Here is a 72089-nt window from a genome sequence, read left to right as displayed (position 1 = left end):
CAGCTATCAGCCCATCAAGCTTCTTCTCACAGCAAAACAGATGCAAAACCTATCTTTCTCCTATTTTTCCTTCTCAAACCAGAGAGTAGCAGAAAGTAACCACACATCTCTTAGAGTTTCCTCTATCAGTTTGCCAAAAAGTAAAAAGCAGTTTTCAACTTTCTTCCAATTAACCCTTTAGCTTCCAATTAACTAATTTGCTTCCCAGCAACTGCTCCAACCTTTATGAACATTTTTTTATTCCAAACCTTAACAATAAAAAACATTTCCAACACACAGAACACAAAAAGAGAATTTTACCTGAAATCGTGAATCTCTATTTCATAGAATTTTTTTCAAACTATATAATAAGTTCTACATGATACTTTCAAAACTGTCCTGCTTGTTGGTACTTCCTTCTACATATCCTTTTCTTCTCTCTTGTGTATTTGAAAAAAAAATGCTACAATGTCCTTCTTTTTTGGCTTTACTAATGCTAACCTCCCTCCCACTGACCAGTCTCTCCCACAATTAGAAAGGGAAAAAAAAGAATCCTTGTAACAAGTATAGTCAAGCAAAATGAATCCACACAGTTGTTATTGTTTAGCCATTTTTCAGTCATGTCCAACTTTTTGTGACCCTTCTTGGCACAGATACTGGAGTGGTTTGCCATTTCCTTCTCCAGATCATTTTACAGATGGGGAAACTGAGGCAAACAGGGTTAAGTGATCTGCCCAGGGTCACACAGCTAGTAAGTATCTCAGGCCAGATTTGAACTTAGAAAGAGTTCTGCTTCCCCACCTAGCTTCCCTGAATCTATATTAGCTATATTTAAAAAAATGTGTATTTCTGCACTTTGTGTCTATAACCTCTCTGGTAGGAGGTGGGTTATATGCTTCATCTTCCGGAGATATAGTTAACTTTGCTTTAGTCATTCTCATGGACAAAGTCATACATATGAAAACTTGCAATTTGATTTATACTCAGAGTTTTCCCTAGTAAATCAATTGCTTCAATTATACAAGGATATCAACATTGTAAATTTTTTCTTCGCAATGTTGATATCCTTCTATAAGTGGAGCAGTTGATTTGCTAGGGAAAACTCTGAGTATAAATCAAATTGCAAGATTTCATATGTATGACTTTGTCCATGAGATTGCAGAAGACTGCACCCAGGAGAGCATAGTAAGAAATCCACAAAATGTACATATATGTACACCTCAAACACCTACTAGCTACTTTATTTCACCATGTTGGTTATCCTATAAGGTTGTGTTTTTCTGTTCTTTTGCATTCGTAAAATTTTCTCTATACAAAAACAAAACACTTATTCAATATCCCAAACATGTCTAAGTGCTATTTTATTATACTCTATGTCTTTTGGGGGCAGTAGGAGTGGTAGGAAGAAGAGGGTTGTTCTTCATCCACAGACTCCACCCTCCCACTTTCCATCATAGTGGCCCTCATACCTCAAAGGTTCAGGCAATGAAGGCTGCTCTCATAGCAGGACCTGCCATTAACTTGGCAGCCTAGGTACCTCAGAATTTGTATTCATCTCTCCACATTTTATCTGATGGACTGTATTTTTTCATAAGTTTATTTCATCATTTTTCCTTATATATATAAGTTCTTTATCTGCCCCTTTTTGCTAATCAAACTTTTTTTTTAATATGAAAGGGCAAGCACTTCATACTAACTATATTTGTTTGGCGATTTATAACCCCAAAGGTGCATTCACATACATTAATTATCTCATTTGAGATAGTACATGAATTATTATCCCCATTTTGCAAATGGAGAGACTTAGCATGGATGGGGCAAGGACTTGAACATAGGTCTTTCAGATTCCAAATCCATTGTCTTTCTCACTTTGCTTTTTCTTTATTAAAAGTCCAAATTCCAACTAATGTCAATGTTATCAGGCTATTCTCAGTATTAGCCAGAGGAATCTAGATAACATTGGATATTCAAAACAAACAGAAAGTTTGCTTATTAACTGGGCTTAGCAATGTGTCATTCCAAGCACTACAATATTTGCCTTTGGTGGTGCTAACTTGGTGATAATATTTTAGCTGTGAGCAACATAACTTCTCACCTCCTTTTCCTGAAGAACTACATTTCCCAGCTATACTAGAGTATACCATTATCCTATGCCTTAGAGGTACTATCTATCATAGAACTTATCAAGTGTTGGAGCCAGAAGGGACCTTAAAAAATCATTGAGTCCAACTTATCAGACCAAGGTCTTTCTAACTTAGATTACTTAAAAGCTCATTCTGAAAATTGAAAACATTAGTCATTTTCAGTGGGGGCTTTTTGTCACCACTGATGAGTGTGTGAGATGATGTGTGGTCCTAAATTTATAGCTTCCACATCTGATTTGTGGCAACAGCTTTGCCCTTCAATTACTCTGACTGATCACAACTGACATTCGCAGTGGATGATGGCTTCAACACACTGTGATGTCTTCTGGCAGACTTAGGGGGAGCAGCTGGGTTGGTTTATCAGAATGGAACCAGGGCTTTATTTTATAATGTGTAAAAAAAAGGAGGAGAAGGGGAAGATTGCGGGAGTAAGCAAAGAACAGGGATGATAGTAAGCATGAGAACTCAAAGGTAGAATTACTCCTTGGTGATTTGGTGAACAATACTCAGAACAAGACTTCAAAAAGAAGAAATTTGCATTTTCAATCAGGTTTTTAACCCATATCACTCTATTCCAAAGGCTGATCTCCTCATAATAGGCATCTATGTGTTGTCAGTCAATCTGTCACTTGAGCATTCACTGGGGATATATCTCAATCAACACAAAAGGTATATACAGAAGATATAGAAGTCATCATCACTGCTCCCAAGATATACATGGTGGGGGAGGGGGCTACAGTATACAGACACCTGAAATACACAAGAACACTTAAAATGGTGCATTAAAACAATTGCAAATTAAGCTGGTGCAATAGGAATAGCGCTCAACAAAATTATGTGGTAGAGAAACTTTTTGTTGGTGGGCTATCTCCCTTCCAGAGACTCCTCCCACTCTGTCAATGCCTCTCCCAGGGATCCAGAATTTTTATGCTCTTTCTTGGTTGCCCAGATGACTTGTGAAGGAACTAATTCTTGCTGTGCCAATGTGGTGTAATGGAAAGAACACTGGACTGGGAGTTAAGTCAACAAGCATTTATCAAGTGCCTACTATGGGTCACTCACTGTACTAAGCACTAGGCAAAAGATAGTCCCTGCTCTTAAGGAGCTAACAGTTTAACAAGGGAGACTGCCATGACTGGGAGGCAGAAAACCTGGAATTAATACTGGCTTTGTCACTAACTCACTGTGTTACTTCAAGCAAGTCACTTAATCTCAGTAAGCCTTTTTCCCCTATGTATAAAATGTTCATTTTGGACATTCATTTGGATAAAGTGCCAGACTTGGAGTCAGGAAGACCTGAGTTCAAGTCCGGCCTTAAACACTTACTAGCTTTGTGACCCTAGGCAAGTCACTTAGCCCTGTTTGCCTCTGTTTCCTCATCTCTAAAATGAGCTGGAGAAGGAAGTGGCAAACCAGTCCAGTATCTCTTCCCAACAAACCCCAAATGGGTCCATGAAGAATCTGACATGACTGAAATGACTGAACTGTCACTAACTCATTGTATGACCTCAAGCAAGTCACTTAACATCCGTGGTATTTGGTTTCCCCTTGTATAAATGTTCATTTTGGACTAGGTATAGTATGGTCCCTTCGGACTCTGACATTTTATGATTTTTTTGGTGTTCATGGGAGATGACTCAATTCCATTCTACAAGCATTTAAAGCACTTACCAAGTGTTTTACTGTGTCACTCCTCCTTGGAGTAATATCTCTAACTGAAAGGGCCCGTCAATAGGAGAATTTGGGGCCAAGGGGATGACTTTCAGCAACCCTCAAATCCTGGGCTGAAGAGTGTGGTTCTTACCCATAGTCCATAAGGAGGCAATGAAGCACACTGGGCAATGAGGTGACGTGGTCAGCCCTGTGGCCTGGGAAAATCATTTGTCAGTTGTGTGGATCATAGACCTAAGAGAGAAGAGAGTGGGGAGACCATCCCAATATATCGACCAAGAGCGCAATAAAGAGGTCTCAAGTTAGGGTGATTTCTGTGTGAGTGGATCAAGGAGGATGGATTTGAGAGATGTTGTAGAGGTAGAATCAGCCCTCTAAAATTTGGGATTGTTTAATTTTTTGGCACCTAGCCCAGTGCCTGGCACAGAGTAAGAGCTTGAAGAAATGTTTGTTGATTGAGGTAAAGAGAATGATAAACCAAAGCTTATGAAGCATGGTGACTGGAAGGATGGTGCCCTTATGAATGGGAAGTTAGGAGGAGGAAGAGGAGGAGGAGGAAGAGGAGGAGGAAGCTCAGGACAGAAATGAATTCCATTTGGGAACTACTGAGTTTGAGGCATTGGCAGGATATCCAGGCAGGGTTATCCACCAGGTAGTTAGAGATGCAGGAGTAGAGGTCAGGAGAAACTTTAGGGTTGGATAAATAAATTTGGGAATCATTTGAGGAGAGATGATACTTGAATTTGAATACTGATTTCAGGAGGTCCATGAACTTGAATAGGGAAAAAAAAAGTTATATCTTTATTTTTACCAACCTCTAACTAAGATCCAACATTTCTTTCAATAATTTAAAAACATTCCTAGAAGGGGTCCACAGGCTTCACCAGACAGGCAGAGGGGAACACGCACAGTACAAAAAAGGCTGAGAACCCCTTTTTTATATGACTTTTCTTGACTCCCCTCAAGGGCTAGTGACCTCCCTCCCAAACTACCTTGTATTTAATGTATTTGTGCATTGTAATTATATATATATATATATATATATATATATATATATATATATATATATATATATATATATATATATATATATATATGCCTTGAACTTTTGTGATCCCTTAATGCTTAGCTCAGGGCTGTACAAAAATAAGGACAGTAACAACTGACATTAATATTGTACTCGCAACAACCTTGGTAGTTAAGGTGGTGTAAGTATTATCACCCTTATTTTACAGATGGGAAAACTGAGGCTCAGAGAGGGTAAATGATTTGTCCAAAACAATAGCTCAACAACTCGCATTTATAGAATAATAGTAATAGCCAGCATTCACATAGCGCTTACTATGGACCAGACACTGTGCTAAGTGCTTTACAAATTTTATCGCATTTGATTCTCCCAAGAATCCTGGGATGTCGGTGCTATTATTATCCACATTTTACAGATGAGGAAACTGAGACAGAGGTGAAGTGACTTGCCCATGGTCACATAGCTATCTGAGGCTAGGTTTGAACGCAAGTCTTCCTGACTCCAGGCCCATTGCTTTATCCACTAAGCCACCTAGCTGCCTCTTACATCATTTTAAAGTTACTATAGTACCTTATATAGCGCATCAAAGTTAATGAAGCAGTATCCTTACAACTCTGGGAGGAAGGGAGCACAAATATTATAATCCCCATTTTTTTTTAATTTATTTAACATATTTGGTTTTCAGCATTGATTTTCACAACAGTTTGAATTACAAATTTTCTCTCCATTTCTACCCTCCCCCCACTCCAAGATGGCATATATTCTGGTTGCCCTGTTCCCCAGTCAGCCCTCCCCTCTATCACCCCCCTCCGCTCTCATCCCCTTTTCCCTTCCTTTTTTGTAGGGCAAGATAAATTTCTACGCCCCATTGCCTGTGTATCTTATTTTTTAGTTGCATGCAAAAACTTTTTTTTTTGTTTTTGAACATCTGTTTTTAAAACTTTGAGTTCCAAATTCTCTCCCCTCTTCCCTTCCCACCCACCCTCCCTAAGAAGTCGAGCACTTTGACCTAGGCCACGCATGTATCATTATGTATAACCCTTCCACAATACTCATGTTGTGAAAGGCTAACTACATTTTGCTCCTTCCCAACCCATCCCGCTTTATTGAATTTTCTCCCTTGACCCTGTCCCCTTTCCAAAGTGTTTGTTTTGATTACCTCCACCCCCATCTGCCCTCCCCTCCATCATCCCCCCCTTTTATTTTTTTTATCTTCTTCCCTCTTCTTTCCTGTGGGGTAAGATACCCAACTGAGTATGTATGGTATTCCCTCCTCAGGCCAAATCTGATGAGAGCAAGGTTCACTCATTCCCCCCTCACCTGCCCTCTCCCCTCCTCCCACAGAACTGCTTCCTCTTGCCACCTTTATGCGAGTTAATCCACCCCATTCTATCTCTCCCTATCTCCCTCTCTCAGTATGTTGCTCTCTAGTCCCTTAATTTCATTTTATTTCTTTTAGATATCTTCCCTTCATCTTCAACTCACCCTGTGTCTGCTCTCTCTCTTTTACATATATATGTGTATATATATATATGTATAAACACACACATATATATACATACATACACATGCATACATATACACATAGATATATACATACATGCACATTCACTTATATATATAAACATATATATACATATATATATGTATATATACATATATATATGCATATTCCCTTCAACTACCCTAATACTGAGGTCTCATGAATCATACACATCATCTTTCCATGTAGGAATGTGAACAAAACAGTTCAACTTTAGTAAGTCCCTTGCAATTTCTTTTTCTTGTTCTTTTTCTTGATTACCTTTTCATGCTTCTCTTGATTCTTGTGTTTGAAAGTCAAATTTTCTATTCAGCTCTGGTCTTTTTACTGGGAAAGCTTGAAAGTCCTCTATTTTATTGAAAGTCCATATTTTGCCTTGGAACATGATACTCAGTTTTGCTGGGTAGGTGATTCTAGGTTTTAATCCTAGCTCCATTGACCTCCGGAATATCGCATTCCAAGCCCTTCGATCTCTTAATGTAGAAGCTGCCAGATCTTGGGTTATTCTGATTGGGTTTCCACAATACTCAAATTGTTTCTTTCTGGCTGCTTGCAGTATTTTCTCCTTGATCTGGGAGCTCTGGAATTTGGCGACAATATTCCTAGGAGATTTCTTTTTGGGATCTATTTGAGGAGGTGATCGATGGATTCTTTCAATTTTTATTTTGCCCTGTGGCTCTAGAATATCAGGGCAGTTCTCCTTGATAATTTCTTGAAAGATGGTATCTAGGCTCTTTTTTTGATCATGGCTTTCAGGTAGTCCAATAATTTTTAAATTATTTCTCCTGGATCTATTTTCCAGGTCAGTGGTTTTTCCAAGGAGATATTTCACATTGTCTTCCATTTTTTCATTCCTTTGGTTCTGTTTTATAATATCCTGATTTCTCATCAAGTCACTAGCTTTCACTTGCTCCAATCTAATTTTTAAAGTAGTATTTTCTTCAGTGGTCTTTTGGACCTCCTTTTCCATTTGGCTAATTCTGCCTTTCAAGGCATTCTTCTCCTCATTGGCTTTTTGGAGCTCTTTTGCCATTTGAGTTAGTCTGTTTTTTAAGGTGTTGTTTTCTTCAGTGTATTTTTTGGTATTTTTTTGGGTCTCCTTTAGCAAGTCATTGACTTGTTTTTCATGGTTTTCTTGCATCCTTCTCATTTCTCTTCCCAATTTTTCCTCTACTTCTCTAACTTGCTTTTCCAACTGCTTTTTGAGCTCTTCCATGGCCTGGGACCAGTTCATGTTTTTCTTGGAGGTTTCTGTTGTAGGCTCTTTGACTTTATTAATTTCTTCTGTCTGTATGTTTTGGTCTTCTTTGTCAGCAAAGAAAGAATGCAAAGTCTGAGACTGAATCTGGGTGCGTTTTCGCTGCCTGGCCATATTCCCAGCCAACTAACTTGACCCTTGAGTTTTTCAGTGGGGTATGACTGCTTGTAGATTACAGAGTTCTATGTTCCACGTTTGGGGGGGAGGTGCCAGCTCTGCCGCACCAGCACTGCTCCTTCCCCAAGGACCCCCAACCAGAACTGGGCTTAGATCTTCAGCAGGCTGTGCACCCCTGCTCTGATCCGCCACTTAATTCCTCCCACCAGGTGGGCCTGGAGCCCGAAGTAACAACAGCTGTAGCTGCCCCACCTCTGCTGCCCCCAGGGCTGGAAGCGGAACCGCTAACTCCTTCCACTCCCGCAGCTTTTCCCACTAACCTTCTCCGCAGTCTTTGGTATTTGTGGGTTGAGAAGTCTGGTAACTGCCGCAGCTTACTGAATCAGGGCGCTAGGGCCCCCTCCGCCCGGCTTCTGGTCTGGATGGTCCACGCCGCTCAGGCTGGGCTCTGCTCCACTCCGTTCCCAGCTCCCAGCTCCCAGCTCCGAGCTCCATGTGGGATAGACCTCACCCAGAGACCACCCAGGCTGTCCTGGGCTGGGGTCCTGCTTCCCTCTGCTGTTTTGTGGGTTCTGCTGTTCTAGAATTGGTTCATAGCCATTTTTTATAAGTTTTTGGAGGATCTCCATACGGAGCTCAGACTATTCCCTGCTTACCAGCCGCCATCTTGGCTCCGCCCCCCTATAATCCCCATTTTAAAGGTGAGGAAACAGAAACTCAGGGAGGTTGTGACATGCCCAAGGTCACCTTGCCAATGTCAGAGCTGGGACTAGAAACCAGGTCTTTGGACTCCAAGATCAAGACTAAAAGATAAAGACCAAAATTTCTGGGATTTGCTAAGGTAGTGCACAAGAGGAAAAATTACTTCTCTTTACATTTATATGAATAAAACATAAAAATCAGATCAATGGATGGAATATTACATTTTTAAAAACTGAAAACCAACAAAAATAAATACAATCGAGAAAAATATTAAAAGTTAGAGAAATCAATAAATTAGAAATCAGAGGATAGAAGTGATCAAACTAAAATCATTTTCTGGGAAAAGACTACTCCATCATTCCTTTTACCATTACCATCTTGCTATCTCTCACCACTTTAGGGACATCATCTCCTTTAGAGCGAACTAGTTTGGAGGAAAAGACTTAGATTGATTGAGCTTTTGATGAAACAGGATAACCAGATATAGCTCATGGAAACACATGCTGTTAGAGCTGGGAGAATTATGGGGTCATGGATAGAGCCAGAAGGAACCTTTGGCCAAACCTCTCATTTTACAAATAGGAAAACTGAGATCCAGGGTGATATAGGGAACTGTCAAAAGTCACATAGTGTCACTAGTCTCCCAATTTTCATGCTAGTGCTCTTTGAAATATACCAGGCTACCAATACATCCAGTGGAAGGATAAATGTAAGTTTACTATAAATGGATTATAGTTTTTGAGGTTAGCAATGATAACATCATTAGAGGAAGCTACGTAGTTTCATATATATTTAGAGGACAGATAGAGAAGTAGGACAGTGACTTAGAAGAGGTTGGACTGGAAATGCAGATTTCATATCAACCCAATCAGGGGTGTGTTGAAAATATTTTAACAACCAGCTCTCTGGGGAAAAAATTATTCATGACACACTTTTAAGTTTAACTTGCACTATCAACATTTCTTCCATCACTTTCATTTAAAAAAATTATTTATTCATTTTTTGTTACATTTTGAGTTGCAAGTTGTCTCCTTCCAACACCGCATTAGGGAAAGCCAACATTTGATATAGATATATATGTAGAACCATATGATACTTACTTTCATATAGCAGATCTTTCTCTGGAGATGGAGAGCATTTTCCTTCATATGTCCTTCATGGTTGATCATATTCAGAATAGCTTAGTCATTCAGTTGCTCTTTGAACAATATTATTGTTACTGTATACAAAGTCTTCTTGTTTGTTGTTTCACTCTGCGTTATTTCGTGCAAGTCTTTCCATGTTTTTTCTAAAACCAACCTACTCATCATTTCTTATAGCATGGTTAGTATTACATAACAATCATATACCACAACTTGTTTAGCCATTATCCAACTGATGGGCATTCCTTCAATTTCCAGTGCTTTGCCACTGCAAAGAGAGCTGCTATAAATATTTTAGAAAGCATAAGCTATTTCCCTTTTTCCCTGATCACCTTGGGGAAACAGACCGGATAGGGGTGTTGCTGGGTCACAGGATATACACAATTTTATAACTCTTTGGACATAATTGCAAGTTGCTCTTTGAAATGGTTGGATCAGTTCACAATTCCACCAACAGAGTATTAGTGTCCCATTTTTTCCGCATCCCTGCCAACATTTGTCATTTTCCCCTTCTATCATTTGTGCCAATCTGCTTCTATCACTTTCTTAAGCCTAGATAATCAATAGAACAATAAATCAAGTTCTGATTTGTAGCATTTGTCAATTTCTGAGGCACAAAATGTTCATTCCAAAAGTTTAACCATTACAAATGAGAGCAATAGAGGAAAGAATGGGAAATTATACAATAGCTAGGGAAGAAAGATGTGAAAAGAGAATTAAGAATTTAGAAAAAGAAGTACCAAGCTTTCATAAATATTTAACAGTCAGTTCTCTAGCCTGTACAAGATAGCTCAGCACTCCCCTGAGTCCAATAAACATTTATTATATGTCTACTATGTGCAAACGCTGTGCTCAGTGCTGAGGGGTACAAATGAAATGATCTCTACTTCCCCCCTCCCAAGAGGTTGACATTCTTCTTGGGGGTGAGGGGAGAGAGACAGAGACAGAGACACACAGAGAGACAGAGAGGAAGACAAAGAGGGGGGTGGAGAGAGAGAGAGAGAGAGAGAGAGAGAGAGGGAAAGAGAGAGAGACAGAGAGAGAGAGAGGGAAAAAGAGAGAGAGAGAGAGAGAGAGAGAGAGAGAGAGAGAGAGAGAGAGAGAGAGGGAAAAAGAGAGAGAGAGAGAGAGAGGGAAAAAGAGAGAAAGAGAGAGAGAGAGAGAGAGGGAAAAAGAGAGAGAGAGAAAAAGAGAGAGAGAGAGAGAGAAAAAGAGGGAGAGAGAGAGAGAGAGAGAGAGAGAGGGAAAAAGAGAGAGAGAGAGAGAGAGAGAGAGAGAGAGAGGGAAAAAGAGAGAGAGAGAGAGAGAGAGAGAGAGAGAGAGAGAGAGAGAGAGAGATCCACAACCAAACAGGCTAGTTTCAGTGTCACACAACATATGTTCAGGAGGGTAGTTATGGATGGTCAGCATGATCATAAGGAGGGACCCGCATGTCCCACCCAGAGTTACTGGCTTGTTTTAGATCCAGCCTAAGACTCAGCAGAATATGGAAGAGGAAATGGGGTATAATAGAAAGAACACTGGAGAAGGATGTAAGAGATGTGGGGTTTAGACCTTACTCTACCACTAATTTAGACATAGTAGAATCCACACGAGTCTTCTAGTCAGCAGGGACCTGGGTTTGAATCCTGCCTTTGAAACTTGCTAGCTTTGTTACCCTAGGTAGGTCACTTTCTAAGCTTCAGTCTTCTTAACTCAAAAATGGGTATAATAATGCCTTATTACCTATCTCACTGAGCTCTTGTGATGATGAAATGAAATAATCTGCACGAAGTCCTTTGCAAACCTTCAAGCATTATGTAGCTATGGCATTGATCATTATTAGTTAACTGAGTAATTGGGGAGGGGGGGGAAGACAGTTTCTTTGGCCTCAGTTTCTCCATCTTTGCAAAAAGAGGAGATTGGACTAGAGGAGTTCTAAGGCCCCCTCCAGCTCTAATATTCTACGACTTTGTTTGAATCAAATTTATCTGGTAGAAACACAGCTTAGTACTGTGCAGAGGATAGGAAAAGTTCCCAGAGTTCCCTCTTGTGGAACCTTTCTGTAATTGCATCTCCCTATTCCACAATGGCAGTGTTTTAGGAGGCTTCTGAGTCTTGGTAAAAAGCCTTCTAGTCCAACCCTACTTTTTAAAGCATAAGGAAACTGAAGCCCAGAGTGGATAAGTCAAATGAAAAACATTTATTAAGCACTTTGTGCAATAGAATACAAAGACAGGTAAAAAATAGTTCCCATCCTCAAGAAATTTTCACATTCAAATGGGAATGCCAACAGGTAAATAGTTAAGTATAAGAAGGTAATCAAAGAGGGGAGAGGGCATTAGCAGCTGGGGGAGGGGGGAACGAGGACCCCTATGGAAGGTGACATTTGAGCTAAATCTTGAAGGAAACCAGAGAAACTAAGGTGCAGAGGTAAGAAGGCAGAATATTCCAGGGGTGTTGGATAGCCAGTACAGAGAACGGAGATGGAGGGTGGTAGAGTGGGCGGAGGGGAGTAAAATGTAAGAAGGTAGGAAGGGCATTATAGTCTAGGTCTTTGTACCTTAGCCTCTTACTAGTCTGTGAGTTCCATGAAGACTTTCTTATCTAAATTTATCTAAGCTTAAGGCAGACCCTGACAGTAATTACATCAAAATCAGGATGCTTATGGAGGTCCTCTTGTCCATTCCTCTCTAACCTTTCCCCAAACATCAGAAGATCTATAGTGCAAATGTAAAGGATTATACATTTCAGGGATTTAGGATTGGTGTAGGAATTTCCAGTATGGTAATTCCCTTCACCAAGGCAGATATCAACTTATCTATAATTTATTGTCTTAGAGAGAGGTTCTTGAGGCTCAAAGAGATCACATGATCTTCCCATAGTCACATAGCTAATGTCAGAGGTAGGATTTGGATCCTTGGTCTTCCTGACTGTAAGCCCAGCACCCAAGTCACCATGCCATGTACCCTGAGGATTGTGATGGTGGTCTTACTGGTCATTTAAAAAATCTTTAAAAAAGAACTTTTTAATAAGGGTTCTGAAAGACCTTGTCTGACCAAAGATGATGAGAATTAATTAATGCTTATAAATGACCATTTCCATGACAAATGTTCTGGGCTCTTACACGCCCTCAGCTCTGAGCGTTTTCTCTGGATGTCCCCCATGCATATAATGCTCTCACTCCTCATCTTTGCCTCCTGGTTTCTTTTCAAGTCCCAATGTAAATCGCACCTTCTATAGGAAGCCTTCCCCAATCCCTCTCGATTCTTTCCTCTATAATTATTTAAGTAAAAAGAATACTTTCCCTCTGTTAATTACTTCTTATTTAACCTATATATTGCTTGTTTGTATGTATTTGTTTTCTTCTTGTCTACCTATTTAGACTGGAAGTTCCTTGAAGGCAGTCTTTTGCCTCTCATTGTATCCCCAGCACTTAATGCAGTGCCTGGCACAGAGTAGGTACTTAATAAATGATTATTGACTATGTCACTTATTTCATATTTGCAACCTAAAAGCATCCTTCAGACTGAAAACTGATGCCCGCTTTTTAAAATTCACCATTTCTTCCTTGGGCACACCATTCTTGCCCAAAGATGTCCATAACTATAATAAAGACAAACAAATTTTCTTTTCTTTTGGAAAGACAATGAAGCTTTCTTGCCATCGACTGTGGAGAAAATGAGGCCGACATCCCATCTTGAATAAAACTGTCTAAATTTGCTAATTACTTAGAATCAGCTGCAGGCCCTAAAATAGCCCATTTTTTTTTGGTTTTTTTTTTTTGTTTTGTTTTTGTCTCATACCAAATCACTGCCCAGTGTGGACCATACCATTCCAGGCTTATGTCTAGAGTCAGTAACATCTTGTGTTTTAGGAGCTGGAAACAGGCTTCAAAGCACTTGTCTTTTTTTTGCTCCAGGCAGTAATTTACATTCCACAGTCTGGAGATGTTTTCTTCTCCAGAATATGATGCTGATGATGATGAAACCTCAACCATTTTAGTGTCTCTCTCAAATTTATTTCAACAACTATAAATTTTTCCCCACCCTCTGAAGTGACTTTTTATCACCTTCTTCTTCAACATGTTTAAAACTGAGACAACACCTGCTCTCTCTCTCTCTCTTTTTTCCTTTACTTGCAACCATTCTGGTTAAAACTGAGAATTTTAGAAAAGGCTTTTATAAGCTCATAAAAGATATACGATGTTTGTATCTTTATGTAACTTTTATCTTTTTTTCAAATTAACATTTATGTTCTCTCTCCCCTCTACCTTTTCCTGAAAAAAAAAAGAAAAAAAAGAGACCCTTGTAATAAGTATCTATAGTCAAGCAAAGCAATTGACCACATTGACCATGTCCAAAAAAAATATATGTCTCATTCTGTATCTTGAGTTACGGGGGTGGGTGTAGCATGGTTTATCATTAGTTCATTGGAGTTACGATTTGTCATTTTATTAATCAGAGATCTAAAATCTTTCAAAGCTGTTAGTCTTTATAACATTATTTTATCAATTACTCTTCTGGTTCTTCTTACTTCATTATACATCAGTTCATAGAAGTCTTCCCAGGTTTCTCTGAAACTATTTCATAATTTCTTATAGCACAACAGTATTCCATTACATTAACATTCAATAATTTCTTTAGCTATTTCCTAGCTGATAGATACTTCCTTAGTTTCCAGTTCTCTGCTACCATGAAAATAACTATTATAAATATCTTTGTCCTCATGAGTTCTTTTGCTCTGTCTTTGATCTCATTGGGATCCATGCACATCTTTTCATGACTTGTAAAGTGGGGATAACAACAATACTTACTTCAGAGGGGTGTTTGGAGGATCAAATAAGCTCATAGATATATAGATCATTCTGAAGACTTTAAAGCTTTATATAAATGTCAGCTAGAGTCATTATTATTATTATTTCATTGTATTGTCTTCTCCTGAAAATTTCAGAAGCATTTATTGCAAGATGGTTCATAGCAGGGTAGATAGTTTGTGCTGGGAAATGCTGCACATAAGTTCGTAGACTCACAGTTACTATAGTGCTTAGACAGAGAACTAACTAGGGATTTTGGTGCCTAAGGAGAATTTCTATGGTTTTGCCCTCTCAGCCCGACAAGAACATCTTTACCTATAATTTACTGAGGAAATGAGGACAATAGTGTTGGAACTGGTTGGCAAGAGGGGGTAGTATTGTGGGCAGTGGACATAGATCAAAGTGATTAGAGATGGAGGACAGATCCAACAGTAATTTCCCCCAATCCTACAAGACAACTAGGGTAGCTAGATGGTTCAGTGGATAGAGTATTGGCCCTGGAGTCAGGAGGACCCAAGTTCAAATCTAGCCTTAGACACTAACTTACTAGCTATGTGACCCTGGGCAAGTCACTTAACCCTGTTTACTTCAGTTTCTAATCTGTAAAATGAGCTGGAGAAGGAAATGGCAAACCATTCTAGTATCTTGGCCAAGAAAACCCCAAATGGGGTCATGGAGAGTCAGATACCACTGAAATGATTCAACAGTAACAACAAATCATACAAGAGGTAAATAAGATGAGAGCAACATAACTGATGACAAAAGATCAGGGTTTGAAGTCTAGCTCTGGCCCTTATAACTATATGACTTTGACAGAATCTCTTCACTTCTTCATACCTCAGTTTCCTTATCTGTAAAAGGGGAGTGATAGTACCTGTTGAAACAATATGGTTGTGAAAGTCAGATGAGATATGTGTAAAGTATTTTGTGACTATAAAATATTATTTCAGTGGGGTTTTTATTCTCCCCATTAGCATTCATATTTGCTCTTGTAGTCTCACTGCTAGTTTTTCACATTTCCTTCCTTTGGAATCCATCAAGATAATGTCTTCTAATTGCCCTGAATCTACCCCGCATATTTCTTTGTATTGACTTGCTGTATATTTTATATTTGTTTATGTGCGTCTTGTTTCCCCAGCCCCACCACAGTAGAATGCAAGCTTCTTGAGGGAAGAGACTATTTTGGTTTTTGTATCCTTAGTGCCTAGCACAAAATAGGCAATCAACCAATCAATCAGCAGGCATTTATTCAGTGCCAGGCACTCAACAATTGCTGGTTGAATTGAACTGAATTAAATTAAAGCTTATCTAAATTCTGGCTTGAATGGCCACATTTCAGGATTAACTAAAGTCAATAATGGATAAGAACAATTAGCCAGTAAATACATTAGGGTTCTATTTATATTTGTTTCTACCATAATCTTTTCCCGCTCTACAGCAAGACACTATGCCTTGGATATGAGTTTCAAAATATGAAAATATTGGTTTGTCTGGCTCTTGCTTTGAAATGCAAGATGTTTACATTTCAAAGATATTGTGGGGAATTCAAACACATTTTCATTCCTCCATGGCTGTTATTAAGTGCTATTCAAGGCAGTTTCTTTCTTACATATTGTTATAGTCAAACTGGATAACAGAAGTGGGAAGAGAATCTGAATTTATACATTGACTTATTCTTTATCTCTGCTGCTTCCATTACTCATTTGGTCCTTAGCTATTATAGACATATAATGAACACATAGAATGCTGTCCTAGGGTCCTTCTTTTCTCAACCCATGTTCACTGGATATTTCTTCTTCTTTGGTCATATTCACTGGGCTGATGAGAAGGACATGAAAAACTACAGCTGCTAAAGAGAGTACTCGGAAGTAGCTGATGGCAAAAATCTTGTAACATTCTAGGTACCTGGAAGCTAATTTGTCATACCCCAAACTCCTTCATTATATTCACTCCATTCCCCCCTGCATCCCAACCCGCATGATTACAAACTCTCTAAGATCAAGGTTTGTGTCTCTTTTTTCCTCTACATTCCTCTTAGCCAATGCATGATGCCAGCTAAGGATTGCCAAGAGTACTGGCAGAGATTATTGACCTACTTGATGAAAGCCTGCCCCCACAGACTTTGGGACCTAAAGTCCTCTAACAAAGGGTCATTACACTCTGAACCTATCACTCTTCCTGATCAACGTCCGTTAACTATCACCTCTTTGCCCCTTTCCTTCTTCCTCCTACTCTTTTGTCTTTATTCCTTCCTGAGGTAACCTGTAATAGGAAAGAGGAAAAGCTCCTTAGCTCTTAATGCCTTTTTCCCTACTCATTTTTCAGGACATGGAATGAGAAAGGGACAAGAGGAAAGGAGGCTGGAAAAGGGGACAGTGTCTATCTGCTGAGCCTAGAAAGGAGGCCAGGATGAAAGAAACTATCCATCAGCTTTCTATTATCTGTCCAAGGCCTTCCTCTCTGTGCTTCTGACATGCCAGTGCTAACCAGCAAGCAGAAGGGAATAAAAGAAGGAGGGAAGGAAGGAAGGAAAGAAGAAAGGAAGGAAGGAAGCATTTACATCATAGCTTTTGGAATAAGAACTCACAATTTGACAAAAACTTCTGGGAAAACTGGAAAGCAGTCTGGTAGAAACTAGGCTTAGAGCAACATCTCACACCATATACCAAGATAAGCTCCAAATGGGTACATTACTTAGATATAAAGTGTGACAATATAAACAAATCAGAGAAGAAAGAAATTACCTTAGATCTATGGATGGGTAGAATTCATGATCAAATAAGGGATGGAGAAGACCACAGATTTTCAAATGGACAATTTTGATCAAACAAAATTTAGAAGGCTTTTCACAAACAAAGCCAATACAATTTTTAACTTTATGTAAGTGGGCCAGATCTCTACAAAAAGCAATTTTTACCTAATGTGAATTTGCCCAGATGTGGGGAAGGGAGGAAGCAACACCTGTGGAGGGGGCCGGACACAGAGAAGTAAGAGCAGGAGGAGAAACAGGTGAGGCCAGGAATCAGCCTTGTGGGGGCCTGGTCTGAATGGAGAGGAAGAAGGTGGGGCTAGGGGGCAGGCACAGCAGCTAGCGCTGACCAATGGAAGACAGACATGTGGGGCTGGATAACGCTGGCGTGTGGGCAGAGTGTGGCAAAAGTCTCCGCTCGTGATGTTGGAGGTCTCAAGCCAAGCCCCTGATCCTGCTGTAATCAGTACAATGACCAACCATAATTCCAGAAGAGTCCTGTGCTCTTCCCAACAGAGAGATGGTAGACTCAGAATGAAGACTGATACATGTATTTCTTGGATGTAGCCAATTCAGGAATTTGTTTTGCTTAACTATGCATATTTGTTACAAGGATTTTGTTTTTCTTTTTCAGTTGAGGGCAGAGGAGAGGTAGAATGGAGAGGGAATTTTTCGTTAATTGAAAAAAAATTAAATTAAAAAAAGAAAGAAAAATACTGAATTGGTCTAGGGGATGAATGTTCATTCACACTGTTAACTTAAGCAGAGTAGTAGGTGCTCCTAAGGCTTGAAGGAGTCTCTACTGCCATATGATCCTGATTCAGCCACTCCACCAGGACCAATGTTGTATCCTTGTTGAACATTTTTTCAGTCCTATGATGTTGAGTAAAGTCCCTTTTGTAACATTTCTAAAAATGCATTTATTAAGTTTTACTATGTACAAAGCACTATACTAAGTGCTGAGGGGGAAAAAAAAGAAAAACAAAACGATGCCTGCCCTCAAGGAGCTTATACTGTAGTAGGAGAAGATAACACCAAGAGGATGTCATTCAGCTGTAGGGTGGATGAGCGGGCCCTGGGACCCAAGGGTGCAGCAGCAGCCCTGCCCTATCCTGTCCCCCACCTTGTCAGGAGACTTTCATTAAGTCTGAAATTAGACCTTCAAAGGATTACTCCTAATGTCAGTTCTTTGTCTGTGAGAAGCTTTTCTAGAGATCAACTTCTACTCAGAAGCCATTGTAATTTTACCTGATTTAGAGTGATCTTGTCTTTCAAGGGCTTCTCATTTAAATAAATAACAATAGTTTATATTTATACAGAGCTTTGTTTTCAAGGTGTTTCGTGTATGTTATCTCATTTAATCTTTACAACAACCCTGTTAGGTAGGTGCTATTATTATCTGAATTTTACAGATGAGGAAACTGAGTCTGAGAGAGGTTAAGTAACTTATCTGTCTTCACATGGCTAGAAAGAATTTCAGGCAGGATTTGAACTCATGTCTTCCTGTTTCTAAATCCAGTGCTTTCTCCACTACCTGCCTACAGTGATATAAGCTGAAGGCTTAGTCATTTAGACATTTAGCATAGTCACTTTCAGGGGGAGAATGTGACAGCCTCCAATTGCTCTTCATCAGAATTTTCTTAAAAACTGCCCTCTGCTCAGCTTTAGGGTTTGGAGTCGAGGAGAGGGATGAAGGTAACTCAGTGCAGGATCTCACAATGGAGTCAGAAGGCTCCAGAGGAAGGCTTCTCTGAGGACTTCTCAAGGCAATAATACATCAAATATGGTAGCTAGGGCAGTCTCTCATCTGCGGACCCCCAGAAAAGTTAAGTCAAGTTCAAGGTACTGTGGGAACAGTACCAGTCTAAATACTGTAGCTCACAAGCCCCTATAAATGTATTTACTTTGACCAGTCAGCCAGAGGACATATTAGTTCAAAGTAAAAGACATTTAAGCAAACAGCATAGTAAACATTGTGATAAGATAATGTCCTCCGTGTTTACTTGGGGTCTGACTTCCCATAGGTTACCAAATTGCCATTAGGGAACTGGACAAACACAGAGAACCTTTATGAGCTGAGAACAAGGATGAAGGGAGGGGGAAACATGACAGGAGCTCCATGTAACCAGAGTTCACACACGGAAGGTTAGAATTCTAACCCGACAATGATGCAGAGCTGCTGACATCTCAACCGATGTGATCTTACAGTATTCCTAACAGCAACAATGATGATAATAAATAATAAAGCTAGTATTTATGTCGTATGTTACTGTGTATCAGACACTGTGCTAAGTGCTTTATAAATATTATCTCATTCCATCCTCACAGGAACCCTAGAATATAAGTGCTAGTATTACCCCCACTTTACAGTTGAGGAAATTGAGGCAAAAAGAGATTAAGTGATTTGCCCCAAGGTCACATGGTTACTAAAAGTACTCTCTTTAATGTGATATTTTAAAAAACCTATTCCTGACAAAGAGCAGCTAGGTGACGCAGTGGATAGAGTACAGGCCCTGGAGTCAGGAAAACTCATCTTCCTGAGTTTGAATCTGGCCTTAGATACTTATCTACTGGTTATGTGGGCAAGTCACTTCACCTTGTTTGCCTCAGTTTCCTCACCTGTAAAATGACCTGGAGAAGGAAATGGCAAACTACCCCAGTATCTCTGCCAAGAAAACCCCAAATGGGGTCACAAAGAGTCAGACTTGTTTTTGCTGTGTTTTCTTTCACAGCATGACTTACATGGAAATATGTTTTGTATGACTACACATGTATAACCTATGTCAAATTGCTTGCCTTATCAAAGGAGGTGGGAGTAGGGGAGAGAGGGAGGAAGAGAATTTGGAACTTGAAATTTGAAAAAAAAGAATGTTTAAAAAAAAGAATCAGACATGACTGAAAATGACTAAACACCATCATCCCTGACAAGGGCAAGAATAACAATTTGGTGGGATTTTTTTGATTAAGACTTGTGATTTTATCAGTGCTGGTAAGGAAATTCCTTCTGCACATTTTAGGACCTTCTCTGTAATTTTTAGTGTTGCCTAGGATTACTGTGAAGTTAAGTTGACTTGTCCAGGATCACATAACTGGTATGAGTCAGAGGCAGCACTCAAACCCAGATCTTCCTGACCACAAGGCCATCTCTTTGTCCATTGTACCTAATTGCCTTTCTGACAGTAACTCTGGCAAATAACCAAGACTATGATTCACCAGCCTAAGCAAGGCGGAGCTAACAAAGGCCAGCAGGATACCCTAAAGCTAAGATGAAGTCTATTCTTTTAGCTTAGTCTGGCACAAATTGGTCCTGGATACTTGACTTCGACTTAAGAAATTCCTTTTAACTCCTGTTACATCTCTAATTGAGATCTTATGGGCCAAGACCTCATTCAAAAACTGTTCCACTCAAGAAGAGCATTGTGGCCCTGCCAGAACCCTTGGCAATCCTCAGTCTGCACCATGTATTCATTAAGTGTGATGTACAGGAAGAAGAGAGACACACCCCTTCCTTCAAAAGTTTGTAATTATCTGGGTAAAATGGACAGACAACTAAGAATGTATTCAATGGAGGATTTAAGAGTATGGCACATCATAACCTGGAGGGCTAAAACCTATCTTACTCCCAAGATCCTCTTTGATTACATACAAATAAAGTTGGGCAAGAACAAAAACTAAATGCAATAGTCAAAGCTTTCTGAACCCTACTGATACACACACACACACATACACACACACACACACACGCACACACACACGCACACACACACACACACGCGCACACACACGCCCCAAAACCTGATTTTGAAGCTATCACAAAACCTCCCTGTTTCCCTATATCTGTAAAGCGAGGGTGTCTGAGGTACCAAGAAATACCTTTCTTTTTATGTTTATGGATTTTCTAGACGAGGAAGGAGCAGTGATAGAACCCTCCTCCTCCATCCCAGGTGTTTGCAAAAGAAAAGCTAAGGCAGACTTTTGGAATCTGGGAGTTGGATAAATCCCAGCTTCATTTCTTTTGTGCTCAAGAGGCATTGATACATCTTTCTTTTCCCCTAATGTATGGTGTCAGGAAACCTGGATTCCAGTCCTGGCTCTGTCCTTGATAACTATGTGACCCTTAGGCAAGTCCTTATCTGCAAAATGAAAAGGTGAAACAAAATGATCTATCAAAATTTAAGACAAGGAAAATTGAGATGGTGTTAAAAATATAGCAATAAAAATTTATTTTAAAAAAGATTCTGTGATTCCATGTCCCTTTATTATCTTTGTGCCCCTCTTTAAAGGCTTTTTTCCCCCTAGGAAAGGAGCTTAGTTTTTTCTGGATAGCTGCATTGGAGTGACTTCTAAAGAGAAATTGGGGGAAATAAAGGAGTACTTTATTTCCCGTTCTCATCATTCCCCTGGTTCTCTACCACTGACTTACTGTAGTTGGTCTTTTCCTCAGAGGTCACCCCACCAAGGGATCTCATTTCCCTCTTCTTCCTTCATCGATTTGTGAATGTCTTTTCAGATAAGGTGATAAGATATCATGGAATGGCTTGGATATGAACCACATTTCATCTTCTTATGGTGGGTGACTAGATCTTCTGGTTTTTCTCCTGTATCAAATCTGCTTTCCTCTAGAAGCTATCCAACTATTGTATGAGAAGTTCTAACCAATCCCAGTGCATAAGAAGGCTGCTAAACTTGGAATTAAGAAAACATGAAAAGGTAAATGAATTACCTAAGGTCACATAACCAAGATGTATCAGATGCTTTGCTCCATGATATGGCACTGGGGGAGGACTTGGGCAGAAGCATGTAAATACTATATATTTTCTGTCTCCAAATATATATATATATATATATATATATATATATATATATGTACATACATACTCATTTATATATATACATATATACATATATATACATATATGTATATGTATATACTCATTTATATATACACACATATGCCCTTATGAAGACTTTCCTGACAACTGTAGCCCCAAAGATCCCTCCCTTCTCTGAACTCCTGTAGCAGGTCTTTTGATATTTCACGGATACTTGTGTGATGCTCAACCTTTCCATTTCCACTACAAGACAGGTACATGTATAATAATATACCTGTTCAAGAAAGACATTGCCTTGCAATGGATAGGAGGCTGGCTCCAGAATCAGGAAGACCCAGGTTTAAGTTTTGTTTCTGACATATACTAGTTATGTGACCATCGACAAATCACTTATCTACTCAGGTCTCCGGGAACTTGAAAGACTTTTAAGATTATACTGTAAGTTATAGACAAGTTGCCAATCTTCAGTGGTGGAGGGAATTAAATCCAAAGTACAAAACTCCACCAATTTCGACCCCCCACCAATCCTCTCCAAAGAAACCTAAATCCGTAAATACATACGTACACACATGTAATACGTGTAAATATACTGATAATAATGACTGCCCATACCATGTGGATGATGTCACATAGAACAAATTGCCCCATTTCTGATGTTCCAGCAATAATCTTTGGGCAGCTGCATGGTGCAGTGGATAGAGGGCCTGGTCTAGAGTCAGGAAGACTCTTCCTGGGTTCAAATCTGGTCTCAGACAATTACTAGCTGTGTGATCCTGAGCAAATCATTTAACCCTGTTTGCCTCAGTTTCCTCATCTGTAAAATGAGCTGGAGAATGAAACAGCAAACCACTCTGGTATCTTTGCCAAGAAAACCCCAAATGGCGTCATGAAGAGTTGGACATGACTGAAAAACAACAAAGCATTAATCTTAACCTCATACTCACACTCCAACCCTGGGTGCTAGACTACAAATGTCATCCTATCTGCTTTAAGTCTCTTTCCTTATAATGCCAGTCTGAGGGGCAGAGCTCTTCCTTAGGTCTGGGGGAAAGGTAGCTGGTTCACAATGAAGGTGAAGAAAAGAGAGGAGTACACCTGCACCGGAGCTGGTCCAATATTAAATAGGCATCTTAGGGTTGTTTAATTAATATTCATGAAATGTAGCCAAATGAGAAGCAGAGGGCAGCAGGGAGGTTAGTCAGCCCCTGCCTAGGGCAAGAGGGATCAGGAGGAGATGATAAGGACTGGCCACTCAGGACTAATGGCCCATGGGGTACTTCCTTCTTTAGATACCCCAGGGGACCTCATTAGTGGGGAAAACTGGCATTAGGCTAGCTAGAGTGCTGGCTTTGGAGGAAGGGGAGACCTAAGGAAAGATCCTGCCTCAGTTACTTACTAGCTGTATGGTCCTGGACAAGTCATTTGACCTCTTAGTTCCAGTACCCTCCTATGTACAATGGGGGATAATAATAACACCTCCCTTGTGGTATTGTTGTGAGGAACAAATGAGATAACGTATGTAAAGCATTTTGCAAACCTTATAGGGCTGTATAAATGGGAACTATCATCATTATCATCAGCATTATTAAACTGTTATGAGGACGTTAGAGGGAATAGCTGGAAGAAATTGGTGTGATTAACTGGAATGAGCATTGGAGGAGCTGAGTTTCAACTTGGAGGTAAGCAACAAGTTATTCATATGGCAGAAATGCAAAAAGATCCAACGGAGCCTCCAGGATTCAAAATTAATAAAAAATAATTCCCTCTGTCCCTCCCACCCCAGGAGGAGTACACCCAAGCATCTCTCTGTACATTTCCAATATCAAATACTCAGACTACATTCTTGGATCATAGGAAATGCAGGTAAAACTCTCATAGTATTAACTATAGTGATCCAAAGCTCACCATAAACTTCCAATTTTAGACAAATAAATGGAAGCAATTTGGTAGATGATCTCCAGGTTTTGATTCAAATAAGGTCACTCTGGTTATGCCAGAAAACTCCCACAGACAGAAGGCCCTTTCTCACCACTGAGCAAGAGAAAATAGACTTAAACTGTAACAGGAGAGATTTTGATCAGACATAAAGACCTCCCTGATAGGCCCTTATCACACCTCTTTTGGACGAAGTGGAGTAAATCATTGTCTCCCAGGCACAGCAGCCAAAATGGTAAGATTTATCTTAGAAGTTTTTGCTTGGTGGTTTTGATAGCCCAGATTTTATCTTCTGCTACTGGTCTAAAGTGTTTTTTCTTTGGAAACTTTGCAGTATGACCAGATTTTTGCCAAAAATGTCTAATTTGACCCTTGTTCTTCTTGCTGAGACCGGGAGATATTGACTTTTTTCACTTTTTCTGACCTGCATGTGGTCATTGAAACCTGGTGTAGTATAAATGAAGAGGATCATGGAAGCTCCTTCCTGAGAGGTCTTTTAAAACAGGATAAAATCTCCTATGACCTAGAAGCATTTAGGACAGGGAGGACAGGCTGGATTCTTTCACACACTAGAATTCTCTGCGTCACTCAGGCTCCTGGAGAGGAAAGGATGATTCAGAAATCTTTACATCCTTACATGGATCGGCAGTTCTGACCTGTTATCTTTTGGTCAGGATCAGGACATGTTCTTCTGGGCACAGAACTCCTTCCATCATGGAGTTAAATGCCTTCTCCCTTCCCCTAACCACCTCCCCCCACCCCTTACAGAATCTCCAGCTCTTGGAATCCGGCTCTGCTGTATCCAACAGGTGCACACATGCCCAGCATCTAGCTCTCCCTGTATGGCGTAACCTGCCTTCCTGTGGGTGCTTTGCAGAAGCACTCTTTCCCCTTCCCCCTCCCAGGGCTTGGCTCTCTTGAAAACTGGTTTTAAAGAAAGACAAAGAAAGATCCAGTGAATTGACTCTCTAGGACCTCCGATCTGTCATTCATTCACTCAACAAGCATTGACTAAGTGCCTACTATGTGCCAAGCACTATGACGAGCAGTGGCATGCAAAAGAAGCTTATATTCTATTGGTGGGGGAGAAACATACACAGAAAATTAAATGCAATATATACACACATGTATATGTACACATATGTATATGTACACATACACATGATGTAATTTCCTAAGAAATGGCTTCAGTCCCAAAAGAGACACGATTCATTTGATTCATTTGACACTGTTGTCCACTCCTCCTTACACCCTTTCTTCTCTGGCTTTTGGTGACTCTGCTGTCACCTGGCTCTCTTTCTACCTGTCTGGCAGCTCCTTCTCAGTCTTATTTTCTAGATCATCATCCATCATCCATCATCCATTGTGTGGATGTCCCCAGGGATATGCTAGTGAATATTTAGTGACTGGCTCTCAGAAGAAAAAAAATTTTAAAAAACATGCACACACTTTTAAGTTTAATCTGTATTATTAATATGTTCTCTATAACTTTCTTATGTCTAGACAGTCAACAAAATAATAAATCAATTCCTGGTTGACAGTTTTTCCTGATTTCAAGGTGTAAATGGTCATGCTGAAAATTTAACAATTGACTTTTGGAAAGCCAGTTCAAGCTGGCTCCAGCACAACCCTGGGTGTACCCCAGAATTCTATCCTAGACTCTTTTCTCATTCCTTGACACATTCTCTCTTGGCAATCTCCATCAGAATCCATGAATTCAGCTATTATCTCTCTGAGGATGACTCCTGATTCTGTATCACCAGTCTTAGTCTCTTTGGAGCTTCATTCACATATCATGAGCTGCCTCCAGGAGACACCTTCAAATGGACAGCTCAGAACCATTAAACTCAACAAATCCAAAATAGAACTCATTATCTTTCCCAACAAATCCTTTCTCTCTCTCTGTCTCTCTCTCTTTTTTCTCATCAAATAAGTGTATTTAAGGACAAATCTGTGTTCTATGACCTTCAAATTCAAGCAAATCTAGGGAACATCCTTAAAGCCTACCTAGGACTTACATGAAATCTTGCTGTTAAGTGAATCCTGAGATCTGATTGAGTCTGTAAGATAGTTCACTTACTGTATTGCTGAATCTATTAGACCAGAAGTGAAGAAAACCTCTGGAAGATGAATCTTCCCTTTTTAAAATTTCCTTAGTTCTGTTGAAGGCACCATCCTAACTTCTAGCCACTCAGGTTCACCAAATTGGAGTCAACCTGGATGCTTGCCTTGCCAAGCTGTCAAGTCTTGTCAGTTTACCTCCATAGTATCTTTTGTATATGTCCCCTTCTTTCCATTCACAAAACCACCACCCTAATTCAGGCTTCATCATTTCTCAACCTAGACAGTTGCAATAGCATCTTAATTGGTCTCCTTGCTCTCTTCAATGCATCCTCCATGCAGCTGCCATTAGGCTATTCCTAGAGCACACGTAACAGAGGTCTTACACTTCTGATGCCACTTCCCACGTGGAAGAGCCTGAGGAATCTACTTCCCTGAGATTAGTGATGACATAAATTGGAAGTGCTTTGGAGAGACTGTGGGGTGTGTTCAGGCATTTTGTAACTGGTTCTGGTCTGCTAATCATAACAGTAGGAAGAACTGGAGGTGCCTTCCAAAGACACTGGAATTACCCTTGGCTGATCTCAGCTCCTGGCTTAACTCCTTCCTTTGCCGGTAGAACTTAGCACAGTGACTGACACATAATAAGTGCTTAATAAATGCTTGTTGACTTGGCTTAATAATACTTGGTCATGACAGAGATGGTGCTGGAAGGGAAAAGGCCTTGCCTGTCCCTATGAGGCTGACACATGGCCTTCAACAAACCGGCAGCTAGGCAGTGCAGTGGAGAGAGTACTGGGCCAGGAGGCATTAAGATCAGAATTCAAATCCAGTCTCAGATACTTACCAGCTGTGTGACCTTGGGCAAGTCACTTAGCCTCTGATTGTCTCAGTTTCCTCACCTGTAAAAATAATGCTAGCTAACATTTATATAGCATTTACTATGTGCCAGGCACTGTGCTAAGTGCTTAATAATAATAATAGCTAACATTTATATAGCACCTACTATGTGCGAGGCACTGTGCTAAGTGCTTAATAATAATAATAGCTAACATTTATATAGCACCTACTATGTGCGAGGCACTGTGCTAAGTGCTTAATAATAATAATAGCTAACATTTATATAGCACCTACTATGTGCGAGGCACTGTGCTAAGTGCTTAATAATAATAATAATAATAGCTAACATTTATATAGCACTTACTATGTGCCAGGCATTGTGCTAAGTGCTTTATAATAATAATAACAGCTAACATTTATATAGCACCTACTATGTGCGAGGCACTGTGCTAAGTGCTTTATAATAATAATAATAATAATGATAATAATAGCTAACATTTATATAGCACTTACTATGTGCCAGGCACTGTGCTAAGTGCTTAATAATAATAATAATAGCTAACATTTATATAGCACCTACTATGTGCCAGGCACTGTGCTAAGTGCTTTACGTTTATTATCTCATTTGATCTTCAAAAGGTGCTATTTTTATCCCCATTTTATGGATGAGAACACTGAGGCAGGCAGCAGTTAAATGACTTCCCAGGTCATACACCTAGTAAGCATCTGAGGTTAGATTTGAACTCAAGTCTTCATGACTCCAGGCCCAGTGATCTGTCCACTGTACCACCCAGTGGCCTAAAGTGGGGATAATAATAGCACCAATCTAGAAAGGTTGTGGTGGGATCAAATGAGGTGATATTCCTAAAGGGCTTAGCATCGTGCCCAGCACATAGTAGGTGCTTTATATATGCTAGCTATCATTATTATTAAACATGTTATCGTTCTTTTGATGTAGGTGAGAGAAATTAAGCTGGTGGCTCTTACTTCAGGAATTTCAAAAGGGTCAGGAAAGTGAGCCATCAGGGGTCTCAGGAAATCAAGAACTTGGGAGTCAAAGTCTAGCTGGGGGGCTTTGTAGACAACTTAGTGCTGATTCCCCTGAGGATCAGGTAAGGAGGACCTTCCCTTCCAGGCATCGGTGACACATTTGGATATGAACTTTATGAGAGTGGAGGCTATGTAGAAAGTGTTCCAGGAATGACCCAGTCTCCGGAGAGACTGAGGTGACACAGGGTTTGTTTTTTTTTTTAACTATATCTTCAAAGTAAATATCGCTTTGTAACTGATGTTGATTGGTTAAATAGAATTGCAGTGGTAGTCACTGCTGACCAAGAGTTGAGAAGACACAATTTTAAGGGCTCGAGCTAATGGCAGTAGAGAAAGAAGCCCTAGCCCCCAGGGCACCCCCAGAACCTTGAGAGGGTGATGTAGCTGCCTAGCTCTGGGAAAGTGAGGCCAGTGCATGTTCACTACACATAGATCTGACCATATCACTCCTCTGCTCAGGACCCTCCAATGGCTCCCCTTTCACTTTCAGATTAAAAACCACAAACTTCTCTGATTTTTTAAAGTCTTTCACAATCAGGCTTCACTCTGCCTGTCCAGGCTCATTGCGTATCTCTACACCTGGGGAATTCTCTGTTCTAGCCCATCTGGCCAACTTCTCCTCCCTGCATGTATTTGTCCAGGTTGGTCCCTATGCCCAGAATGCAGTCCCCTCCCCACCCCCCTCACCTTTTAGAATCCGGAGCTTCCTTTGACACTCAGACTAAGTGCTGTCTCCTCCCACTTAATTAGTCAAGCCAAAAAGCATTTACTAAGCACCATGTGCCGGGCACTGTGCTAAACATTGGGGTTACGAAGAAAGGTAAATGAGAGTCTCTGCTCTCAAGGAGGTCACAGTCTAATGGGGAAGAGACAACATGCTTGGTACTTAGTCTGTATTTTGTATTCAGTTTTCTGTGCATATATTTTTCCCTAGTAGAAAGTAAGCTCCTTGCGGGTAAGGACTATTTAGTTTCATCTTTGTTCCCCAGTGCTTAACATAGTACGTGGCACATAGTAGGAGCTTAGTTAAATACTTGCTGATTGAATTAGTCCAATGACTGTTTCCTTATGTAAATGAATAGTTGTAAGGTAGGATGGAAGCCCTACCTCTAATAGACTTGGAGGGGACTTACCAGTTCTGGTCCCACATTATGGAAAGGGCATTGATAAGCGGGACCTGTTGGAAGGAGGTTAACTAGGAGGGACAAGAGTCTCCCTTTCATGTCACAAGAATATGGTTTGGAGGATCTGAGGATAGCTAGCATAGAGAAGAGAAAACCGGATGAGGCTGGGGAGGTGGTGGGGATTAAGCAATACCCATCTTCAAGTTCTGGAAATACATGTGGGAGAAGGCGACTGGAATTGTTCTGTTTGGCCCAAGAGATCAGACTCAGGAGCCATGGGTGGGAGATGCATAAAAGAGAAATGTAGATTTTACATCAAGAAGAAGATCCTTAAAATCAGAGCTATCCAAAAGTGCAATGGACTTCTGCAAGAGGCAGTAATTGCCCCTTTCCAGGAAGTCTTCAAACTGGATGACCATTTATCCTGTATATTGAAGGGGGCAGGGGTAGGAGGTGGGGGTAGGGTAGGGAATGGTTTAGACCAAAACTCAGAAATTCAGTGATTCTAAGACCCAGTTCCCAAGGTGAGGCACTATATATGGTGAGGCCAAAGTTCCCCAGTTTTCTACTAACCTGTGTGTGAAATTACCTTTAATGATGGTAATTACTGTACCAGAGCAGAACACTCCTCAGTACTGCTTTTCATCTTCAAAAGGGCTTCTGGGATGGAATATTAACCTTTGACATGAAAGTCTCTGGAGTTTGAGAACTGAAACCAGAGGTGCCCTCCCTACTGTGTGGGCTGGGGCCCCAGGGCTGCCTGGAAGGCTGGTACCCAGGGACTGAGCCCAAAGGATCCCTATTGTTGGGCCTCTAGGAAAGAGGTGATAATGCCCTCGGACAGGCCCTGCTAACCACTGCTGTCCCAGAGTCCCAGAGGTTTCGATTTCAGTGTTACTTCAGTAACTTTGTGTTTGGAACCTTGGGCAATTCATGACAGATTTGGTCCTGGAAGGGATCTGAGCGGTCACTTCAGTGATCTAGAGATCATCCTCATTTGTATCGATGAGGAAATTGAGGGTCAGAGAGGAAAAGTACTTTGCCCGAGGTCACATAGCAGACTTGGATTCAATACTTTTATCTCTGGGTCTCAGTTTTTCCACCCAGTGACTGTCCTTGCAACGTCCCATCCTCTGAGCAGATATTGCCAAGGGCAAATGGCCATTATCCTCTGCCCTCGTGAGGCCAAACTATTTGAGTTTTTTGGACTTAAATCCCTGATAATCGGCCTCCCACACAACCTGAAGCCGGCTGTCCTGGAGGTCAGTATGTAGAAGGAGCACATCCCTCAAAGCCCTCCTAAAAGCAAAGGCTTATCTGGGGCTGCTTTGGGAGAAGTGAAATTTACCTGTTCTTCCATTCCCTCTTCTCTTCTCTCTTCTTGGGGTCTCCCCTTCACTCATGGTTCACTCTGCCCCACCCCCTGCCCTTCTATAACTCACTAATGCTATAGTAGGAAACCTCTATGCCCAGAGACTCCAGTCATCTGGGCTGCCAAGGGTAGAAACTCTTCAGCAATGAAACTCAGAGCCAAACTGTCACCAACCCCAAAATAGCTCCCTGCCAAGGTGGCAGGACGGAAGCCCAGCTAGTCCAGACCTGAGCGAGAGAAGTGAACAGCTTCCGTGACAGGCAGAGGAGGCGAGCTGGTACTTGCCACAACCTTGAATAGTAACTAGGAGGTTGTAATGCCTGCTCTGAGCCCAAGTGAAACTCTGGGGCCTCCCCACCTTGATGCTAAATGAGAGTCCCAGCCCTCTCCTGTGCTCCCACAACTCGATTCCTGAGCCCAGAGTCAAAGGACTATGGACCTTTGTCATCTCCATCATGCCCACAGGGCATAATAACATGCACGGGCAGTAGATACATTACATCCCAAGACGGAGCCTTACTTGGATATTACTTCTAAGCCCGAGGCTCTCCCAACCTTAATTATTCAGTCCCTTCTCAATGCTTATTTGTCCTCTATTTTCTTAACCCTTAGCCTCTAGCCTTGCAAATTTCTACCCAGCATCCTGAGAACTGGGGACCTTTCTAAAATTTTAAAAATTTGTTTTGTTTTCAACTTTTGAAATAAAATGGATTTTCATAACATAGCGTAATAAAAAAGAGACAATTGCTCACGACACTGCAAATCTATGTGTACACCTTGTTATTTCTTATAAACATATAATAAAGTTATCATGTAAATTTCTTTTTTATTCCTCCCCCCACCTAGGGGGCTACCATTACACACATGTGTACGTGTGTACGTGTGTGTGTGTGTGTGTAAAATCATTCTATACGTATTTCTATTTATCAGTTCTTTCTCTGGATGTGGAGAGTGTCTTACTTCATATATCCGAGACCTTTTAAAATACAGAAAAATTCATTTTTTGGAAATGGAGTTGGACTCGAATTCATTCCTTGCCTTCCTTTGAGGTTCACTTTAGTCATCAACTCCTCTCTGAGTAATAAACTAGTGTCATTTTAGTGGTTGAAGGTTTGCAAAGTGCTTTTACAAATGTTATTTCATTTTACCCTCACAACAACCCTTGGAGATAGGTGCTCTTACATCCCCCTTTCACAGATGGGGTAACTGAAGCAGACAGAGGCTAAGTGAGCTGTCACACTGTTGGTGCGCACATCTGAACCCAGATCTTAGCTAACTCCAGGTCTAGCACTCTATCCACTAAGCTGCCTAGCTCCGCCCTTAGCCCCAAGCTGTTAGTGCACTCTCCCCACCCAATTCTTTCTATCCACTTTTTTGTGTGTGAATGTTCTTCCTTTCCCCTAATGGAATTGTAGCTCCTTGGGGGCATGGACTCTAATGCTTTTATTTTTGTATCTATAGCACCTAGCTGAGGGTACTTCGCATCTAATAGGCATTTGATTGGTGATTGAATGGGAATGGATTGAATGAAACTCTTAAAAAACTGGGAGTGTTGCAGAAGGGAATATTACTGAAAAGAACAATTTTCTATTCAAACAATTGCGGGAAAGGAAACGTGCCAGAGGTTCTTTCTCTTCCGCTTTTTGGTCTGGATTGGCATTTCATCAATCAAAGGGGGCTCCAAGGAGAGGAAACTCCCTCTACCAATGCAGATCAGCACCAGCTCTGCAATGGATAACTTGGGGGGTTGCCTGGGGACGGTGTGAGGTTAGGTAACTTGCTAATGGACAAAGCTGGTAATTAGTTGTTCTAGGCAAGGCTTGAAATCGCTTTGTGCCTCAGTTTCCACATCTCTAAAATGAGAGAGTTGGAATTGATGACTCTAAGATCACTTCCAGATCTATGAACTTAGGAGTCTTCCTAACTGAGGCCGACTCTCCATACACTAGGATCTGGATATAGAAAATAAAGGTAGAGGAAAATGAGCGAGCTAAATTAGATGATTCCATATCCAACCAGCAAGCTACATTATATAGAGTTCTAAGGTTTACCTTCCTGGAAATAACCCTGAGATAAGTTGATTCTGTGAATATTATTTATCATTATTTCCATGTACAAATAAAGAAATAGGCTCAGAGAGGATAAGGGGCTTTCCCAAGGTCGCAAATAAAATGACACATCTTAAGAGTTTAGACATTTTCATTTTATAAAACTTGTATTTACATGACAATAGTAGTCCATTGAAATGGTAAGCTTGTATTTTACCATATTTCCAACTAATCAATTTGTGGAGTGTAAAAAAAAAAAAACCACTTGCCATCAACTTATTAGAAACCCTAGGATTCCTGTTCCCCTCCCCCTCACTTTACTTAAGCTAAGCTCTAGTCTACGCTGGCCATACCCCCTTCACAACCAGTGTTTTATGTGTTTATTTAGGGCCAGGTTACTTTCCTAGAAGCCTGATTGCTTTCATCTCTGTTTTATCCAGAAGCCAGGCTTACTTACCCCATCTCTTTTGAGGATATTTTGGAAACAGCTGAAAACTACATAGACATAGGAACAGGAGTCAAGCATCTCCTGGTGAGAAGAGGTCCAGATTTCCTTGGTGGACACCAGAGGGGCCGAGTGATGCTGCTTTCGCTCTCAGAAAGGGGAATCCCTAATCCTACTAAGGCTTAGCAGAATGGTGCAGTGGGAACAACAGGAGTCAGATGGACCTAGGCTCTTTTACTTACTACCTGTGTGACTTTAGGCAAGTCACTTCTGTTTCCTCTTCTGTAAAATGAGGGCGTTGGACTAACATGGTCTATTAAGTCCTTTCCTGCTGTAGATCTGGGATTTAATTTGAGTTATGTATTCTTAGACTGATGTCACTGTGCTAGATAGAGGCACACCAGTGGCCTATGAATATCCTCTCTACTTGATTACTCAATCGGTGTAAATGTCAGAGAGAGAGAGAGAAAAAAAAAGACTTGGTGCTAAGATGAGAAGTTTCCCCAGAGAGGTTAACAAAGTTACACAGAAGATATTTTGCATAGGTCGGCCAAGCCAACAGGCATTTATTAAGCACCTACTATATGCCAGGTACTGTGTGCTGAGCTGGGGATACAAAGAAAGGCAAAAGACATTTACATACTCTCAAATAACTCGTAGTCTAACAGAGGAAACAAGATTCAAACAAAGATGTATGAAGATATATACAGATTACACTTGGGGGTAGTCTCAGAGCAAAGGCACAAAGGTAAGGAGAATTTGGAAAGGCTCCTTGGAAGATAGGATTTCAGCAGAGATTGAAAGAAGTCTACTGAAAGAAAGAGTTCAATGGACAGACTTTTCTTTTCCTTCCACTCTCCTAGCTTTTAAATGATTTTACAACTTTGCCCTTGACCAGCAGAGTTTTGAGGGCTCTGCTGAGCTGAAATGAGATTGTATTGATAAAGCACTTAGCATAGTGTCTGGCACATAGTAGGTACTTAATAAACACAGGTTCCCTTGTTGATTGTTCCCCTTTCTCCGGTTTAATTTCCCTATCTTCTCTGCTCCTGGACAGCCCTTCCCACCCACTAGTCTTCCCCAATCTAGTTCTCTCAAAGGTTCCTATCAAGGTAAGAGATAAACATAGACTCAGAATGTCAGGGCTGGAAGGGACCTTAATGATTATCTAGCTTGACTCATTTTACAGATGAGCAAAGTTAGGTCCAGAGAAAGCAAGTGATTTGCCCAAGCTCATGTATCTAGATAGTCAAAGCAGGGCTAAAACCCTCCATATCCTGACCTTTCTTACAGTATTCCCCTTCTGTGTTCCTCTCTCCCCATTAGTATATTTTGGTATACAATAATCCATTAAAGCATGATATAAATATAATTACTATTGTGAGTAATTCACACACTCTCTGGGCTCATTTCTTTATTTGTGATACAACAGAGGTCATCGAGTTCTAAGATTCTGATTAATGTGATTTTATAACAGTCTTCTTTGCCCATCAATTACTTTTGTTTTGCAAAGTGATACGTGACATCTCCTCTTTACCTTTTTTTCCTCCTTTTCTTTCTCACAGATCCTTATTCAGACCCTCATTTTCTCAGGCTTCTAACTGGTTTTCCCATCCCCAGTGACTCCACGCTTCAATCCATCCTGCTCTGTTAGATTCATGTTCCTTACACCTGCTCTCTCTGTTTAAAAACCTCCTGTGGCTCCCCACTACCTACAAAATCAAGGCAAAGCTCTTTAGCCTAGATCAGGGCTGTCTGGCCTTAGGTTTTTATTGAACCAATAGACAACATATTTTGATTTGCCGTTTTAGTGAGAGCTCTCAGCTTCCCTTGCTGAAGCATTTATGTAAATTTCTATGCCTGTAGGCAGGCCGCATAAATCGCATTACAGGCACCATTTTGGACAGCCCTGGCCTAGATGGTGCAATGGGTAGAGTGCTTGGCTGGGAGTCAAGAAGACCAGAGATTAAATCTAGCTTCAGAGGCTTATTAGCTATTCGATGATGGGCAAGTCACTTTTAAATCTCTGTTTGCCTCAGTTTCCTCATCTGTAAAATGGAGTTATTAACAGTACCCACCTTGAAGAATTGTTGCAGGGATCAAATGAGATGTTTCTAGAGTGCATAGCATAGTGCCTGGCACATTGTGGTGCCATATAAATACTTATCCCAGAGTGAGGAATGAAGGCTAGTTTTGAGGTAGAGAACCTGTGTGACCAAAAGGATGGCAAGATCTTGGACAAAAATAGGGAATTTTGGAAGAGGGATGGGCTCGGTGGGGAAAAATATGTTTTGGATATGCTGATTTTTCAGTGCCTGTGTACATCTAATTTAAAATGCTCAATAAGCATTTAGTAACAGAAGTATGATCTCAGCTTTAGATTATAGTTGAATCTATAGCTCTCCAAGGCATCTGAATAGATAGAGTAATTATACCAATATAAGTTAATGAAATCATAACCATTCAGCACATCAACCAGGATTGGAGCCAATGGATTTTGATTTCAAATCCGAAATCCACCACACAAGGTAAAAGTCTCTGACTGCTTCTCACATCTCTTTGTATAAAATCTAAGAACGTACCCCTTTAAAACTATTCAGTTCATGAGGTCTTTGTTTTCCCAGAATGTTATTTCGAATTGTTGTACAATGTAGACAATGCATTAAAAAAGATTGTTCCACTTAAAAAAAATTAAAAAAGAATAAATACATATATATATTATAATAAATATTCCTTTCACTTTAGCCTGATTGTTAAGCCTCAACCATTCAAATGGGTTCCCAGATAACTCTCCAAACTTATAAGAACCCATACAAACTGAATAACCTTTTCTTCCTTAAAGTCAGAAGATTTTGCTTCCTCTTGCTTCTCCAGCTTTCATCTTTTTTGGTATAATTCCTCTACCTAGAATGCGCTGTACCACTATCCACCCATCTCTGTCTGTTGAAATCTGAAATTTGTTTGAAATTGGAAGTGCCACCTTCCCCCAAAAGCCTTCCCAGAATCCCTCAGCTAGAAATGATCTCTCTTTCCTCAAGCTCCTCCCCAGCACTTTGTACCTCTCCTAAACACTTATCAGTCTACCATGAATTGCAGTTATTTGCCTACCTATTTTTATCTCCCCTAGCAATGATAAAGCTTTATATTTAGCTTTCATGGCCATTATCTCATTGGATCCTCACAACAAAACTCCGAAATAAATAGTGCTGATACTATTTTCCTCTTTTTACTCTTGAGAAATCCAGTGCTCACAAAGGTGAAGGGATCTACCCCAGACCACACAGCCTGGTCTGTCAGGATGCAGATATTGAACTCAGGTCTTCTGGCTGCAACTCTTTTTACCATATCTTGCTGCTTTGAAGTCAGAAACCTTTATATTGTCCACAGCACCTGGCAAACACTGTGCCCTTAATTAATACATATTGAATTAATAAATGTTGGATTCTCTTCTCCCCCCACCTCCAAAAAAAAATTATGTGTGATTTGATGGTGAAACTGTGGTTGGAAATAACAGCTGACCTTAAGAAAGAGAAAGTTCCCACGGTGGTGAGAGGGGTGTGGTTGTGGGAGATTGGGAGTGAACTATTTATGAGGGTCTAACTCTCAAAGGGCCCCATTCAAACCCTCCCTGCCTGCCCTTTACTCCATATTTGATTAGCAGAGAGAAGGGTACAGATGCCAGAGATGTCGAGGAGATGGAATTGACAAGATCTGGCAAGTTATTGGCTCTTGGGAATGAGAGTTCTGCACACAGGACGCTATGTGTCTATGCCTATGCCTCTGTATGTGCTCTCCCCCAAACTTGACAAACACTTTATTCTTGCCTCTGAGTCTTGTAATCTCTGGTTTCATTCATGAATTAGCTCAAGGGCCACCTTCTACATGGAGCTTTTACTGATTGCCTCAGATGCCAGTATACTCCCTCCCCAAACTACCTAATACTCATTCTGAATAAATAAATCACACAGACACACAGACGACACACAGACACACAGACACATACACACAGACACACAGACACACAGACACACAGACACACACACACACACACACACACACACACACACACACACACACACGCATTCACATACTTAAAGGCATCTAGGTGGCACAGTGGATAGAACAGTGGGCTTAGAACCAGGAAGACATCTTCATGAGTTCAAATCTGGCCTCAGACACTAACTGATCCTGAGCAAGTCACTTAACCCTGTTGGCCTCAGTTTCCTCATCTGTAAAATGAGCTAGAGAAGGAAATGGCAACTCATGCTCCTATCTTTCCCAAGAAAACCCCAAATGGGATTGCAAAGACTAAAACATCCATACCTGATTATTGGAATTATTCAAAAGGCCTTAGAACTAACATGGGCCTCAGAATCTAATCTGCAGAGAGAAGAGAGGGTTCCTGCCACTGCTACCACCACCACCAATTCTATTTTCCCAAAACACAGCCAATAACTCACTCCTCTCACTTTTGAAGGTGCTTTTTTGTTAGGCACATATTGCTAATTTGTTGGGGGTTGGGAGAATGGAAGATGTTAAAAGCAGAAGATTCTAATTACAGAATAAGTACAATTTAAAAATTAGAAGTGAACTTGGAGATCATCTACTCCAATCTTCTCATTTTACAGGTGAAGAAATAGATCCCAATGCCTTAAATGACAGTATAGGGCATATAGTAAGTGCTTAATAAATGCTTGTTCCCTTCCCTACCCCACCCCCCAAAGTCCTAGAGCAGCAGTACTCTTAGCTAGAAGAATAGATAAGAGAGGAAATAGGTCTTTGCCTGGGACAACTCACTATGAATATTCAACACTGCTAAATACCAGGGATGCTAAGTGCCGGGGATGCTAAGTACCCGGGATGGACAATAACCCAGGAGTATTTATTAATCTCACCTTTTTTTCTAGTAGCTGGGGAGACAGAGAAATGAAGATGTCCCTGCTCTTGAAAAATTTACATTTAACGAGGGAGACAACATATACATATATTTTGGTAGTGATTTTTTTTGGGGGTGGGAGTGAGGGTGGAGGAAGTTGTGGATGGAGGAAGGGAGGGGGCAAGTGAACCCCACACCTGTAATCTCATCAGCATATGGAACTCTGGGAGGTGAACTTCTGCCAAACTAGATTGGCAAACTCTATCACATTTGGCAATTCAAAGATTATTGGTTAAATAAACGGTCAAAGATATGAATAAACAGTTCTCAAAACAAGAACAGCAAAGTATTTACAACCACATGAAATAATGCTCCAAGTCACTAATAATAAGAAAAATACACAACAGAACAACACTGGGGATTTGCTTTATACCCTACAAATTAACTAAAGTGATAAAAAATGGCAACAGTCAATGTTAAAGTAGTCTTAGGAAAATAGGCACACCAATACATTGTTGGTGGAGCTGTGAAGTGGCACAACCATATTGGAAAGCAATTTGGAATCATGCAAATAAAGCAACTAAAATGTCCATACCCTTTGAACCAGAGATGCCATTACTGGGTTGATACTCCAAAGAAGCCATCGATAAGAAAAAAAGTCCCCATATACTCTAAAATATTTTTAGCAGCACTTTTTGTGATAGCTAAGAATTGGAAATAAAAATGATGCTCATCAGTTGGGGAATAGCTAACCAAATTGTGGTACATGAATGTGATGGAATATTACTATGCAGTAAGAAATGATGTATACGACAACTACGGAGAAGCATAGAAAGAGCTACATGAACTGATGCGGAATGTACGTAAGCAGAATCAAGAAAACTATGCAGAATGACCACAATGTAAATGGAAAGAACAGCTACATACCCCAAAATCAAAAGTAAATGAAACAAAACTATAAAGATCAAATGGGACTCAAATGAAATAGGAAAAGATACGCCCAACCTGCCCCTCTGAGGTGAGAGGCCCATTGCAACACATTGTGCAACACATTGCATGTTTTTTTGGACTTTTTAAATATATTGATTAGTTGTGCTAACTTTTTTTTTCCTCTCTTAAAAAATACTCTTTGTCACATGGGATCGATCTCTAGAAGGGGGAAGAGGAGTGATATATGGGATACTATGGTGACATAAGATACAGAAACTATCAATAAAAACTTGAAAAAAATTTTAAAGAGAAATTATTAGTAACTTCGGAGAGAGGCAGTCAATAAACACTTATAAGTGCCTACTATGTGCCAGACACTATGCTAAGCACTGGGATTAGAAAGAAAGGTCAAATATAGTCCTCGCCCTGGAGGAGCTCACAATCTGAAGAGCTCATGGAGAAGACAAAAACAAATAACCATGTACAAACAATTCGCAGGATAAATAGGAAATAATTAACAGAAGGAAAGCACTAGAACTAAAAGGAGCTGGAATAGGCTTCCTGTAGAAGGTGGAATTTTAGCTGGGCCTGGAACAAACAGAGGAAAGCTAAGATGCAGAAATGAGAAGGAAGAACATTCCATGCATGGGGGGACAGCCAGTGAAAATGGAGATGGGGTGTTCTGTTTGAGGAACAGCAAGGACGTCAGCATCACTAGACCAGAGAGAATGAGGCGGATGTAAGGTGTAAGCAGGCTGAAAAGGTAGGGGGGAAGGGAGGCAGGTTATGAAGGGCTTTGAACCTCAAACAGCATTCTATATTTGATCCTGAAAGGTATAGGAAGCCTATGGAGTTTACTGAGGTGGGGGGTGGGGGTGGGGAGGCTTGGGCAGAATCACACTTAAGGAAGATCACTTTGACCACTGAATGGAGGATAGACTAGAGTGGGGACAGGCTTGAAGCAGCAAACCAAGCAGCATTAGTTCTATTCTGTAGTCCAGATGTGAACAGATGATGGCCTGCACCAAGGTGTGTGTATGTGTATGTGTATGTGCATGTGCATGTGTATGTGGTGTGTGTGTGTACACATACATACATATATACCTGCATGTGTGTATATATACACATACATGTATATATGTGTGTATTTGCATATACAAATCTATATGTGTATGTGTGTGTATGTAATATATTATACGTATATATTCCTATAATGTTAGGAAGGTAAAATTGACAGATTGGCTATGGCAGGGTGGTAGGGAGAATAAGAGAGAGTGAGAAGTTGAAAATGACAGATGAGAAAACTGAGTCTGATGAGGTTAAGTGACTTGCCTGGGTTCACACAGTTAATAAAGTGTTTGAGGCGGGATTGGAACCCAGGTCATTTCTACTACAGCGAGCCACAGAATTGCCAGATCCATTAATGTTCTGTGAATACATTACAGGGCCATCTCTCCACACTCCAGGGACCAAATAATTACATTTCTGTTGTTAAGGAATTACAACTTCGCACCTTTTCTCCTTAGTGTCCCTTTTCCTCCTTCCCACCCTTACTCCCAACCCCCAATAATTACAAGAAACGAAGGCTATTTTTGGGTCTTGGGAGATGTGTTAGATTCTCTGGAATGACACTTTGCTAGGGGCAAGGTTGGAAGGCAGGGCTTGGAGGGAAAGGAGCCAATGCATCATATGGTTATTGTTCACTACAGGCCCACACAGCCCTGGCACCCTGCAAGGCTCAGGGTGGGGCCAGAAATACACAGACTAGAAAAAAAGGAGCAGGATGGATTGGAGGTGGGTATCATGGGACTCAGCATCCGTTCTAGCAAGTAGAAAACCTCTCCAAAAGCAGAGTTCCCCTTACCTCCTTCCCACTCCTAACCTCCCCAAAGAGCCAGAAAGTTCTTTCTTATATCTAGCCCTAATCACTTCACCCTGTTTGCCTCAGTTTCCTCATCTGTAAAATGGGCTGGAGAAGGAAATGGCAAACTATTCCAGTATCTCTGCCAAGAGATACGGAGAGTCAGACAAACTGAAAAAAACGACTGAAAAGCAACAAATCCTTCTTACTTCAACGTTTTGTTTTTATGTGTGAGACGAGTCACCCTCCTGGCCCATTTTCAGCTTCACTTCTCACAGGAGTTCTTCACCTGGGGTCTGCAGAATCCAAAGTATCTTGGGAGAGATTTCAGAGGGTCCGTGAACTTAGTCGAGGAAAAAGAAAATTATAGACTTTACCCTGTAACTGAAATCTTCAATTATTTAAAAAACATTTTGAGAAGGAGTCCATAGTTCTCACCATATTGCCAAAGAAGCCTATTACAAAAAAAAAAAAGGTTAAGAGCCTCTACCTTATAAATGGGAATCTATAAAACGGCTATAATATTAGTTCCTTCCCCGACCCCCCCAGAGCTGCTATGGGAATCAAATGAGATAATATTTGTGAAGTGCTATGAAAATATTTAAGTGCTATATAAAGGCTGGCTATTATTATTATTATTATTATTATCCTGGCTCATGCTTATATAGCTAAAGTTTGCAAACTCCTTGACCAGTGTTATCTCAACTGATCTTCACAAAAACCTGTTAAAGTAGCTGTTGTTACTGTTCCCATTTTATCCTTGTTTTCATGTTTATACCTTTAAGAAAAACAAAAGATTACATTTTTGCTCATTGAAAAAATATTAAATTTAATTATATGAGCTTGTTATTTCCTAGTTACTGAGGCTGGGTTTGAACCTGGGCCTTACTGAGTCCAGAACTCTATTTACTATACCCTAGCCGCCTGCAGCCTTGAGGCCACATGTGGCCCTCTGGGTCCTCAAGTGTGGCACTTTGACTGAATGCAAACTTCACAGAACAAATCACCTTAGTAAAAGGATTTGTTCTATAAAATTTGAATTCAGTCAAAAGGCCACACCCGAGGACCTAGAAGGCCACATGTGGCCTCTAAGCTGCAAGTTCCCCATCTCTGCCCTAGCCCTTCACACAGACTCATTAGGACCTAAAATGATAACCTAAAACAAAGTCTATTTTCCTCACCTTCTGCTCACCCCTGCCCTTTGGGCAGCTATAGACAATGGGGTTAGTAGTGGCGATTGGTGATGGTGAACTGGACTCTCTTGCAACACCTTCGGCATTGGAGAGACTAACATCTCTGCCCAGTGGGAGGAAGCTCACTCTCCCGTGGAAACACTGGACAAGCTGAGAACGAGCACACAGGCAAAGGGAATTCCCTACTGCCATGAATCAGGGCCCCTGTTCCGCAATAGGCTCCGCACTGCCGAAACTCAAGACTCATAGCTGAGTCAGCTATGCCCCACCTGTGCAGGAGATAAAACATAGGGAAACCTCTGGATCTGAGCCTGTAGAGGGAGTAAGAATCCTGAGACCCAAAGTGAGGAGAACGAAAGACTACCATCTCACCCTTGGTCCTTTAGCGGGTCAGGCTGTCTCCCCTCTTCCATGTAGGACAGCTTCTTCCTAAGCCCAAACAGGATTGTAGATTTAGAGCAGAAGAGTGTCTTAGAGGTCTTTGGCTAATCCTTCTCCTTTAACAAATGAGGAAATGAGACCTAGAAGAGTTGTGACTTATCCAAGGTCACAAAGTAGTAAGTGAAAGAGTGAAGGTTCAAATACCTTTATAAATGAGGCGTTGTTTTGAACTGTCCTTCTATGGAAAGACACGTTCATAGTCTGCCAGGGTAGTCTAGTTTAGTGTCTCCAAGAGTCAGGAAGTTCAGTCCCTCTTATTAGGGGCAGCCAGGTGGCACAGTGAATAGAGCGCTGGGCTTGGAGTCAAGCCGACTCATCTTCCCAAGCTCAAATCTGGCTTCAGACGCTTACTAGCTGTGTGACCCTGGGAAAGTTACTTAACCCTGTTTACCTCAGTTCCTCAGTTGTAAAAAGGAAATGACAAATGATTTCAGCATCTTTGCCATGACAACCCCAAATGGGGTCATGAAGAGTTGGGCGTGACTCAACAACAACAAAATCCTTCTTATTAGAGTCAAGATTTATTATCACAGGATATCAACTTAGAGCTGGAATAGGCATTCTAACATTTTACAGATGAGAAAACTAAGGCCTAGAGAGCTAGTAACCTGGAATTTCAACCCAGTGTGGTACTATGAAAATAGGGCTGGATTGGTAGTTTAGGACCTGGGTTTGAATCCTAACTCTGCTGCTTACTTCAGGACAAATTACTTGACAGTTCTGGGCCTCAGGTTGTTCATTGGTAAAATGAGAAGTTTGCACCAGATAAACTCTTAGATCCCTAAAAGTTCATGACCCTATGATACCACATTCAGGGTTGGCATCTAAATTGTAAATGAAATTGTAAATTGCAAATAAGAAGCCTGTTTATCTTTCACTGCAGTGGTATCAAGCTCAAATAGAAACTATGGTCACTAATTTGTATATAAGTATCCCTGAGGGCAGCATATTGACTAGTTTTAAAATGTAATATTACCTGTATGTTACTGTATTTTATTTATTTTGCTCAATATTTCCCAACTACATTTTAATCTAGTGGTGTGGGTTCCATAAAGTTGATACTTCTGCTCCAATAAATCCATTCTCTCTTGATTTTGTGTGTGTGTGTATGTAAATATGAAAATGTATGTATGTATAAACACATACACACACACATATATTTATTTATCTCATATGTCGTGAAGACCAATGGAGTCCTAGAGCTGTCCATCAGTGGCTCCTCACTCTCATTACATGACTGACTCATCTTTTTCTTCAGGCATACATTTTTCTGCTGATATCTGCTATACTGCTCCTTCTTCATAAATCTTCACGTATACCGAATTGCAGTCAACTCAAGCTTACTAAGTAATTTTCCATTGTTCTTTGGGTCATTCTCAATTTTAATTCTTCAGATACTATATTATTCTATAACTTCAATTCATAAAATATCATTGAAAGAATATTGGTCTTCAAAATGGGCTAAAAATAAGTCTTTGTTTCAGGAGAAGCTTGAGTTTATGAAAAGGACCATGCAATTTCCAAAAGACAATCCCTGTGAACTCCTTGAAAGCAGGAACCTTTTTCTTTTTGGCCTTGCTTTGTATCCCTAGAATATAGCATAGGGCCTGGCTCATAATAAGTGCTTTTTGTTTTTTTAGTCCACAGCAACACCCTTTATGGGGGGCTGGGAGAGGGTAAGGGATGGGGCTGCAGAGAAGGTGGGTGGTACATGTCACACTCTTCCAGGATGGTGGCAGTGATGATGAGTGATTGCTCAATGACCTGCATGCTAGAACAATTCTCATCTATACAGAATGTCTGGCCAGAGAACTGGAAAGCCAGTCCACCTTTTGTCAGGGTCCCCTGTACGCCAATTCCAGTTAGCTACTAACTGTCCAAGTTGTTTTTAAAAAGTAATATTTACTTCAAAATGTATGATAACAAATTTATAAACATACTCCTCTGACACATGGGAGGCACAGGTCCTCTTTGTACTACCTCAGTCTTTGAGGAGGGGAAGGTGATTAGATTCATAGCTTAACTCCATCCCTATGTCCCAATTCCAAATCCAAAATCCCCACTGGGCTCTAGTCCTGGTTCCTTGGTTTCTTCTGGCCTCCCTGTCAGGTTGGCCAGCTGCACCATCCCGTTGGGAACCTGGCCCCAAGGTCTCTATGGCTCAAACTCCCAGTCCCATGGAGACTAGTGCTAGCACCTGATTTATATTTCATAGTGTCAGAGCTGTGAGTAAACTGGGATCTTCGCTCTCTGGACCCAACAGGAAGGAGTGTGTGGGCCAGAAAGAGAGAGGGACAAAGATCTGTTTCATAGAACCTCATATGATTTTGATTAAACCTCTAGAATACTGGCATATTGGACTACCAACCAATCAGTCAATCAAATATTTATTAAACTGCCTATTATGGACAAAGTAAGCACTGGAGATACAAAGAGGGGCAAAAGGCAGTACCTGCCTTCAAAGAGCTTGTAATTTAATTAATGGCTCATAATCGAATCTTATGAACCATATAAGGAAAGGCCTAAATAGTGTGATGCCCTGTAAGATCAGTGGAACCATAACTGTAGCCATGATGACCATAGGTATGTTTTTAAAAGAAAGAAAAAAGGAAAGAAAACATATCCAGCTATAGCCCTACTTTGACAGGCCTAGAAGAGGATACAGAACAAAAGTAACTTCTTGTTTCCTTGTTGTTAATTCATTTGATTCTGCCAAGTTAAAGGCTAAGGGTATGAGGTAATATTTTATACCCTGCTTTGTACATAGATTTTGATTGTTTTGTTGCAAATTTAAGTTTAGAATGTTTTTTTTTTCAAATGAGAAGCATGATGTGGTGTCTAGAGCACTAGACATGGACTCAGAAAGAGATCTGGGTTCAAATTCTACCTCAGACAATAGTTAGCTGTAAATAACACAGCCTAATTTTCTCTGAAAAGTGAAGGGACGGGACTAGCTTATCTCTAAAGTCTCTTATGGCTTTTAACATTTTATAATCCTAGGATCCCATGTTTTAAAGCAGTCTCATCTCTTAAAGGCTTGGCTTTCTGCTCAATGGAAGGACATCCTTAGGGACATGTAAGCATACAAACCAAGCTGTGTACCAAAGTCCCCAGTATTTCAGCTATGAGAAATCATGTTAAAAAGAATAGGTCTCCCTCCCCCCAAAAAAGGCTCAAAGGGTAAAAATAAAAAGCTATAAAATAAGAACCTGTGACCTGAGAGGTATATATATGGGGTATGTCTTGGCGAAGGGTGTGCTAGGATGGAGAAAATGATGGGTTATTGGATAACTGTAGGTCTTTTTTTAGACCTTCGTAGGCCTTCGCCCTAGACCAAGGTTCTTATTTTTTTTTTCTATTATGGACTCCTTTAGCAATCTGGTAAAACCTACAGCCCCTCGTTCTCAGAACAATGTTCCTAAATGTATGAAATAAAACACATAGGATTCCAAAGGAAATCTACTACATAGAGGCAGCTGGGTGATGAAGTGTCTAGATTGCTGGGGAATCTAGAAGACCTGAATTCAAATCTAGCCTCAGATGCTTAATAGGTGTGTGACCCTGGGCAAGTCACTTTACCTCAGTTTGCCTCAATTTCCTCATCTGTAAAATGGAGATAATGATAGCACCTATCTGCCAGGACGGGTGTGAGGATCGAGATAATACTTGTGAAGTGCTTAGCACGGTGCCCGGTATGTAGTAGGTACTTAATAAGTCCTTGTTTCCTTTCTTTCTATATTGAAATACAGGTATCAAAATCTTTCTTTAAGAAGTTCACAGACCCTTATATTATTTGCTTATGATTTCTCTATTTTGATAAAAATATAATGTAAGACATTTATGTTACTTGAAAAAAAAGTTCACAGATCCCAGGTTAAGAGCCCCCTACCCTAGACTACCATCCCATGGAAGTCTCTTGATACATATCAGATTATCAATAAATTAATTGGATATTTAAATTCTTGCTGATATTTTGGCTAGTTAAATTGATGCTAACCTAGACTAATTTAGAATTAGAAGTCATAGGGTCCAAATCCTTATTTTGCCACTAATCTCTGAGTCTGTTTACTCATCTGTATTTTTATTTGGCATAATAATACTGGCACTGCCTCCCTCACAGAGTTGCTGTGAGTTGTGCGTCAAATGAGCTAATATATATAAGTATGTATGTATTCTATATATAATATATTATAATATATATGTATGTATTCTAAGAATAAAAGTTGACATTTATGAAATTTGCAAAGTACTTAATGCATATTATCTCATCTAATCCTTAGGATAACCCTGTGAGATCAGTGCTGATATTATTCCTATTTCACAGGTCAGAAACTGAGATTCAGAAAGACATGATGGCATAGCTAATATGTTAGAGGTCGTATTTGAACCCAGGTCTCCCTTGATTCCTTGTCCAGAGCTGTCCTCTAATACTCAGTGATGCTGTGTTCCCAAAGGTTATGCCAGCAAAGCTAAGCTCATAGCAGATCCAATGGGATTGGGAATCTTTGAGCAATGGCTCTTCAATTGTATGCCTGTCACCCCCAAGTCTGGAGAGGCTCATTTCCTGAGGTGATGCTGATAACATGAGATGACTGTTTTTTTAGTCATGACAACTTATGAGACAGATTGGTCTATAAGCTGGGGAGGGGATTTCCATTTGCATGGGTGGGAGGAGCACCAACTTCAATGACATCACAGATCTTTACAGTCGGTGACTTATGGCAATTTCGGTGTGTGAGTAAAGTGAAGGATCATTTGACTTTCTAGAATATCGCATAGGTGAGTGTTTTCATTGGTTCTGAGATCCCAGCACTGGGCTAAGAGGGGGCTGCATTTGAAAGACTACAGGATCTGGGTTCAAATACTACATGTGCTCCTTATGACCTGTGTGTCCATGGAGCAAGTCATCTGATTTCTCTGGGGCTCCATTTCTTAATTGTAAAAGAAGAGATTTGAACTAAATGATCTCTAAGGTCCCTTCCAGGTTTAATCCTACAGTTCAGTGAAGTCACCAGACAAAGAGAATGGAAAATAGTGATCCTACTTCCCAAAATAATGTCCACTTCTGTCTACTCCAAACTCTCCACCCTTAACCTGTCCTCTGAGCAGGGTTCCTCAGCTTGGATAGATTAGCTTTTGTCTCATCTTGCAGTGCTGCAGACTTCCACACCACTTCCCCACCAGGTATCCTGCCCACCCAGGCCCCCTTCTAGTTCACCTTCATGTGATGTCTTCCTGCGTTAGAATGCAGGCTTTTTCAGAGAAGGTCCTATCTTGCTTGCTTATGACTTAGCACAGTGCTTGGCATATAGAAAGTGATTAATTAATGATTTTTCTATCTAACTTTTATCTATCTATCTATCCATCTATCATCTATCTATCTGTCTCTCATACCACCTAACTCCTGTCACTTAGGAAAGAGAAGTGATAAGGGCAACATTGGAGAAAGAGGCTTGTGAGGTCCGGCCTTGACCACCCCGTATTATTTCCAGCGCCTAGCACAGTGTCTTGTGCGAACTTAGTAGGTGGTCAATAAGTGCTGATTAATTGAGCTGAGGCCTTGCTACGTTTCCCTGGCTTGACCAGGCAGTGGCCTACAGCAGGGTCCAGAAGAAAGAATTAAGCCTCTGTCTTTAACTACTTTCACTTTAAACAGTCCCCCAAGGGCCAGCGTTACTAGTCGCCACACCTTCTGTCCCAAAATTAATGACCATTTCCTGCGGTGTCCTCACCCCGTGGGTTTATCCCCACAAACGTATAAGTTGGGGCTAAGACTCCGGTACAAGGACCTCGCTCGTTGCTGGGGTGAGCCGGGAAGTTTTAAGGGGCAGATTTTGATTTGAGGTAGCCCAAAGGGGCTGGACCCTGGGTCCCTGCCCCTCGGTCCCTGCCCCTCCCAAAGATTTAGAGCACTTGCTCCTTGAGCCAGTCTTAAATATCATCTGGTAACCGTTGAACCGTAGGGAATAGATACGCTGCAGACGACCGTCGTCGAGACTTCGTGGACCCTTCCCACACCATCAGCCTGTTGTTCAAAGGAGCGGACCCCACGTCTGGGACTTTCCTCCGCCCGAGGCGGATCGGAGGGGAGGGAGGGAAAAGGACCGCGGTGGAACGCGAAGGATCACATTCCTGGCGACGTAGCCAATCCCAGTGTCCGGGGGCGGGGCCTGGGCCACCGGCCCGCGGGGAGGGGGCGGGGAGGGACAGCGGCGGTGACGTGAGCTCCGCGCACCTGGGCTGGGCAGGTAAGGGCTGGTGTGGGACTGGGAGCGGAACCTGGAGTCCCCGCCCGGCCAGAGCCAGCCACCAGTCTCCTCGGTCGGCCCGGAGCGCAGTGGTGGCGGGTGAGCTTAGCTGAATTCTGTTTGGGGGACTAGTCAGTTTCTGGGGCTGGTCGGAGGAGGAAACGGGGACGTCCGCTTCAGGGGCACTAGGTTGAGGAAAGAGGGAAACACCGGCCCCCCCCCCCCCCCAAAAGCCGGTGAGTGCAGTGGGGTGGGGGTGGGGTGCACAAACTCGCGGCGGGGAACTAGTTTGGAGGTAGGTGTTCACTTCTAGCGCCAAGTGCTCACTCTTGTAGTCCAGGCAGAAGTGGGCTGGTCTCAGAGCCAGAGAAGGAGCCATCTCTCTCCTCGCTGAAATGGGGTATGCTCTCCCTCCCACTCCCGGGCCCCTCACCTGGTACAGCCAAGGGGCTCTCTCTGGCACTCGCAGCGACGCTCGGCTCTGTGCTCTGGGGAGGGGGTGTCCCAAGCTAGTCCTCCAAGGTCTTGGTATGTTGGGGATGTAGGGGACTTGGGGGAAAGAGATCCACTGACAGGTTCTTTCCCTTTCTGTTGTTTTGACATTCCCTAGTCCCTTGCCTTGGGCCTGGGAAACACCCACAGACAGGCTCCAGTGGCCAAACCAGGTGCCACAGAGGGAGAGGCTGAGTTGGCCGGGCGTGGTGCTTTTTTTTTCTTTGAGGGGAGTGGGGGTTTGGGAGGGGGAGGTGTGGCACTTTTCTTTAGCTATACCAGGAAAGAGTTGAGAAGTGGGGAGGGAACATCAGGATCCATGAAGGAGATTCAATCAATAAACATTTATTAAGCGCCTGCTATGTGCCAGACACTATGCTGAGAGATGGGGATACAAAAAGAGGCAAAGAACAATCCCTGCCCTCAAGGAACTTACAATCTAATGGGGCAGACAACATGCAAACATATATATATATATGTGTGTATGTACATATATACACATATGTGCACACACGTATATCGCTATCTACAAGCTAAATAGAGGGAAGACACTGGAATGAAGAGGGAAAAGGCTTCCTGTAGAAGGCACAATTTTATGTGGGGTTTAAAGGAAGGTCAACAGTCAGAATTGAGGAGGTAGAGTGTTTCAGGTATTCCAACGAAAAATGCGTGGAGCTGAGAGATGGATTTTTTTGTGGCACAGGCAGGAGGCCAGTGTCATTGGATCAAAGAGTATTATCCTGGGGAGTAAGGTGTAAGAAGAGTGGAAAGATAGGGGTAGGTTAAAAAGGGCTTTGAATACCAAACAGAACATTTTGTATTTTCTCTTGGAGGCAATAGGAAGCCATTAGAGTTTATTGAGTTGGGGGTGGGGGTGCGGGGTGTGATATGATTGGAGCTTTGCTGCAGGAAAATCACTTTTAATGGCAGAATGGAAAATGAATTGGAGTGGGGAGAGACTTGAGGCAGGCAGATCCACCAGCAGGCTGTTGCAATAATCAGGGCAGGAGGTGGTGAGGGCCTCTACTAGAGGGGTGGCAATGTCAGAAGACAGAAAGGGGGTGTACTTACTGTTATCTGTTTCTGGTGAAGAAGGAAATGAATTCCCTGCCCCCGCTTCTGTCCTGTGCCTTTGGGGTGGGTGTTGTGAAGAAGAGGGGTACGAGGTACATGCTGGAGGACACACCCCTGGATGATTTTCCCCCCATCCTCTCCATACCTTCCACTTTCACGCCTGCAGCTGGTAAGTTCAGCCAGAACTTCGTGGTTTTGGAATCCAAGGCTTACTTTAGAGAAAGAAGAATTGAACAAAGTGAGGCAATGGCCTTGTGAACCAGTACAGCAACAGGAGGTCTCACTGCTGAAGGACCCCAGATAAACAGGACAGACAGATACATTTTATACAGGGAAAAATCTGGCTTCATCCAGGCAATTTCTTTCAATTCTCCATGGAGACTTGGCCTTAGGAGCAACTCCTCTAAGAACTAGTCTTGATGGAGGTGGAGGAGGTTTAGTGAAATGGGAATGTAGAAATCCTGATAGTTGTATAGGCAGTGTTGAAGCCTGGCTGGAGTGGTAAGATGGATGCCTTTGGGTGCCCACTTTGGGGTCATCTCTTTGCTTCGAGGGGCAGTGCAGAGAATGCCAGAATGTCTAAGGACCCGGGTTCACATTCCAGCTTTGCCATTTACTGCCTGAGTGACCTTGATCTTGGTTAAGACACTTGGCTCACCCTGGGCCTCAGTTTCCTTATCTGTAAAAGAAGGAGATTAGACTAAGTAACCTCTAAGGTTTCTTGCAGTTCAGAACCTGTCATGCTATGATTTCTTAAGTTGATTTTAAGTGCCTGCTGTTGGAGGAGTAAGACCTACATTTCAGTGGCAGGAGATATTAAGGTCCAGGGCTCATCTAATCTGGGATAGATGACTCTACCCAGGCTTTAGAATTGTGGGGCTGAGATGCTTTGGAATTGAATTCTTGCACTGTAGCCTTCTGTGAAGGCTGTGTTTGGATGAGGTAAATTCATCTCTTAACTTTTCCTTCCCTTTCCTTTTCCGATATTGGGAACCTTGTGGTTCTTTACTAACTGGGTTTTATTTATTAAATGACATGGACATGAAGATTGAGAAGGAAAGTGATTCAGGAAGAGAGAGGGGTTTGTTTTAGTTTGTTCTCCCATGTCCATTTCCTCTTGTAGTAGGTGTGGTCCTTATTTGAAGTGACTTGTGTTTGGCTGATGCAGAAAATTTATGCAGCTGCTTGGAAGAGGTGGGCTGTTTGGGGTGGGTGTGCTTTGAGGGGAGTTGTGAGTCTATACATAGAGGCTTTGATCTGCAAGGTAGGGAGATATTGATACAGGCCGTTATCCCAAGAGGAACCTTTGCCATGACCCCTGCAAGGGAGGTTGAGTGTGTGTTATCTTCCTCGGTTGAATACAGGAACATGGGGCTCCTGATCTTGAGCACTGATCTTCGTGGACAGCTGGTTCTGTCTCCCTTTCCCCCTTCTCCCCTTCCCCCATCCCCAAATAATCCATTGAAGTTTGTTCTCTGGGCCCAGTGATCTTAACTTAATGGATTGTAGATTAGTAAAGTTGAATTTGAAATTGAAAGTTGATGGTCAGGAGATAGATGCCGTGTATATTTCAGGCTCAGAAACAAGATCTGTCAGTATTACAAAAAGAATTGTTGAAAAACTTTCTCTGTCTTACCCAGCCTGGCCATTTTCCCTATCTGCATCTATGTACGGATAATGCAGCTGATTATGAAACAAGATCATTTCCACACCTTGTGGAAATTTACATTTTTGGAATCCTTAAGAGCAGTGGGTTCGAAGTCTGAAGGCTTGGTTTTGAGTTGACTCAGCTCCTTACTCCTTGGGTGACCTTAACCTCTCTGGTTTTCCCCTCAATTTTCTCATCTATAAACTGAGTAGGTTGGACTAAATTGTCAGTCCCTTCTACTTCTAAATCTTGTGAATGTCCTAGTCTGACCATTTCTCCTTCCTCATCCTCCTGCCCATAACACCCAAACCCCAAAACAAGGATTCCTGGGGAAAGGGACACTTTGGAGTTAAATGCTCTCCTTACTCCCTTAAGTTAAGGCTTTGAGTTATCCTATCACTCATTCAAAAGGTTCCAATTACAAAGACCTTGGTAACTGGGTCAGAAGGTTCATGATGAGTACTGGCTCAGTTCTGCCTGGCGCCTGTTTTTTTAAAGTGACCATAGTGGCTGAACTGGACTAGTTTCCTCTGGACATTAAGGAGGCTGGCATTGGGAAACGGAGTTGGTAGGAGGGTCTGGGACCCTACTGGTATTGTTTCGTGCTGAACTCCTCTTGAGTGGGTGTCTTGTGCTGAGTCAGCCAGTTTGGTTTCTGACTGATTCAGGGAATCTTTCTGGGTGTGAGGATGACTACTCCTTTTCCTCCGCCATCTCCTCCTCCTCTTCCCGGGCCTGTTGTGTGCAGAGTAGCTTCCACCAGAGGTTGGAAACTTGAGGTGGAACCACTAGAGGAGATGTCAGGAGGTATAGTGGAAACTGATGAACCTGGAGTCAGAAGATGGTTTTGCTAAAGACATTTTTAATGTCTTTTGTTTTTACAACATGTTTGTTTCTGACTATATTCCTCCTTATCTCCTTTACCCATTGAGCCATCTCTTGTAACAGAAATTTAAAGAGAAAGGGGCCCAACTGCCTCAAAAAAAAAGTAAGAAAGAAAGGGGGAGGGAGAGAGAAACAGTTCAGCAAAACCAGCCAGCACATATAATATTTCTGACAATATGTACAATATTCCACACTGGAAAAATCCTTAACTTCTGTGACTGTTCCTCATCTGTAAAGTGAGGTTAAAATCTATGATTTTGTACTTAGGTTAAAATTATCACCCCTGCTACCATCCCTCAATGACACAAAAACAACAGCAGTCCATCAAAAATTATTCTAACCCTGCTTTCTCCTCCATGGCCACCTGACTCAGACTTGTCCGTTTCCTGTTGTTGACTCTGGTTGTCCTGTTGTTATGTATCGTGCCAATAAATTTTTTTTGAGAATCGATTGTAGACTTTACCCCGGCTAGCTACTGCAGCCCAGCTGGTTTCAGTTCTCCCAAATGCTGTGGCTCTACCTATACAGGGCTACGAAGGTGTGGGATGACTAGTGTCATTTGCTGGTTGTCTGGGGACAGCAAATGTGGTGTCTAATGGTTGCTGTTCTTTGCCGTTCTCTCAACTGGTAGGCAAAAGAACTGGGTTTTTATCTGCTTTCTAGTATTTTTCCTTTGTTGGGAGAATGGATCCTTCACAGTGGTTCTGCATGAATCATAATGGTCCTGTTGCTGTGATTTTTTTTTTCTCAGGATGTATATGGTCTTGGGAGAGATAAGCTCCGGACATAGTCAGGGGGAGACTTGGAGATAAAGGCTCAGTTGCGTATGGTTGATTTTGTTTTTGTTTTTGCATCTTCAGAGCCTAACTGTGCTTGACGGGTGGTAGGCCCTTAAAAATGCTTGTTGAATTAAATTGAACTGGCATCAGTTAGTTGACCTGCAAAATCATTTAACCTTAATTTCCTTCATCTGTGAATTGAAGATAATAATATTTGTACTCCTTATTTTTAGGGATAATTGTAAGGTTCAAATGAGATAATGTATGGAAAGTGCTTTGTAAACTTTAAAACGCTACGTAAATGTCAGCTATTATTATTCCTGGCGTGGTGTCCATGGGCAACTAAGATGAAGGGAGCCAGACTGTAGGCTTAGGATTGCTGAATTCCTATGGGCACATTGAATACTAAATTTAATGTAAGTGAGTACTTTGGAAGCTGGTTTTCTCTCCTGTTCTTCCTCTTCGTCTTCCCATCCTCACCTGCTTTGGCCCACTTATTTTCTTAAATGTTTCCTTTTCTCTTAGTACTTTTGCTAAAATGCAGGCTGTTGCCCTCTCTACCTCTTTCCTCCCCCACCCCTTGTTTCTAAAACTTTTCTTTCCTCTGTTCTGCGGTGAGATTGTCAAGCAGTAGTCTCCCTTCCACTTGTAGGTGCTTCAGGAAGGCCTTCTATGTTCCAGCAGGGATGACATCACCTTTTATTTTTCTGTGGCAGGATTTAAATAGAAGCAGAAATGTGATCCGCTTGCATGATAAGTCTGATTTGGCTAGCACATGAAGTATAAATGGCTTTGGAATAAGAATCAAAAGAACCTTTTAACCTCTTTTCTTTTCTTTCCCACCTGGCATGGTTTATTCCCATATTTGGTTTCTGTACCTTAATCTGATGAAACTGCATCTCTATCTATCATGAGTGAATAGTAGCTGGGACCGGCTCCCAGCAACTGGCCTAATTCTCATGGCTTGTTTTTTTCCCTCTACCTCAAACCAGATCATGGCTCTCCAACCCCGAAGAGTTCGGCTGAAGCCCTGGCTGGTGGCCCAGGTGGATAGTGGCATGTACCCTGGGCTTGTCTGGCTACACAGGGAATCTAAGCGCTTCCAGATTCCCTGGAAACATGCAACTCGACATAGCCCTCAACACGAGGAGGAGAATACTATCTTCAAGGTAAAAACATTTAAACCCCTTTGGACTTCTCCATGTCTTTCATTTTCCCATCAAGTCTGCCCTAAAATAAAATCTTCTTCTGGGTTTATGAAAATATACCTGCGTGTATGTATTATGCCCAACATTAACAGGCATAAGATAACACCAGAAGATTTAATGTGTGCCTGTGTAGACAAAGCTGGTTACTAATTCTTAGTGTTCAGAAGTATCCAGATCTCACCACCAAAGAAGGGGGTCTAGATCTGTCTAGACTGATGGGTCAGGCTTGACCTGTTTCAGAGTGACTTGGAATAACATGGACCCACAGGAAAACAATCCTATCTGTAAGGAACTCAAATTTTCTTTTTAAACTATTCTCCCCTTGACACAAAACCTTTGAAACTAGGATAGTTTTATTTTTATTTTTTAGCATTGGTGAGGATTCTTTCCAGATCAACTACTAAATAAACCCAGCTTTTGGTCTGTCCTCCATTGGGTTTGCCTATGATTAGGTTTTCTACCATTAGGTAAGATAGCTTCTAGAGAAATACTGTAAAGGTGGGAATGTAGCTTGACTTTTCTATTCACTGTATCCTGAGGTGGAGTAGGGACAAAGGTATGCAGAAATGTATGGTGTTACCTTCTATTTAAAGCCAACCTATTTTAAGTCAGAGCTACATTGGGGCCCCTACAATGGGTTCCTTAGGTTTCTGTGAAAGTTATGTTAGGGGAAAGGTATTCCCAGTATAGAAAAGAAGAGTCTGAGGGTAAAAGGCAGTATGGTGGATAGAAGGCTTGCCAGAAAGACCTGGTTTTGACCGATAATAACTGTGTGACTGGGGGCAAAGCATCTAACCTCTGTGCCCCATTTATGAAGTTCCTGTGCAGATGAAATTATAGGACTATTGGACCCTTTCTCTTCCCATCCACACCCCCCACCACAAGGTCTAAGAGTATATACTAAGGAAGACCAACCTGATTTAAAAAAAAAAAATAAACTGAGTCAACCTGGCCCAGCCTAGCTAGGTTAGAGTGAAAATGAGGAAAGAGAACAAAAAAAAAACTATGGGTTAGTGTAGGGAAAGGTGTTGACACAGTGGGGAATATCTTTGATAATTCCTCTGTTAAATAGTGATGCGCAAATGATATTGTATACCTTTATGTACGAGACCTTATTATAGTTGGTTCTGAGGAGGAAGTGTGACTTTTTTATGATATGCTCTTTTGCCCCCTCCTCTCCTTCCCATCGTCTTGACTTCATTCCACTTTTTCTCTGTACATTTGTTCCATAACTGGGTTGTTTTCTGAGTGTCATGCCATGGGTAGGCATTGGGGAGGAAGGGATTGATTTTGAGGAGGCCCACATAGTGAATAGTCTTTCTTTGTCAGGACTTAGATTTTGTGGTGTGTTGGATGGTGGAATGGGAGGCCCTTTCTACCAGGTTTGTCTTCGTGTACCATTGTGGAGGAAACTTGGGGAGAAGCATAGAGCAGGATGATACTTATTTCTTGGAATGAGTCCTTTCTTCAGGGTACCAGGCTCCCCGAACATTTGGGAGGCTGTAATTGTGTCTCTGGTTTCAGCTCTTAGGAGTAGAATAAGTTATGAGATACCATTGAGTCCAGGAGGAGTGAGACTTTGGATTTATTTATGGGAGGAGATGTTCTTGGCATTCTATGTCCAAATTGCCCCAAGTGCTTTTATCTCTATTGCATGCATTAAAAGTTCTGTGATTTTGTTGGTGTGGGTGTTCTCTCTGCTAATCCATGTGACCACTCCTCCATACTTTAGTCTTCATTTCTTTTTTTTTTTTGAGGGGGAAAGGCAAGGCATTTGAGATTATGTGACTTGCCCAAGGTCACACAGCTAGTAAATGTGTTAAGTGTCCAAGGTCAGATTTGAATTCAGGTCCTCCTGACTCCAGGGCCGGTGCTCTACTCACTGTGCCACCTAGCTGCCCCCACTCTTCATTCCTTGATACCTTTAGTAGACTGTCTTCATGTGTTTCTGTGGTTCCTCCATATCATCTGCTGATGGTCAACCCTTTCTAACTTAGCTAGGCTGGTCTTCTGATGATAAGTTCACAGTCTGTTACTAGGGACATATTCATGGTCTTTCTAGCTTGTTTAGGACCTGCCAGAACTTGCCCTGTACTCTGTTGACACAGTCTTTGAGAACCTAGAGTCATGAAAAGGCATTGGAGTAGGAAATGAATGAAAGCTCACCTCTTATCTCCTATTTCTTACATCCCTGAGAGTTTTGGAGGGGTAAAGATGCTTCTTCATTTTATACAAAGAAATTGAAGCCATACCAAAGGCAAGTCGAGAATTTCTACCCTAAATACTCCGACCATTTTGGGGTGGAAGCTGGAAGGAACTTTTGAGATTGTCTTGTCCAACCTCCTCATTTACAGACGGGGAACCAGAGAGCTCAAGAGGTGGAGTGACAGATGGTACTGATTCTGCTAGATTTGTATTTACTCCTGTGTGCCTGCTGACTTGGATCATTGGAGGCTCTAGAGCGTTATGGCAGTAGCAGCTGTGAACGTGGATATGGGGAAGGCTGGATATGAACAGGAAGGCTGGTGCTAAGTTTCTGGGGTTAGTGTCTGGCAGCTCCCTATACCCTATAAAGGATACAAGCCATCCACTGAAATTCCCACAGTCTCTGCCAAAATCTGCCCAGCTTTGGACAGTACACTTCAGTGGCCAGGGTAGGAGTTGGGATCAGAGATAAAAGAGGTAGTTATGTGGGGAGGCTGGAAAAAGTGATAACTCCTCTGACCAACTTAGCCATTCCACAGTTCCCACTGAGTCATAGAAGTCAGGCATCTACAGAGCCTTAGGAAAATGGAGAAATGGAGAACAGGAAGCAGACTCCTCCATTTCTCTTTCGTGGCAGAGAATGGAGCAGTTTGACAGCCTGATTGAGCTTACAGCACTTCTGAGTTTAGAAGGTGGTACCTGAATGTAGAATGAGGAGATAAGTCCCAAACCTCAGCAGAAGGTACTAGATGACTTTTTAGGGTTTCAATTTAATTTTTAAAAATTTAACAAAAGTCTATTTTCTTTCCCTCCCACCTGTTCCCCTTAAAACAAAGAAGAAAAATAGTCTTTTTAAAAAAAATTCAGCAAAGCAAAAGAAAAAAAGCATTTCCTGTATTGCCCATGTCCAAATACAGACATAGACGTGTTTGTGTGTGTATGTATATATATAAAATATATAATATTATATGATTAATTCCAGAATACTCTGATGTATTATATATAAATATTTGATATTATAAATATGCAATATGTTATGTATAAATATATCTATGTATACACATATACATATATTTATACGTATGTACATGTGTGTGTGTGTGTGTGTGTGTGTGTATCTATCTCTCTATCTGTATTTCTGTACCCTGATTCTATCACTTGTCAAGGAGTTGGGTAGCATGATTCATCATGGATATTCCAAAATTAATAATATTAAGCTAACATTTCTATGATGCCTGCTATGTGCCAGGCACCGTGCTAAGTGTTTTACATGTATTATCTTATTTGTTCCTCTTAACAACCCTGGGAGATAGGTGTTATTATTGTCCCTATTTTACAGATGAGGAAACTGAGGCAAACAGGTCAGATGACTTGCCCAGGATCACACAGCTAAGATATATCTGAGGGCAAATTTGAACTCAGGTCTTACTGACTCTGAGCCCAGTACTTTATCCGTGCACCACCCTGCCTGGAATTGTAGTTAACCATTTTGTTGATCAGAGTTCTTAATTCATTCAGTGTTGTTTGTCTTTACAATATTGTGTTTATTATATAAATTGTTCTCTTAGTGTTGCTCACTTCGGTCAGCATCAGTTCGTACAACTCTTCCTGGATTTCTCCCTTCATCATTCCTTATGGTGCAACGATATTCTATTGCATTAATATATCAGAATTCGTTCAGCTATTCCTAATTGATGAAGAAGATGCTTAGGTTATCTAAGAACTTCCTGGGTGTTAGACATCTGGATTAGGGTGACTGAGTATCTCCTTCCCATCTCCTCTCACTGTCTTTAAGAATATGACAGAGACCCATTATTCTGGGCCAGAAAAGAGGCAGACCTTTTTAAACCAGTGGTGTAAGACAAGGTGATCCCTGGAGATCTCTTCCTGTTCATATCCAGTCTCCTCACCCTTCTCTTCCCATATCCATGTCTGCAGCTACAATTGCCATCCCCTGCCTATCACTCCAGAACCTCTATGGATCTAAGTCAGCAGGCACACAGAAGTAAATATTAATCTAGCAGAAGCAGTACCACCTTGCTAGCATGAGACTCACATTTTTATTGTCTTTTCCATAGTACAATGTTTTTGTCAAATGATTAGTTCTTTTGAATTTGACCAAAAATGGAACATACCTGGAGAAAACTTGAGGTCTTGGTAATGGGGAGAGAAGGGACATGTTGAGGAAAAAGTAAATATACTAGCTAGTACACCATCTCTATTTCTTCTTGCATAGGCTTGGTCTGTGATTGGATGTTCTCTGTCTTTTCCTTTCCTGGTTTGCCAGGGAAATGTGCTTGGAATGCTAATAATCAAATACATACTATTAAGGATTCCTCAGCTTTCTCAAGGGAAGCTAGCTATAGACTTTGGAGCAGATAGGATTGCTATAAGCTGATAATCAGGCAACAAATATGTATTTGTGGGTAGGGGTGTGTGTGTGTGTATGTGTGTATGTGTGTGTACCAATTATATTGTGTGTGTGTGTATATATATATATATAATATTATATATTATATCAAACATATTATATGTGTGTGTGTATATATGTATGTGTATATATACACACACATACACACACACACATATATATATGTGTATATATATGTATCTTTGCTATGACTTTAATTTTTAAAAAAACTAACAGGGATTTGTTTTTTGCTCTTCTTACCCCTGTGCCCATTGAAAAAACTGGAGAAAAACAGAAGCCTTGTAACAAATATGCCTAATCAAGCAAAACAAATACCCACATTGGTCATACCTAAAAATTCAGCCATTATTTATTAAATTCTACTGAGTGCCAGGAATTGTGCTGCCACTGGTGATAAAAGGTCACATGACCTCAAGGAGCTTATGTGCCAAAGTCTTGGACAAGATCATTGGCTCATAGATCTAGAGCCTGAAGGAACCTCAGAGGCCATTTGGTCCAACCCCTTCATTTTATGGGTGAAAGGATGGGAAATTGGGAACCAGAGCAAGACAGATCTTTGAGATTCATGGACCCTTAGCAGTAGGGGTCAGGAGTGGGTGTCTGGGCGCTAGAATCCCAGGGAATACGTTTTGTTTCCTCACTTGCTGAAGGTTTTTAGTCTTTGGCCACTTGGTTATGACAGCCCCTTATTTACATTGTGGTACTGAAAAGCAAAGAGAGTGGAGCAATAAAAACATACTACTAGTTCATCTGCCAGCCTTTTTTTTTCCTCCCTTAATTTGAACCAAAGGTTAAAAGAGGGCAGCACCAGAGCTCTAGCATGTATTTATTACTGTTAGTGTGATTGTGTTTGCCCACGCCCTCTGTTCTCATAGGCCCCAGGATGGTACAAACTGTGAGGTTTCCTACTGCAGCTTTGGCTTCTATGACTACAATGGTGGAGAAATGGGAAGGCAATTTGGACGAGCGTGCTAGTGAGAGATACGGTCTTACAGATGGTTCTGGACAGCAGTACGATCTCACTGCTGTTATCTGTTCTGCCTCTACCAGGCCTGGGCTGTGGAAACTGGGAAATACCAGGAAGGAGTTGATGACCCTGACCCTGCCAAGTGGAAGGCCCAACTCCGATGTGCTCTGAACAAGAGCCGGGAGTTCAACTTGATGTACGATGGCACCAAGGAGGTGCCCATGAACCCGGTGAAGATATATGAAGTCTGTGATATCCCCCAGCCCCAGGGTTCAATTATTAATCCAGGTGAGGCCCCAGTTATCTTGGGAGAAGGTGGGCAGCATGCCAAAGACTGGAATGGACTCTTAGAGAGTAGCTTTTAAAACAGTCTCATTTATAATGTCTAAAGATTGTTTAGGTACAAAATCATTTTTTTCCTCGGAGGGATTCAGGAAAAAAAAGAAGCAAATGGCCACTACTCTAGGTGATCGAAGGTGGGAAGGGTGGGGTAGGAAGATATTGTATTGGTCTAAATAGAAGGCATTTCTCTAATTAAAATGAAATCTTTTGAAGAAAAAAAAAGTCTAGATCTGAAAAATTATACAGATTACAGGCTGCCTGTAGGTTTAATGGAAGTTAAATTGAAGATGGGGTGGGGAAATATGTGACTTCCATTCAGTCAGTCTGGAAACATTTATTAAGTACCTACTATGTGCCAAGCACTGTGCTAAGTGCAAGGGATAGAAGAAGATAGTCCCTGCCCTCAAGAAGCTCACGATTTAATGGGTGAGACAACATGTCAACATGTACAAACCAACTATATTCTGAATAAATCAGAGGTAATCAACAGAGGAAAAGGGTTAGAAATAAGAGGGCTCAGGAAAGGCCTTCCATAGGAGGCAGAATAAAAAGGGTAACTCAAAAGGACAAGTTCAGGGGACCCTTTACCAGATTTTACCTGGGATTTGAAGGAAGCCAGGGAAGCCAGGAGATCGAGATGAGGCAGAAAAGCATTCCAGCCATGAGGGATAGTCAGAGAAAATGTCCAGAGTTGGGAGATGAGGTTTCTTGTATGAAAAACAGCAATGAGGCCAGTGTAAGTGGATGAGAGAGAGAGAGAGACAGACAGACAGAGAGATAGAGAGAAGGGTATAAAGAAGAAGAATAGAAAGGTAGAGGTTGAGGGGAGGTTATGAAAGGCTTTGAATACCAAACAGAAGATTTTATATGTGATCCTGGAGATGATAGGAAGCCACTGGAGTTTATTGATTAGGAGAGTGCCATGCTCAGAACCATGCTTAAGAAAGATCATGTTGATGGGAATGGCCTGGAATGGGGAGAGACTTGTGGCAGGCAGACCCACTGGAAGCCTGTTGGAATACTCCAAGCGTGAGGTGATGAGGGTCTGCAGCAGGTTGGTGGGAAGGTCTAAGGAGGGAATGGGGATGTTTGTGAGAGGTGGTAGGAAGGTAAAAACAACAGTCCTTGGCAACAGATTGGGCATGGGGGATGCGAGATGGTGAGTAGTAGGAGATGATACCTAGGTTTTGAGCTTGGGTAACTGGGAGAGTGGCGGCACCTTCAACAGTAGCATTCAGACCAGAATGTTAGGTTATTGTTCAAGCTATCTTTAATCCTTCATATAATAGAAAGTATGACATTCTACTATGCAAATACCGTCAGCAAGAACCAAGGTCTCTGAATCAAATTTAATTTCCATGGTACTCCTACTAAGTGCCCCATGTTGTCTTCATCATCCAAGACTTAGAAAGTGCTCCCAGGAACAGAAACAGTACTAAGAATATAGAAATGTATTATTGCTGAAGCTTATTTTTGAGGGGATGGAATAAAGGAGAGGGAGGCCCTTGAACTAAGAGGCAAGCTAGGTAGCACCGTGGACTTGGAATGAGTAATACATGGATTCTGATCTGGCCTTAGACACTTACTAGCTGCTTGACTCAGTTTCCTCAGATGTAGCTTGGGATAATGATGGCACCTACCCTGCAGAGTTGTTGTGAGGATCAAATGAAACAATATTTGTCAAGCACTTAGCACAGTGCTTGGCACATAGTAGATGCTGAATAAATGTTTGTTGGTCTTTAGGTAAGAAAGATGCAACTATTGAACTGTGGGAGGAGGGCTAAGAGTGGGAATTATGGATTTTCTCATATGGTGTGATAATTGCACATCATATTAGGGGGAAGGATCAAGGAGATTTTAGAGCTGGAAAGGACTTGGAGGTCATCTAATACAATTCAGTCATTATACAAATGAGTAAACTGAGGCTCAGAGAGACTAAATGATTGCTCGACTTTGCATAGGCAGTGACAGAGCCAGGATCTGAACTCAGGTCTTCTTTATGCCAGGATGACTCTCAGATATCTCTTCAGTCAGAATAAAGGGGGAACAAAGAGAAGATTGTTGGCCGATTTAAGGTGGCTTGAAGTTTTACCCCAAAGACCAAAGTCTGTGCTGTCTGCCCCTAAGGGAGAGCGGGTCATGATGAGAAGTGAATTAAACAGAGGGACAAAAATGTAATCTGAGCTGCTAACCCTTAAGTTTTGTGTGTCTATCCCCTGGATAGGGTCCACAGGGTCTGCTCCATGGGATGAGAAGGATAATGAACTAGATGAGGAAGAGGAAGATGAGCTAGATCAGTCACAACCCCATATTCCCATCCAGGATGCCTTCCCTTTCCTGAACATCAATGGTAAGTGATGGGGGCAGTCAGAGAGTATCAAAGAGGCCATGCCCCTTGGCCAGTGAAGCCATGTCCATCTGCAGGAGGGGCAGTGATACTCACTACTATCTTCTGGGCTCTTGGTGCCCCCTTCCTGGCTCCTACCTTGAAGGGTTCTTATCAGGAAACTACTTTGCAAACCTTAAAATGCTGTATAAATGTGAGGTTTAAAAAAATATTATTAATACCAAATTGTCATGAATGTTCCTTTAGTAAGAACTATTTTTAATGTTACTACTTGAGTATCAAACATACTTGAAATAGCACCAGGGGATTGTTTTGTACCCAGTTGAGGAAGTCGAGTGTTTCCAAAGGCCTTTTTCAGAGACTCGGACAAGTCTAACTAGAACTTTCTTGTGCTTCGTACTTGACTCCCCCATTTTCTTCCCTTGCAGATGAGGTCATATGCTCTATTTCTGTGCCTTAGAAATAGCAAGAGGCTTCCACAGCTGACAACGCCTATGACTTTAGGCGTTTGAATATGATAGACTTTTCTCTTCCTTTACTATCCCTTTTTAGATTCAGCCTTCTAGACGTAGTAACTTCAGAGACTGGTAGAAGCCAGGTGCAGTGGCATGATGCTAGAGAGGCCGCTAAATCTCCCATTGTACATTCCTTTGGCTTAAAAACAAGTCTACAGGACTGAGGCTTTACTCTGCACTGAAATGCTCCTGGCCAAATAGAACTGTTTTTTTAAAAGTAGGTTCCGGTTAAGCAAGTTTTAACCATCATTTTCCTGTGGCTGTCTTATGTCCCCCTTAGTCAGATGAGATACCTGAAACCACCTGGAAAACCTGGCTTGGCAGAGGAGCCTGAAGAGGTTGCTCTGAGACAGGCCAGTGGCTTTTTAGATCGGGGTTTTGTTTGTAAACTGGAGTCTGTGAACTTTAAAGAAATTTTTGATATTACATCTATATATATATATATATATATATATATATATATATATATATATATATATATATATATATATATACATATGTGTGTGTGTGTGTGTATACACATACATATATATACACACACATATATTTTTGATATATAATATTATATATATATATATATATACACACATATACACACACTATATAATTGGTTTCCATTGTGATCCCATGTAGTTTATGTTATATATTTAAAAATGTTATTCTGAGAAGAGGTCTGTAGGTCTCACCAGACTTTCAAAAGGGTCCATGGCACAAAAAGGTTAAAAACCCCTGCTCTAAGATTATAGACTGCAGACAAGTGGAAGTTCCCCATACTTAGGAAAGGATAGAGCCAAACTTCCTTTCTTTTTTCCCTTTCCCTTTTCCTTTCCTTGCCAGATTCTCTTTCTTTTCCCTCCTTTCCTTTTCTTTTTTTAAACTTTTAAAAATACTTTTTATACCATATATAAAGTATACTTTATACTTTTATACTTTTTTTATACTTTTATACAACAAGAATTTTTAACTACCTACTATGTGCCAGTCAGTGTTCTAGATGAGGCTATAACTACAAAACAGTTGCTGCCCACAAGGAGTTTACAGTCTACATTACCACTACTGCTACCTTTGTAACCTAGGCGATAAGTAGGCTAGATTTTGGGGGTGGTCTCATATCTAGGGTGTACCAGGTCAGTATTTATCACATGCTACATTCCTATTAAGATCTTGAAAGCTAGGCTTCAGGAGATCTGAATTCCCTTCCCAGGACATAGACTGAGTCACCATGGAACCTCCTTGGGAATTAGCTTCTTAACTATAAATTGGATACATTTATGTCACCATATGTGCACACAGTTATCAGAGCAACACTGACTTCTGGAATTTCGGAGCTCCAGGGAATTGCCAGAGGACTAGGGATGTGATGGACTGAGGAAGGAAAAGAAATCCCTTCTCTTGGAGAGCAAATATTTTGCCTTGGTAAATAGGAGAAAGTGGAATTTGTTGCACTGATGTTTATTAGATTCTATTAATTAATTCATTTGAGTTCCTTTTATGGAAGCAGACCAGTTAAACTGTGCAAAAGTTCTATCTGGCTGTAAAATTTGAATTTGTTGTTCCCTTCCTTTCCCCAAATCTCCCGTTTTCCATCATTTAGCAGACTCTTCTTGTTTTCCTTCAGCAAGCATATTTTAATGTTTCCCTCAGAGTTCCATGAAAACCTAAGACCCAGACAGGAGAGAAAGGAGGAACAGAGGAATGCCATTCCTGGTAGACCTGCCTAGTTACCATTAGGCCATGGGCTGATTCAGCGCTTGCTTTCATGATTGATTGAGGCTCATAAATGGGTCTAGTGATGAGCTTGTTTTACAATTCTTAGAGCCTTGGGCCATTTTGTGTGTGTGTGTGTGTGTGTGTGTGTGTTCTCCTTGCATGCTCATCCGTCTGCCTGTGTTCCAGGCTCTCCTATGGCACCAGCCAGTGTGGGCAACTGCAGCGTGGGCAACTGCAGCCCTGAAGCAGTGTGGCCCAAAACAGAACCCCTGGAAATGGAAGTACCCCCAGCTCCCATGCAGCATGACTTCTTTAGTTCTCCAGAACTATGGATCAGCTCTCTCCCAAGTAAGTGATCTCTTCTGCTTCTTGTTGGATGGTCATAATTTAGTCTGCCTCCCCACCCCACCTGCTCCTTAGGTTTCCTGCCTTTTTCAAGTGCCTATGAGTGGCCTCCTTTGTTGGCACCTTTTGTAGCTGAATTCTGGGCCTCTTGGCTGGCTGGAGCTTGGATTGGTGAGTCACCAAGGCTCTGTTTACCGGGAATAGAGAATGCTGAAGAAATGTCAGGCCGTTCTTACCTGCTGACGTGGGTGCTCTCATTGGTCAAAGCCCCAGGTTACTTACCTGCCTGGTAGCTCAGGAGGCCTGGGCATGTCTGTGCTAGCTAAAGGATTGGAGGGCAGGGCCCATTCAGAGACAGGGCTATTAATGGCCAGGTACTAGATCCACCTAGAGAGGTTATATTCATAGATTTGGGAAGGTCTCTGATGTACAAGAAAAATCTCATTTTGAATTGGGTCAAGTTCAACTCACCAAATAATAAATTCTATCATTCCCTCTCCTTCCTCTGTTCTCCCCCCACCTCTCTTTGTTTTGGGGTTGTGTGTGGGAAGGAACAACTTATATTCTAAATAAGGAGGGAATTCAGCTGAGTTCAGAGGAAATTCAGTTTATGCTTCTAATAAACTTAGACCTTGGGGTGGGATGGGAATCTGAAATAACTGTATATGCTCTATCCTGGCCTTAGATTGCTGATATGTGGCAGAACAGAAAGCTTGTTATTTTTGGAGTCTGAAGACATAGGTTTGATTCTGTTTTCCTATATATGTGATCTCAGGCAAGTGGAATCTCACTGGGCTTTGGTTTCCAGAGCCCTATAATATCTTACATTCTATAGTGGATAAAAAACTAGTGTCTATTTCTGTCAGGAGTACCTGGGCCAAAGTCCTGCTTCTTTCCGCAAACTGTCTGTGTGTCCTCGGGAAAATTACTTAGCTTCTCTGTACCCTGAGGCAACTCTCTAAGACCGATGAGCAGGTGCCTACCTCTTTTGGTAGAAGGAGTTTATTTACTGGGAGTTCCCTACAACAATGACATGATAGGTCTAATTAAAAAAATATAGCAGTTAGATGTTCCTGTGTATATGTGAGCACATGCGTGCCTGGGCAAATGTGTGAGCAGTTTGGTGTTCCTTGTTAATTTGGTCTCTATAATCTTTACAATGTGCTTAAAATGAGATAGTGTGTGCAAGTTTGCATAAACTAACTTCCTAGTCAGAGTATGTTGGTTAAAAACCCAGTCTGCATGAGGCAGAGATATCAGGACAGAGCTCCTGCAAGACAAGGTCCAGGCTTTTAGGATCTGAGCCATGTATAGGATGGTATGGATTAACATGCTTCGTTTCTTCAGGATAGCCTTTAAAAATTATTTTAAATATTATTATTTTTCAACTAATAAGCATTTATTTTTTCCTTTGCTTTCCCACTCCCCTTACCTCTAATTGAACAATAACAAAAAAAGAAAAAGAAAATCCTTGTAACAAGGATACCTAATCAAGTGAAACAAACTCTTCCATTGGCCATGTCCAAAAATATATGTCTCATTCTTCATTCTGAGTAGTAGAAAGGTGGCAGGCTTCATCTTTGGTCCTCTGGAATCATTCATTGATCAGATTTCTCAGGCAAGATAGCCTTTTTGAAGTGAATTTCCAAGGATAGTTTTAATTCCTTTCTTTGTTTATGGTTCAGAGGAATGGGAAGGGGAAGCTATTGGACAAGCTGCCTGCCTGGGATGGAATCCCTGATCCTGGTGAATTTGCATAGTCTCTCTGGCAGTGGGGCAGAACAGCTGGTTGCATTTCCCTAACCTTACCTTCTCTGTCTTCCAGTGACTGATTTGGACATTAAATTCCAATACCGTGGGAAGGAGCTGGGGCAGACAACGGTGAGCAACCCTCAGGGCTGCCGACTCTATTATGGTGATCTGGGGCCCATGCCAGACCAGGAGGAGCTTTTTGGTCCTATTAGCCTGGAGCAGGTGAAGTTCCCTGGACCAGATCAGATCACTAATGAAAAGCAGAAGCTGTTTACCAGCAGGTTGTTGGATGTCATGGACAGGGGACTGATCTTGGAAGTCAGTGGCCATGCCATTTATGCCATCAGATTATGCCAGTGCAAGGTGTACTGGTCTGGGCCATGTGCCCCTTCACTTGTAGCCCCTAACTTGATTGAGCGGCAAAAGAAGGTCAAGCTATTCTGCCTGGAAACCTTCCTCAGTGGTGAGTCTCTCTGAGCAGCCAAAGAGGCACCAGAGATTTCTGTCCCTGAAGTTTCTTCTCTGCTCAGTAATTTGAGAATGTTGGGGTGGGGGTAGGGGCAGGAGGGGCATGAAACTTTAGTAAGGAAGCTTGTGTCGGAGGTAGAAAATGGAGAAGGGAGGGATAAAAGGCAAAAATAAAGAGAGAGAAATGTAAAGATGATAGATTTGTCTTAAATGTCAGAGAGAAGCACAGGCTGATTGATAACTCCTAAATCTCACCCCAAATTGAGTGGCTGTTGGTTTCCTAAGTCAAATGTCTATGCTTCTATAGAATGGTGGGAGCAAGTGGGTTGAGTAGGGGGAGCTTTGTGACCCTAGGGTATAGAGAATGAATACATGAACGATTGCACAGGAGAATGCTGAGCACCCCATGTGATTTCATTATGATTAGTCCTTCCCTCTTTCTCTAAACCTACTTCTCCCAAAGAAGAAAAAGGAGCTGAATTCTCTTTCCTTAATTCTATCCAGGTCTGAAAAAATGTTGGTGCTTTGTACCCATACATACTAAAAGGGGGAGGGAAACCCTCATTCTACTTAATAAAAATGACTTAGCCTCTCAGGTAACTCAGCTTCCAAATTAAGATTGGGATCTGACTTGTGTCTGGGCTTCCTCTGCATCCTTGAGAGTGCTAGAGAGTGCTAGAGGTGGGAGGCTAGAACGACCTCCTTGCCAATAAGCTATCCAAAGCTACAATTTATTCTATTCTTAGGAATTTGATCTAGGTGGTAAAAATGAATTGAATGGGCTGTTTTTTTGATTCAGCTAAGAAAATTTGTTCTCTCTCAACACGAATAGGCAAATGGATGATTTAAGGGGACAATTCTAGAGAAAAGAAAGGGAGTTTGAAGCAGAGTGGATCAATTTCGACCCAAAGCTACCCTCTTCTTTTCCCTGAGATGCTGAATTTATTTTATTTCTCCTTCTGTAGAACTCATTGCCCGCCAGAAAGGACAAATAGAGAAACAGCCACCTTTTGAGATTTATTTGTGCTTTGGGGAAGAATGGCCTGATGGGAAACCCCGAGAGAGGAAGCTCATTGTGGTCCAGGTGAGGAAATATGAGTGGCTGCTTTGGTTCGCCCTCTAAACTCTTGAGCCTGGAAAGACAATTTGGGTATTCCAGTAAATCTTCTGAATTAGACCTGCCAGGGCCCAAAAAGGCCCAGCTATCCCAACTAGTTTAATGCCACTATATAGTAGCAGATTTGGGAGTAACCCACCCAACTATAAAGACATAGGGTTAAACTTTTGGACCACAGCAATCTGAAAGTAACTCTGCTCAGAACCAGTTTTATAGTTATCAGCACTAAACACAGGCTTATTAAGACCTATTGAGCTCTGAGCTTGCCCCCTAGGACTATAGGAGACCTTAAAACAAATCTGAATTGTTTTAAGGGGCAGGGAATATTGAGGGTGATCCCAGAGGATAAGTGGCAGGATTATCCCCCAGGAGTTGATAGGCCATGTTATGAATCTGTTTAAAAACTGATTTTACTAATTAGGTACTTGCCTGAGTCTGGCCTTTAGCACTATTAGATAGGCTTCAAGAACTGAATGTTTCCTTAAGGTCATTTGCTTCCAGGCAGGATGGCACTGAATTAAGGTCAGATAGGTGACAGCATCTCCTCTATCCTAAAGATGACCTGCATAAGGGGGTCCAGCCCTTAGCTAATCCTTACTATTGGAAAAAAGTTCTTCTTAAGTCTCTCCTACTGGAATTAAAAAACATTTTTAATAAAAATTTCTATTTTGTTAAGAACTTAGATATTAATAAACAATAGACATGTCAATAAGAAAGGCTAGAAAAGATTGTATATGAAATAGTGAACTTCTCTTGCATAGTTTTAAAAAAGTAAATGGCAAATTAAACATGGTAATACCAAAACTGTCCTGGTTGCCACAATACCCTTCCAAATTTCTATTCTGTCTTCTCTGTATTTTTTGTTTCATTAAGGCTCTTTCTTTTCCTGGATCACTTTTTCCTTTCCCTCCTCTTTTTGCATTTAAAAGGCCCATTTCCTCAAAAGACATATTTTTCTGTTTCCTGAGCAGGTTATTCCAGTGGTTGCAAGGATGATCTATGAGATGTTTTCTGGCGATTTCACCCGGTCCTTTGATAGTGGCAGTGTCCGCCTGCAGATCTCAACTCCGGATATCAAAGATAATATCGTTGCCCACTTGAAGCAGCTATACCGCCTCCTCCAGACCCAGGAAAGCTGGCCTCCCATGAACCCTCCTCCCCCCAACATGCATATGACCCCTGCCCTACCAGCCCAGTGATCTTGGTTGCTGCAGCCCTCTTCCCTTTTTCTAAATATTGTACATATGGATATTTTTTATTATTCAGATTTGTTAACTGACTTTTAACTCTACCCTCCTCTCTATAACAATGTTAATAGTTTCTGTATTTTTCCTGCTCTGCCTAGCTTTTTTAAAAACTTGATTTTAATTTATATCAAAGATCAGATTGTATAAATTTCCTATTTTTCATTATTGACAGACCCACTGGAGTTAACCATATTGGCATATTTTAAAGGAAAGAACCTAGAATGGGAGTCAGGAAACCTGGCTTCTAGAGTAAGCTTAAGCTATTGACTTGTTATGTGACTTTGACTGTGCCTCTGGGCCGCTCTGAAAAACAAGGAGATGGATCTCGATCATCTCTGTGGTCCCTCCAACTCAAACATTCCATGACTCAGTGGCTGAATTCCCCCTTGTAAAAATATCTCAACAGAATGCCCTGCCTTGCCCATACTACTGGTTTAGAACAAAGAATCCTGGATTGGGAGTTATTGATCCAGTGTTTGAATACCTTGCTCTGTCACTTAACTGCTTGTGTGTGGAATCCAGGGAAAATTACTTGACCTCTCTGGTCCTCAGTTTCCTCATCTAAAAAGAGAAGGATTTGGACTACGTGCCCTCCAAGGTCCTCAAACTCTAAACTTGTTTCCCTCCATTGCTTTGTCCTTGGACCACCAAAATTGCCTGTCTTTCATTAAATTTCCCTCAAGTGCTAATTGTTCAGGTTGGAGCTCTGTTGGACCTGCTCATCTAGAAAGCAAATTGCCAGGTGGGGGGGGGGGAGGGGGAGGGAGAGAGGGGCTGGCTGTGGTTGCTCAGAAACCTGGCTCAATATTTAAATAGAAGCGGGTGCCAGAGTCTGAAAGTCACCTGTGTGTAAAGTCTCATAAATTGAACCTCTAAAAGGAAGCTGTCCACAATAGCTAGCTCGGGGATTTGATGGAAGAATGGGTCATGTTTACCCAGTCACTCAAATACATGTGTGTCTATGTTGTTGATGTGTGTATGGCTCGGGTCATTCTTTCCAGAAGAAGGATGGAGGTTTTGTCCCTTCTTTTTCTTCGAGGCCACCTTGGGAGTGGGTTGGGTTAGGTTGGGCTTCTGCTATTTGAGGATAAATTCCCATGGTAACAGAGGGGCCCTTAGAATTCCTAGTATTCTTTATAGCAGAAGGCTTAATATTAAGTCAACAAACATTTATTAAGCACCTATTATTATCAAAGCATTGTGTAAAGGATACTGTAATTAAAAAATAAGAGTTCTTGCCTTCAAGAAGTTAGCTATCTTCTGAGAGTATACAACATTTTGCTCAACTAAATGGGCCAGGGACACAAAGGTATAATAATAGATGACATTTATGTGATATTTTGGGGTTTTCACCCTGTTTTGTATACAACATCACTTGATTCTCACCTTGTGAGGTAGGTGCTATAATTAATCCCATTTTACATATGAGGCTGAAAGGATGTGTGACCTGCTGAGGGTCGCACAACTAGCAAGCGTCTGACATGGCATTCAGCCTAAGTCCAACACTATCCAATATGATACCTAGCTGCCTTCAGTGAAGAGGATTGAAAGCTAGAATACAGTGACTCCCTGGGGACATCAGTCCAATGGTGACTTGGGCTGTATGCAGATATGAGCCAGTATCTATTTTATGAAAAGCATTAAATGCCAAACAGAGGGCTTTATATCTAATCCTAGAGGTAATAGGGAGCCACTGGAGTGTAATGAATAGGACAGAATGACACAGTCAGATCTATAATTTAGGAAAAATCACCTTCACAACTGAGTGGAAGATGGATTGGTGTGACGATAGACTTAAGGCAGGGAGATCAGCTAGAAGGCTATTGCAGTAGTCTAGGCTTGAGGTGATGCGAGCCTGAGTGTGATCCCCATGTGACTGGAAGAAAGGGGTTGCATGCAAGGGATGTTGTGGAGGGGGAGACTTGGTAATGGATTGAACATGAGGGCTGAGTTGAGTGGAGACTCAAGAATGGCACCAAGATTGAGAGCTTGGGTGGTTCTCTTATCAAACTTCCTAAATAGGGAAGTTTGGGAGTGGAGATGGTTTTGGGGGAAAGATAATGAATTGTGCTTTGGACATGTTGATTTTGAGACACCTTCAGGACGTGCAGTTTGAGATGTCCAGAAAAGGAGCTGGTGTTGAAAGATTGGAAGTAGGAGAGAATAGGGCTGGA

The 72089-nt window shown here is 41.4% G+C and overlaps 1 protein-coding gene across 4 annotated transcripts; it reads left to right on the top strand.

Annotated features, from left to right (window-relative positions):
- The first annotated feature begins 39195 nt into the window (after positions 1–39195).
- IRF6 (interferon regulatory factor 6) lies at positions 39196–70604 on the top strand. 4 transcript variants are annotated; one of them, XM_036755368.1, is made up of 8 exons: positions 39196–39403; positions 54254–54430; positions 60156–60360; positions 62639–62764; positions 65173–65334; positions 67157–67546; positions 68517–68635; positions 69640–70604. In XM_036755368.1, the coding sequence occupies exons 2-8, from the start codon at positions 54257–54259 to the stop codon at positions 69865–69867; spliced, it is 1404 nt and encodes a 467-aa protein (XP_036611263.1). In that variant the 5' UTR covers positions 39196–39403; positions 54254–54256; the 3' UTR covers positions 69868–70604. The 4 variants fall into 4 exon arrangements, with proteins under 4 accessions (XP_036611263.1, XP_036611266.1, XP_036611264.1 ...); XM_036755371.1 differs by lacking the exon at positions 39196–39403 and adding an exon at positions 48368–48383; XM_036755369.1 differs by lacking the exon at positions 39196–39403 and adding an exon at positions 48396–48482.
- The last annotated feature ends 1485 nt before the right edge of the window (positions 70605–72089 follow it).

Source organism: Trichosurus vulpecula, chromosome 4, assembly GCF_011100635.1.
Source record: "Trichosurus vulpecula isolate mTriVul1 chromosome 4, mTriVul1.pri, whole genome shotgun sequence".
NCBI lineage: Eukaryota > Metazoa > Chordata > Mammalia > Diprotodontia > Phalangeridae > Trichosurus > Trichosurus vulpecula.
Note: the sequence above shows the minus strand (reverse complement) of the source record. Positions and strands in the feature narration are given on the sequence as shown.

What these genes read in the sequence shown, in the direction of transcription:
- IRF6 (XM_036755368.1), top strand. Translation starts at nt 54,257, where the DNA reads ATGGCTCTCCAACCCCGAAGAGTTCGGCTGAAGCCCTGGCTGGTGGCC. An exon ending in CCCTTTCCTGAACATCAATG is followed by an intron (nt 62,765 to 65,172) that starts GTAAGTGATGGG and finishes CCTGTGTTCCAG; the next exon opens with GCTCTCCTATGGCACCAGCC. An exon ending in ATGGATCAGCTCTCTCCCAA is followed by an intron (nt 65,335 to 67,156) that starts GTAAGTGATCTC and finishes TCTGTCTTCCAG; the next exon opens with TGACTGATTTGGACATTAAA.